General features: G+C 37.9%; 2 long non-coding RNA genes across 2 annotated transcripts; one reads left to right on the top strand and one right to left on the bottom strand.

The window, feature by feature from the left end:
- The first annotated feature begins 21,500 nt into the window (after window positions 1–21,500).
- On the top strand, window positions 21,501–56,851 carry LOC119714502 (uncharacterized). The gene is made up of 3 exons (XR_005261769.2): window positions 21,501–21,692; window positions 51,335–51,479; window positions 55,578–56,851. It is a non-coding gene; the product is annotated as an uncharacterized lncRNA (long non-coding RNA).
- LOC113845129 (uncharacterized) lies at window positions 26,104–54,805 on the bottom strand. The gene is made up of 3 exons (XR_003500428.3): window positions 54,692–54,805; window positions 53,813–53,963; window positions 26,104–26,218 (listed from the first exon to the last, which is right to left on the bottom strand). It is a non-coding gene; the product is annotated as an uncharacterized lncRNA (long non-coding RNA).
- Window positions 56,852–72,089: the final 15,238 nt, after the last annotated feature.

Here is a 72,089-nt window from a genome sequence, read left to right as displayed (position 1 = left end):
TTTTTTTTTTTTTCAGCAATTTTTTGTTATCAGATATCTCCTCAGTCTCCTCCTTTTTAGACCAAACAATTTAATATTTTTTCAGTCTTTCTGATTTAGTAGAGCTTTATAGTCCTCTCATCATTCTTGACATTTTCCTTGGGACTCTCTTCATTTGAAATGTTTTGCTCAAAACTGGGTTCAGCATTGCATCTGCCTCAGCATGAAAAGATGTTTTCACATTATGTGGGCTGCCACCTTTTCTGCATGTCCTGTGGATATGCTATTTATTTTTTCACAAGTAGAGCACTGTTGACTCATGTCCAGCTCCTGTCTACTACAACCTCAGACCCTTCTGTGAAGATGATTTTCCTAACCAGTTGTTCTCTATCCTGTATTTAAACAGATTATTTCTGTGCAAGTGTAGAACTTGGCTCTTATCCTCCTTTGAATTTCATCTATTATTTCTACACTGTCTGACCAATTTGTCAAAATCACTTTCAATACTTATCTTGTCCTCCAGTATGCTTGCAGTCACTCACACTTTCACATCTATTGCAAAGTTAATAAACATAGACTCTATTTCAAATGTAATGTAATTAAGAAAAATATGAAACAAACCCAGAACCAGGTGAAACTTCATGCTAGGCATCCATCTGATTACTGGTAAATATTTCCAAGTCATGGTTAAAAAAACAGCCTGTGGTACTTTAATCGACATCATATGTGAATAATTCAATTGCAACAATATCATTTGAGCTACTTGGAGTCAATATTTGTAAACAACAGCCAGCTCATATCAAGAGTTGAGTATCTGATATCTATATTCTTGCTTATAGAAAAAAAAAAAAAGTGATTTAAGCTGTTCTTGACAAATACATAAAACTTGTTTTCCATCTCTTTTTCTATGTGTTTGTAGGTATCTAAACAGGTATCTAAACTAATTATTCATTACATAATTTATTTGGAATTTAGGTTACAGCGATCAGTGATCCATTCATGTTTTTTTTTTTTTTTCCCCTTAAACATCAGCACTTTCACCTCTATGATTACTAAGAGATAAACACCAATAGCTCTGAGATTGCTTCTATCATTTATTTAGGTATACTAGAATTACTTTATCACACCCAATGAATTTAGATTTTATACAAAAAATTAGCAGAAGCTAGATGATACTGGGGGCACTGAATCTTTGAAGATGATAACAGGAGGAGTGTGAAGCCCTGTGCAGTTCCCTTCACTCATAATGGGGCAAGTGCATGGATGAGTTACTGGTATGATCAGGGGAATGGAGACCCTAACAAGAGTTTATGAATGTAGCTTCTAGCAAAATAAAAGCAGAAAGAGTACAAAGTTGCTGACAACAGTACAGATAGCTGTAATAATTAAGACAGCTGTAAGACAGTGCATACACAGGTTTTGCATGCTTGGCTCACTGTGGCTGTCATTAATACTTCTGTTAGGAGAGCTGCTTTTGATTAACTAGAGGTGAAAATTTATGGATTTTGCCATCACGATTGTTTGAACCAGAGTTGGGAATAACCTTAACTGCCAACTGTGATTGACACAACAAGTTGTAGAAAGTCTAACCCCACTCTGCAAAATATAAAGGGAAAAGAAAGACAGAATGAGGAAGACTGAGAGAAGTATCCTTTGAAGTATGCTCTCCATACTAGCAGCTAGAGTAATTAATGTAAGTGATGTGCTGAACATTTATCTACATTATAAGACATGGGTGGCCAGGGAGAAGAGATCATGTATTGCTCTGTATTACATAAACTGCCAAGCAGATTAATGATTCCTGGAAAAATAATGATCAGAAAAATGACAAAGATTTTTTTTTTCTCCTCTAAAGACAGATACAGACAGCTCAACCTGCTACAACAGTACTGCCAAACAGACAGGAACATCTGTTTGTACTGTTGTGACAGTCAATGATTTTAAAGACACCAGGTGCCAGGATTATGTACCACTAAAAGATTCACTTTTTAAGCCCTCAAGTTCCGTGCTGGCAAACATCCAGAGGGATCAAACTGAAAGATAAATTCCCTGTGACATAAGTGTCATGCATTTGTTTAAACTGAAGGTGTGAAATGTTCCAGTGCTGCTATGACAGCAAAGAATTCGATTTCCCCTAATTATGGACCAAAGTTTTCTCTCCTGAGCAGCTCAGCACTGCTGTTAAAAGTAACCTGCCCTCACCATGATGAGAGTTGTCATGTTGTGTTAATGCAATCTCTGAATAAAGAACAGCCTGTCAAAATCTAGGAAAGATGAGTGAATAGTGAATAGTTTAATCAGTCATTTAATTTTCTTTAGTATATCTTGACAAAGTATTTTCCAAGAATAAGAGTTTATTCTTGCTAATCAGTCAAAGAAAATGTAGGTGCAGTCTTAGTTCATTTAACTCAAATGGGTTCATGAACTGAAATTCACAGCACATACTGCTATTGGGGTACTGTTGGGATATAATGTCCATATTAATGTCTGATGTTGGAAGACCACAATCCCCAGTTTGCCAGTGTTTTTACAGTTCTTCCTCTCTTTCTTTTCCTGTGATGTAGCTGTGAGCTTTTCAATCAAATTCTCTAGCAAGTAGTATGGAGAAGCATTCTTCATTCTTCATTCTTCCCTTGGGGAAGAGCCCTTACTTTCAATCTGCTTCCACTAAGAAGATATCTAGATGGCACTTTGAAGCATGGAATGTCTCTGTACCAGCAAGTTTTCTCAGATTAGCAGGTTCTCTGTGAAACTCTACCTAACTGATTAAATGGCTAGGATAAATGATTTATGAGAAAAGATTAAAATAACTTTATACTTATTGCTTGGTTAAATTACAGTTACTCTGCCTTTAATAACGATCTACAAGTATTATTTGAGGAGCATATGTTCCTGGGATGGAGATGAATTGTTCACTGTTATCCAGGGACCTATAACTAGAAATACAGCTGCAAGAACGATAGAAAACCAATCACTGAGATGATATTTGCGATCCTTTTAGTCACTTAACATTAAGATTCATGCAAAACCAATTTCCTTGACAAGCAAGTTCATCAAATATTCACATCAGAGCTTTACTATAAACAGAGAGTACCATTTACATGCCTAGATACTCTCCTTGCATTTGCAATAGCTAAAAATCAGCTTAAAATGTCTTTGAGTACAAAACCATCCACTACAGAAACAGAGGCAATAGAAAGTGGCTGGGCAGAAAACAAGTAGCCAACTATGAGCAGATGTTACTCAAAGTGGTAATCAATGAACACTTAGGGAAAGGTCATCAGCAAGGCTAATATTAGCCTAAGGAAGCTTCATGTCTATCCAAGGACAGGGAGAAGACACAAATTAGTGCAGAAGGCAGAAACTCTGGTGCTCTGAATTGTTCTGAATTGAGTACCGTCTTTTGTGTTCTGTTGGTCAGTTGTGTTCTCCCCAGGCTACAGATGGACTTTATGAACACCTTACTCCACTGTCTGAGGCAGGCTTCTCTCAAACCATTCATCATGCAATTGTACAAAGACTGAGATCTCTTTCATGCACAGCAGTCATGGACTAGCATATCCACTGGAAATATCCATCAGGATTCATGGATTCATTCAAATGTGACTGCTGCTCTAGTTTAACTCTAGTTTGTTTGTTTGTTTGTTTGTTTATGTTCAATTTTTGATCAAATGAATTAATTCTATATATTTAATAAGTGATGCTAAGATATTCAAACCATTTTGAGTAGATGGGATATTCTGGTAGAGTCTGAGGCCACTGAGTGCATTAGAGATTTTCATTTCTGACCCAGTTTTAATGCTGAATTTTAGGACCAATTAAATGACATTATCCCCTCCTCTTGCTTCTTTTCTTCTTTCAGTCATGTCTCAGCTGTGACTGAATAATGGAATAATGGTAGAGATCGGTGGTGCAACCAGCAAAATTTCCTCTGGGTAGTAAAGGACACTTGGAAACACCACTGTGCTTTGTGTCCTGGATACTTTCCAGGGTGGTTAGAGGACAACACAAGCCAGGGAAAGAACATCATGAGGACAGAAAAGAGTCACGACAGACTCAGCCCTGTGATTCTTGCAAGAGCATATACATGTATTTGTCCTTGGGTTGGACAGGTTGGATAGGGGTTGAGCAACGTGATCTAGTGGGTGGCATCTCTCCCCATGGCAGGGGCATTGTAACTAGGTGATCAGTAATGCACCTACTAACCCAAACCATCCTATGATTCTGTGATTCTATGATTCTGATTATGGACTGCTTCAGAAAATTTTAATCATATATTCCTCTTTAAGGCATGTATCTTCTTTTGTGAAGGGGGCCAGTAGAATTAAAATGAGGATGAATTACATAAGTACTTTACTACTAAAAAGCCTGCCACTGTATAGTGAAGAAAACTTTACTGCCAGACCCATGGATAATAACTTGAAACCCTGTTGAAATGTAATAAAATCAATATGATTGAAGATTTTTTTTGTCCTTATGTGAAAACCAAATTTTCATTGTTAACAGATTTGCTTTTTTTTTTTTTTTTTTTTTTTTTTTTTTTTTAATACACATCTACCCTGGTGTAAAATATTGGAGGAAGCAAGGCGCAGTTACTTTTATGCAGTTTCTTGAGTTGTAAGTGCTCTGAATTTTACACTGAGATAAATAGTTAATGTGAGTTTGAGCGTGTTTTATGGTGACATGAGACGTTTGTGAAGGCATGGCCATTGCCTTTTTTTAGACCTTTCTGACAGATGAAAGGAGCCTTAATAAGAATGTAGAATAAGAATTTATACCCACTTCAAAGTTCCTTTATACTGCCAAAGCGGCAATTAGTGGTGTTTGTGCAAATGGCAATCAGACCCATGTGGTTTCAAACTGTTTTTTGATGTGTGGAGAACATCTCCATAGAATTATGTTGTGGGAAATTATATCTCATAGCTACAACAACATTATGTTTCGTATGGATAAATATGGAAAATAAATGTAATGCAAATTTATCTAGTTTACCTACTGTTTGTCAAGTGAAAGACTTTGGAGAAGAAGAGAAATTATTTCACTTGGTGAAAAAAAAAAAAAAAGTTTGGGGGTAAAATACTGAATGGTACATTATTTTGTTTCCGATCTGATCAGCCTCTGTGCAGCTTTGTCAACTTCATAAAACGTGTTGTTGTTAAGGGAGCTGCTCCTAACTTTTGCTTGTTTACTTTACCCTGCTGCGACTGGTGTTTGCTTTCTGACACTTGACTTGAATCTTGTCTGGGGCAGGGGGTGATCTCGTGTTATTCTTTGAATGCAGCGAGAACACAGAACTTCAAGGAGATTTTGAAGTAATGTAATAAGTAAATACTGATGACTACAGTATTATGATTACAGAAACAATAACCATTTTTTGGTGATGTTCCAGGTATAACAAATGCAACACAAAAGATCAAGTTAATAACTGAGCTAGAAAGAAAAGTCAAGGTTTGGTTCAAAAGGAGTCAACTTGAAGACTTGTTAGACTACCTGAGACTGAGGAGTCATTTGTTATTCTAGAGTAAATGAGATATGAAGTTGCAATTACTGATGATTTATCTATTGCATTTCAACCTCCTATAACTTCATCTGGCTAGAACTGGCTTCTATTCCTAATGCATTAACTACACAGATTAGGTCATATATTCCGGCCAAGATGAAGTCAGTGAGATACAGGGAGCAAAGTGCATGTTCACTTGGAGTAGGACTGGCAGTTTAAGTAATTTTTAAGTGACATTTCTGTTCATGTTATGGCTCAGAGGACCTCCCACTATCAGCTAGAAGCCTTAGAAACTCCTCCACAATGCTGCTGCCTGGAAGATAGTGTTATTATATTAGTGCCATTACCTAAGCACCTACTGATGGCTTCAGATCCCAACTGCTTTGCAGCCTCAGGAGAGGGCTCCTGAGAGCTCCATCTTGTAATATTGTGATGCAAGATCAAAGTGAAAGAGTGCAAAAAAGCAGTGAAATTTTGCTTTGATAGACTAAGGAGGTACCTAGCCAGGATCAAATGTTTTCAGGCATGACTTTGAAACTTTGAAGAATAGGGAAATGGCTTGTGAGAATAAGGAAATAGCTTTGATAATCATAGGAAACTCCTTCCTTAAAAGAATGTCAGTCATGGAGAAGGCACAAAAGTACTTTTCCAAAAATGTAGTGAGAAACAGTCTTGGAGCATCTGGAAAATGAAGACAGTTTGTCTGATGCAATTGAGAGGCAGGTGGTTATGAATACCACCCATATGGAGGAATTTGAACCCATATGGAGGAATTTGAATGCAAGATTTACACAAAAGAAGGTACCTTGCCGTCTTGAGAAACAGAGATCTTTACAGGCGTTGGACAAAGAATGTTGCATGTGAGAAGCAATGGTGCTGGATTCATGGCTAGCTCTACCTCCTCCTCAAGTCAGAGTGAACAGGTAAGCGCCCTGTGCCTGACCCTCAGTGCCTGCTGGTGGTGAGGGTGCTGTGATGTGGGTGTCAAACAGCTATGAGCTCTGAACATCTCCCTGCACGTCAGCTTGTGTGCGTGGGCACCTGCATTCTTTTGAGAGTCAGTCCTACCAAGATATAGCGAAAACATAAGACTCACTTTCTTCTAAATTTTTTCATCTCTGAGCTGCTCTTGTCTCACTACTGTATCCTCTCTCTATCTCCCTCCTTGCCCCCACCACAAATGGGGTTTACATGTTTTTACAGAGAAGTTTTCAATTCTTTATGAGGGGAATTTCCAAGGGACTGAGCTGCAAAGCCCAGAAAGAAGGAAATCTTCTTCCTCCTGGGTTTGCACGTTTTGCCCACTAGTACTGGGTCCGTGGAGATGAGGCCACGCAGGAGCAGGGGGTCTGGGGGGAGCTGCCGCCCACCCGTGGGGGATCCATGCTGGAGCAGTTTGCTCCTTGGGGATGGACCCTGTGTGATGAAGAAGTGTGGGAGCAGTTCTTGAAGAGCTGCAGCCTGTGGGCAGCCCCCGAAGGCTCAGTTTGGGAAGGACGGCATCCCGTGGGAGGGACCCCATGGGGAGCAGGGGCAGAGAGGGACCATGAAGGAGCAGCAGAGATGAAGAAGCATCAAGGGCTGATTGCAGCCCCCATTCCCTGTTCCTCTGCGCCACTCGGGGAGGAGGTAGGAGAGGGTGGGTGCGGGGAAGGTGGTTTTAGTTTGCTTTTAGTTCTCATTGCTCTAGTCTGTTAGAAGTAAACAACAAATTATGTTAATCTTGCTATGTTGACTCTGTTTTGCCTGTGATGGTAATTGTTGAGTGATCTCCCCATCCTTATCTCAACCCTTGAGCCCTTTCCATTGCATTTTCTTCCCCTCTTCCTCTGAGGAGGGGGAGTGAGAGAGTGGTGTGGTGGAGTTCAGCTGCCCAGCAAGGTAAAACCACCACACCACTGTGAACTCCTGGCCTAGGCCTGAGACTCCTGCAGGGACATCCACTGCAATGCAAACAGTACAAGACTAATTACTTTAGTCATTACCAACAGGGACTTGGATTGCTAGGTGGTATTAGGTTTGTACAGGATTCGGACTGAAAGTTATGTTAACTATTCTTCCTTCCATCATGCTGCACTTGCAATCTTGTCAGAAACCATATGTCAAACCAGCCTGGTGGGAATTTTTGTATTTGAGGTCTCATCCCTTCAAGACTATGATTTATAATAACTATTATTATAAACTATAATAATTAACTATTGCAATCCTACTGAGCACTGCTGTAAATGGAAATTAATAGGTAGAAACAGATTATAGATAGATTAGATAGATAGATAGGTAGATAGATAGATAGATAGATAGATAGATAGATAGATAGATAGATAGATAGATAGATAGATAGATAGATGAATATTTTTTCCCAGGACAGACTCTTGCATGTTATTGTATTGATTTACATTGAACTGACTGGGACTTTGGCAATATGTAGTTATTGAATGATTTGCTATCCCTTGCAGAGTGAGGACTTCAAATATACTGATGCATATGAAGAACAGTACTTTAAATCGTTTAATATCAATAACAAAATTTTATTAAAAACAGGAGAAAAAAATGAAATAATTAATATAAAACTTTTTAAATAGAAAACTTTATTAGCTGTGAACCTATATTATGAAGCTAATTTTCTTCAGCATGCAAATTGATTTGTTTTACTCTTGCAAATAAAAAATAAAGTTGGATTTTGGACTTTAAGGGAAATTACCTTGACTGAATAATTATTTAAAAATGGGAGAAAGGGGGGGAAAAAGTTTCGACTGGAGATTTGAGTCCTCTAAATGACAAAATGATCACTACAGGGGGTAGTCTATTTACTGATGATCTCTTAATTTTTTTTATTAATAGGCTCATAATTTCAGCACAAAAGTAATTTCAGATTTCTCTGGATATAAATAACATTTTTCCTTGAGGTTAAAGAATAAAACCATGGTAATAAAACCATGGTTGTATTTCAAATATGTGCTGAACAAATTATACAGTCATTTAATTGTGTTGAGCTTTTACAAATCACCTAAATAAATTAATCCCAGAACTCCTTTTTGTTTTCATCCTATCTGCTACTTTTGAAGATGGACTATACTACACATTACTGCATAGGCTAGAAATGCTTAATCATCAGACTAAACTGGTCCAGGTAGCTGAAACAAGTCCAGCCAAGGCAGCAAAAGCTATATCCAGATGGATTAATGCAAGTGAAAAGCATTACACAGAGGACAGTGATGCACTGACTTGTTTGCTTATAGCTCTTCATTCAGTGTTGGCATTGATATCTGTGCAGCCTCTCTGTCCTGCAATGGCTTGGCTTCATTTACCATGCTCTCCCTGAGCATTTGAAATATTTTAACAGTACATTTGGAATGTTGATTTCTGCTGCTTTACTCATCTGAAGAAACAGCTTGATTGTTAAAAATGTTAGTCCAATTTTGAATGTAGCAAATTTATAAAAAAATAAGAGAACTGGAAAAAGATGTACATTAACATAGTCATCAACATCACCAAAGTATTGGAAATGACAAGCACTGAGCCAAGTTTTGGATACAATTAAGTGACCACGTCTGTGATCCATATCGAAGTCATTTAAGTTTAACAGGCAAACCATATCTTTTTCTTTTGAACTCATTAATTTCCTCATTCATTTCTACCCTTTCATATACAGCTGCATATATGTGTATATACACAAAAAATACAAATTAGTGTGTTTACTATGCACCTTTTTTTTTTTTTTTTTTTTTTTTTTAATGCAAGAGAAAATTCAAAACATTCTTTGAGTAAAAGGAGAAGTGGGGGGAAGAAGATGTCAAAACTAATTTTATTCTTTACTGAGATCCTTGGAAATATAATGGAAATTATCTTTCTGTGATAGTTTACAATTACTGAGCAACCTTGGGAGATCAAGCAGAAAATCAATTTCCAGCTCTTGTGGATGGATGCATAAAATTTCTACTGGCCACACCAAATAGCTCTACATAATCCAATATATCTTATATTTAAAGGCTATAACTTACAATCTTAAAAAAAAAAAAATACAGTTATCCCATGATTTAAGCATTGACCTTTTAGTTTGGAAGTAGACTGTGGACTGAGAACCTGCTAGAGAACAATATAAAAGGTAAATGCAGTGTAACATGTTACCAGATTGCATATATATATTTGTACAGTCTTGAATTAAGGTAATCAAGCAGCCAGAAAATGGCCAAGGTTCTTAAGAAATGAACAGAAGTCCTTTTTTTTTTTTTTTTTTTTTTTTTTTTTAATTTCATTCTGGTTCATTAAAGGCCTTTATTTAATCAAGGGCTGAAGATCTGTTGTGGGGACCAGCCTGACCTTTTGAGGTTTTATCTTCTGGTGCATCAGTTCTTGAGTTCTTGAGAGAATATGAAAGCAGAAGCTATAATTCCCTTTCCAAATGGCGTGTAGAAAACAGTCCTTTTTATGTTACTGTGCTGACAGCAGTGAGCCACGTGCAGTCCCATTCACTCACAGCTTTGCTTTCGTGACTTTCACTTGAACAAGGGAAACTACTTCCTACAGTAACTTTTAAAAAGACTTCTTTTTACTAGGTATTCTTGGGAGGGAATACTTTGATTTGAAACTATTTAAAACTATTCTATCACAAACTGCAGATTTTGTTAATCCATTTGCAGAAAAAATCACTTGAGGCATGGAAGTGCCAGACAATAAGAAGTCAAAGTCAGTTAAAAATGTTATAAAAGTAAACACCATAAGCCATGTAAGAGAGGACCTTTAGCCTCATGTTTGCCTCCTCAAAGTCTATATTTAGAATATATTTAGTAATATTTAACTATATTTAGAAATACGTTACTTTAGCTATATAGGGTCTATACAGCTATAAAATCGTCAGCAATACCCTCTGTAGCTAATGTGTTGATGGAAGCACCAAGTGCCACATGTACTTTTTCTGTCCTTTCACTTCTGTCTCGGTTCTCCATGAAGGTATAAAATCCACCTCAGGGAATTTCTCTGTAGCCTTTTAATATCTCGTGAGAATTTTTTTTTCTTTTTTTTCTTTTTTTTTTCTCTTTAATTCCTCCTAGGCAAAAAAAAAAAAAAAAATACTAATTCTAAGAAAGTTAATGATGATTAAAATGCTTACCTTTTTAATTATTATTATTATTTTTTACTTTTTTCATATTTTCACATTTACTTTAATCAGAAAATATAACATTATTTTGTAATGTTTTTCCTTAATTCCTTGCCTAAATTTCTTTGCCTTGCTAAAGGTCAGTGACTCACTGATATACTGTGTTAAATATATTGTACTTATTTGAATACCAACAGGTGTCATTCAGCCACCTGGCATCTGACAGACATATGTCTATGCTGCATACTACAGAGTTGCAATTATTGTCTATATAAAAGCCCACTGTGCAATCATCAAAGCCAGTAATTGCACTGATTTCATGGGGAATATAATGAAATCTAGCATGAAATCTTAGATATGTGGAAATGTTCATTTTTTCTCAACTGGCAGTAGTTCAAGATACATCTGGATGATGTGGTAAATTCTCTAACTTACTTCATAGTACTAGTGCTGATATTTTCAGTTAGAATTCATACTATGTATGAACATTGTGTGTGTTAAGAAGGATTTACTTAATGCCTGGACAGTTAAAAGATTAAAACATCCATCAGTTTGTGCAAGAAATCTGTTCTTACATGTCATATCCCATTTCTTACTGCTTTGACTTTATCAGAGTTGCATGGGCTCATCAGGAGATGGGAACATCATTCCCCCCCCCCCCAAATTAACATGTAATTTATGTAATTTTACTCACTGTTCAAGAAATGTGATTCAAATTAAAATGGAATTGTAAAACTTCCAAGGTGATGCAAATTGAAAAGTTTTAGTACCTATGGGTCTCTTACCTCCTGTGAATGACAGTTGAGGTGATTGCCATGCCAAAATGAAGTGGCATTGGAAAGTGGGATGCAGGAATGAGCACATGGCAAAAAGCAAGACAGAACACTAAAGGGAAAAAAAAATCAAGACTGACAAACTATTTCCACATTTTCATATGAAAAGTAAATAGAAAGTTATATTGATATTGCACACAGATGCCTGAAAATTCTCTGGCTAATGCAGCAGAATTAGACATGCATGAATACTTAAATCAACAGAGTTTTAATTCATGGCTAAAACAAACTCATAATGACCGTAGTATATCAGCTATGTTGCAGCTGTCTCTGGCTATCAAAGCTTCCTTTTCCTGACCTTAGGGGACAGTAGCTCACTTTTAAAATGTACAATTCAAGAAAAAATAGAATTATTTAAAATACTGTGAATAAAATAATTGTATTTTGGTCACAAAGTAGAATATAATGTCAGGTAATACACACATGAACAGTTCATAGAAGACCATCTAATTCCTTCATCTTCCATTGTGTGGAAGGGAACAGAAGGGCCTAACTCTTCTAAAGTACCTCAAGCCTAGCAGTTACTTCTTAAGAACAGTTTTGATTGAAGTCACTAAGGAAGACACCAAATGGGAGAGTGGTGGTGGCAAAATGATGAACAGTATAACCATTTCAGGATACTGCAGTTTATAATGTCAACACACTTCAAATGTTATTGCTTAGGGACTGTATCAGACTGTGAAAGGGGTTTGGGTACCAAGAACTGTGGCTTTGCACAGGCAAGTAATACTTTCATATCTGAGAACGGAAGAGAGATGGTGGACATGAGTGGGATCTTCATCTTCTTATTCTAATTCTTGTAGATTTACAAGTCATGCTCAGTCATCATTACAAGTCATCCCATTCCACACAGCTGCTAAACTAGGTGTGGGTTTACAGTGAAATTTTGAGAGGGTTCTGTTTTCTTCTCTTCCAGTTTACAAAGATGCCTTCCAATTATTCTATTATTTGCATCCTGCTACAGTAGTGGCCAGGACTGGCAGTTAAGTCTCATTTCTGCCAGTCCGGGTTGCCCTGCATCCAGACTTAGAGCCTGTCGACTTCAGAGAGGTGATACCTCAGGTATGTAGGGCTTGCAGTACATCTGTGTGTTATTTGCCTTTTCCAATGATTTCTGCATTAAAAGTGGTGCACTGTCAGTGTTTTAATGGTTCTTTCTTCCAATATGTGACGTTCATTATGTTAAGCTGCCAGGCTTAGATGTCAATGAGATTTTCTCAGAACAATTGTCTGCTTCATGAATAATCACATTTAGTCTGTTTGACCTGATAACACCATTTAGTTACATCCTATTTGTCTCACTAAGCTTGTGGAGGCATAAAGGAAAATGGAAGCAAGATGACTCTAAATATTTTTTTCCATCATGATGAACACTTCTTATTTTCCCTGTCTTAAACCAGTGTAAATGATGCAGAACACTAGCAGGAATCAGGTAGCATCAGCATCCAGTATCTATAACCCAAAGCATGAGTCTTTTGGTACAACCAAAATATGCCACTCAGGAGCAAAGTTAGGTGTAGAAAACTCACAGTAAAATGCTCAAAAGGTATTGAAATTGATTTGAATGTAGGAGTTGCTTTTGAATGTGAAAGAGTATAAGCTAGTAAATTTATAGAAGTTTTTCTGCTTGGTAATGCTTTTCACTATAGACATTGACTTCCTACGTATATACCAGAGTTTTATTACAGTTTTGACACAGACTAAAGCTATGTGCATACAATATTGTTCTGTCTTCTTCAGATTCTTGTTCCTTGATAATTAAGAGTTCTCTTACTTTGTGCTGATATTTTGCTATAGCATCTAGAATTGCTTACTGGACCCCTTATATTAAAGATGTTTGGTTGAGAGAGATCCTCTGACTTTAGCAACTTTTATATTGTTGAACTGCACTAATGGGGAAGAGTGTAGTTATATCCGAAGATAGAAGATCTTGTCTTGTGACATGTTGACAATAGTGATGATGGTAGTAATAGTTCATGGAGACTGATGGTTACAAAATACTGGATTTCTAACTGTGAGTAAGTCAGTAAGAAAATTAAAATATAGGATCTTCTCAGGTAAGCAAGATAAAACACAATATTTTGAACATCATATTTTTACAGAGAATAACGTTATTTTCTCACAATTAAACAGAACTTTCAAGAGTATTGACTACCTTTATCATCAGCCTTTCATGGAAGTGACCATAACTACCACTCCCCTTTCTCAACCTTTCTGTTATTTTTTGAGCAAGTATTAGCCTCCCTTTCCTACCCGACTGATTGATACCTGCTTTGATTCAGAGCAAATGTTCTTAGCCATGTGGCAGCTGTGGAGTTTCATACTGCTTTTTATAAATTTGGTGAACATTGTTGGTGCCCAAAATCAAATCTCTCCCTTTTTTATGATGATGTAAGTTAGTCTAATCAAAGACATTACCTTTCTAGACCTCGCTTGGCTAAGAGAAGAAATAACATGCTAGGTTCTTTCTCTGACTCTTTTCTCAGATATTTCCAAATATTTTATTGTGCTAATACTCTTGTTTTTCATTATGCCTATACACAATTCCAGGTTGACTTGGAAAATGGGACAGAACTTGTGACAGCTCCCTTTTCATTATAAGGAAGTTTTCTTAGCAAACTACACTAAGTGTTTACATGGTCCTCAGGTAGTGCCTTGCATATGTCACACTCTATGATGTTTTCCTCTGAGGCAGTGATTATCATCCCTTTTATCAAGAGAACATCATGACAGGAAATGGTCATGTGCCAAAATCAAAGCCCAAGACAGGACAGGGACTCTGCCTTCCTTGACCATTACAATGGTTCCCGAGCTATTCTTCTTTGCTAATATAGTATGGTCAAGTTTTGCTGGAAGTACTAAATTCCAAGGGGTTCCAGTTGAACAGTCTCATTGCAGTAGTTATAACGATTTCAGATTGGTCACTTATCATAGCACTGCACTGGAAATGTTTGAAATGAGGTGAAGGACAACTGATGCAGAGAAAGGTGTTATATTAGAAATGCCATATTGAATAGAACTGAAAGCACTGACCAAAATATAGATGAAGCTGGAAACAGCTTTTGCTTGTCTGTGAAATCCGTGATGGAAGGGCTGAGCTTCACTGATTTCAAGGCCACTAGGAAACACAATGGCCATCCAGCCTTAACCACTCATAAAGACACAGTGAAGAGTTTGGATGGTTAAAGAACATTAATCCATAAAAGGATAGTGGTCCAAACTACAATAATCAAAAATATTTTAAATCTATTAGAGAATATTTGTTGCATTCTATTCTTAGTAGACCTGGAACAGATGACAAATTCAGTCACAATTTTTGGAAATTCTTGTTACCCTTTTATTATTGAGAATATTAACTAATTGCCCTGTAAATGTGCAAAACATTCCCTATTTTGTATTTTCCTTTCAACTCTTACATCCTTAAATATTTTGTAACTGCTGGCAGTGTAGGTCTTGTTGCCTCCTCTGTGGTAAAAGTATACATAATAGATGAGCTCATTCAGTGTACCTCCTTTCCTGCCACCTGGTGTCTGTTATTTTCCCCCTTTCCTATGAAGGTCCAGTCTCTCCCTTGGATGTTTGTGTTCTGTGCATTGTAATGTTCAGCATACCTTGTGAATTTGGATCCACAGATACTCATTAAATCTGTAAAAGTACAGTAGAGTCTATATGGGCTTCTATAAAATCCAAAACATTGCATAACCTTCTTCCAACAATAAAATAGTCAGACTCATGCTTGGTCTTTTAAAGTGTAGGAACCTCTGGGAAAAATCAAATCTACTCCCTTGAAAATCCTTAGTTATTACTTGTATCATTACTACTCTGGAAATCAATAGTTTCAATGTGACCAGCTAATATTCCTTCTTTGTTGTCTGAGAAAATGATGATGATCCAGAGATGCCTTTCTGCATGTCTTTTCAATCTTCTCAGTGCATTTTCAGCCTTTTCAGTGTGATTTCAGTTGCAAAACTGAAAATTATATGGATTCCATCATTCTATCTTTAATTAGCTCCTTTTTTAGTGCAGTCAAGGAGATAAAAGAAGTATGATATTATTCTCTTTATTCCCTTAATTATGATAAATAACCTTAGAGTATTTTCTTATGTTGGTATGACTCTCTTACATGTTTTTTAGTGCCCCAAAAGCTTATATTAAAAGGACTTTATTGAAGGACTTCTGTACTATCATCTATAGTGGCTGAAGCATTCATAAAGGGTTGCTGTATAGTTCAGCCTTGACTGTATGGTATTAGAGTGTTTCTGTGGTGACTATGAATAGCTGAGCTTTTAGCCCATAGATTTTATGAAAAAGGGACAAGTCATTTGCTCTCGATTTATATAATATTAGCCAACTTCCTTTTTTTTTTTTTTTTTTTTTTTTTTTTTTTTTTTTTCCCTCACGACTTCTCTGGACATCTTATTTCACTGTATTCATTTGTCACTTTAACATACCTAACTCAAAATATATCAAGACTGGGGATTAGAAAGTAGTTCATCTTGGTTATTTAGGCTGTGCCATTTAATTTTATAGACCAAAAGGAAATGATATAAGGTTGTATTTGTTCTTTGATTGGATAAGCGTGCAAGCACTTATCAAATAAACAGTTATAGAAGCAAGTTCAGATGCATGAAATTGAAATTTGTTTTGCCATGAACATAAACTGTGAACAGAAATTAAGTCCAGGTGGGTGAAGAAAAACATAGCTGGAAGAGATTCAGCTACAAACATAAGTCTGCATCCTACTGGCATTTTATCCAATATCTTCTTAGCTTGACTGTCTCTTCTTTTGGTTTCATTTCTGCCCACATCTGAAGTCTCCCTGCTGCATCTTAAGCTCGTTAATTCATATGCTTCACTCATTAACTAAAGAGTAGAACGGTACAAAAAAGCCCACTTTTTCCGGTTTAGCAGCAATACAAAAATCTATGCAGAACAGAAACAAATGGGAGGTGGAGAGGAAGCAGTTTAGACAACCAAATACTGCCTTCCTAACTAGTTGCAAAGAAGAAAACTGAAAAATTGGATTTTTCTTGAATCATTCAGAATGAAATGGAGCAATTTGGTCAATGTGGTTCACTTGAGACATCTGCAGAAAACAAACAAACAAAACCCCTGGAAACAGAAAGTAGAATTTTCACAAAACAGAGATAGGGGTGAGTCTCCCTGTGTGCATTATAGCTGTTAAAGTGCATTACTCATATAACAGTGAGTAATACAGTGAGAACAAGCACCATAATCATCTTTCTGAATGTACGTAATCTTAGATTACATAAGAGTTATTACTTCTGTGATACCCATTGTATTATTATTATTATTATTATTATTATTATTATTATTTATTTATTTATTTGCATCATAACTATGTGACGTGTATATTAAGAAATGCTGAAATAGAGGAGCTCTGGCGTAAGAGCTCAGTTTTTGTTGACTTCAGCCGTGGCCTTCTGACTCCTTGTTGATCTGACAGCTGGGCAGGAAAAGCTCAGTGTTGCAAACAGCGGGGAGAGAAGGGGTGCTTGAATGATAATTCAAAACCACACAGCTTGTTCAAACAGCTGACACATTGAAGGCAGCTACAGGAGGAGGGCAAGTAGTTTTTAATTTTAATTTTTTTATTTATGCAAAATTCAGTGTATTTCTCACATGTTCTTATTTTGCCACCTTTTTAATATTGTTCCTGTATCTTAAACATGAAGTCTGAATCTACTCTATTAAGCATAACACAATAGAGAATTATTTAAGAGCAAGATTTTTTAAATTTATCAGTCAAGTGACCTGCTGATATTCCTTACACCCACTGACCACAATTTACATTGCATATGTGTGTATTCTGTTGTGCCAAACAAAATTGTCTTCATTGGAAATTCACTAAAATGCACAGAAATAACAAACCTGAAAAGTCTTTATAAATGACAGAAAAGATTAGGAAATGGTAGATTGAGGTAATGGGAAACATTTAAGAATGGAGTGCAGTGCACTTTGGAGGAGAACAGTCCCTGCCTTTAACATCCTGGGTCCTGATGAAGGACGTTAGTGTCACTGTGACTTAGTAGATAGCCTTCTGCCTCCGGGACTGAAAGTTTTTGGCTCAGATCCATTTAGTGCATTACTGTGGAGGCTGTGCACATCCAGAGGTCATGTTTTGCGTGAGATGTGCAGTGGAGGTGGCCACAAAACTTTTCGACATCTTCCAAGCTCTTATTCCTGTTTTGCTTCCAGATAGAGCTCAATATTGTCCTCTGTTGTTCCTTGCACTTCCAAAGTGCACTCAGCAGCTGAGGTTAATTCTGAAAATAAATAGGATAGCCCTCTTTTCCTTTGGATGCTACATGCCTTTGCATAAGCATAGTCAAAAAAAAAAAAAAAAAAAAAAAAAAAAAGTTCTCTGTCCTATTTATTTTTGTTCTTCTTAATACTGTGGTGGGATGGGAAATTCTCTGGAGTAACCCAACCCTAATATTCCCCCCCTTTTTTTCCATAAATTTTTGTACATCACACAGTCTGTGCAGATTAGGGGTCATGGGTAAATCTAGGAATATAAACCTGCTTAAGGTCCTTTAGTATCAAACTGTCAATGTTTTACCATGTTCTATAATGTTAATTCTGAGGAAATTCTCATCTGCCTGCATTGCCTCAGTAATGAGATCAGTTGTGACAATGAGTGACATCAAAATTTGGAGAGAGGGGTTGAAGTTCCATTTTGGGTGCTTCTGGAGGTTTCCAATGAACGGTTTTCCAGTGCTTGGGTGAATTTCTCTTTTTCACTCAAGCAGTCAGGTTTCTTTTCAGGTAGAGAGGGAGCAGAGTGTGTCTGAGGGTGCCTTATCAAGGTTTGCTGGGGGATGATCTTGAGCAGTGGGAGTCTGCCCGGTGCTCAGCAGGAGGAGTTCAGGTTGCCAAAGGGCAGGGGAAAAGGGCTTGGTGTTTTTTTCTGTGGCTGGAAGTCCAGCTCTTGCTGCAGCACCCTGTAAAAACAAGATCCTTACAGAAAGGCAATTTTGGTTTTGTGAAGCCCTTCCATGTAATTATCCAATATAGAAAACGTGAAAATCTGTGTCAGCAGTGAGCCTGCTGGGACTCACAGCAGGGAAGAGTGTGATTAACAGACAAACACAGCAGCAGGCAGCCAGGAAGGGCTCAGCACAGAGGGAGAACTGGCTGGCTTCTCAAGGAATATGTCCCAGCCTGGAAACAAGAAGTGGGTGTATGTGTAAAGCCAGCGCCAGGAAAGAAAGTTAGAAAAATGAAAAGAATGGGCTTAAATCTCTGTTCCTGTTTCACTGTATATATGTGAGTGGACAGGAAAAGGGTAAGGGTAGGAAACTGGTAGAAAAGAGGTAGGAACAAGCTGTGTGGCTCAGAGCCTGGGCCTCAGATTAGACTCAGGAAAGCCTTTTTTTTTTTTTTGACTGATGACATAATACTTGACTTTTGGATCCATCATGTATCTTGATGCCTCTGTTTCTCCTCCTCTCTTGCCTGCCTTGTTCTGATGAGATGGTACTGAAGCCAGTGGCAGTCTCTGAGGGCTGTACACAGCCAAAGACAACACAAATCCTTTCATAACTATGTCTTGCAGGTAATCCAGCACTATGCATATAGCTAAAGACAATCACAAAACCCAGAAACACATTCAAAAGCATTTCCACTACATTTTTATGGGCATTTCCAGAAATTGGCACCGTGGCACAGGCTCAGGTCTGTGTGAGACATGAAGACTCTGTGTGCATAAACTGATAAGCTGCATAAACTGAAGCCATGTGCATTTTCACTTTTTCTCCTGTCCATATAGGAGGGATTCATCTCACCTGACTTTAGGGTCTAGATGCAGTTGCATGATCAAAGGTGTCTGTGGTTGTTTGAAGCCATTGTACACTGTCATGAACATCTCCATACTGCTGCTATCTCAGTTCTGCACCTCTCTGAAATGGCTGTAGAAGCTGCAGGGAAAATACCACAGCACCTAAAATGACTCTAGACATCTAAACTTAGGCCAATGTGTTTGTGTATTGGGGATCTACATGTGTATCTTAAACATAACATTCCTGCTCTCCTTTAATAGTAAAGTTCTAGTTAAGGAAAGTTTATTGACTACCTCAGCAGACAGGAATTGCATCTAAACTCCACTGACTGCATTAACCAGATGTTTACTGACTATAAAAGAACTGTGATGGCTAGTTCAGATGTGGAGACATGCACTGCAGACATCCAGAGTGAATCAGGTAAATCTCAGCCGATACCAGAGCACTTGCTGAAGGACAGAAGCCTGTAGCTGCTCAGGTGAGGAATAAACATATGTAGCAACAACAAAGTCATGCCAAACAAGTAGAAAATAATGGGGTATAAAAACCAATGTAAATAATAGGGATTTATGCACTTTTCTCGTTTCATTTGATTTGCTTATTTGCTCTAACAGCCTATGTTGTAATCTCAAACTATTTGACAGCTGGCTCTTTAAGGATTTCAGCTCAAAGTGTATAGGATGAAACAGAAGAAAAAAAAAAAAAGAGAGAGAGAGAGACAAAAAAAGGTTTTTTATGAAATCACTTTTAGTTTTTGTGTAAGTAAAAAAGCACAGAGAATTATTCCAGAATTCTTGTATCAAGGTGTGTTAGAAGTCACATGGAAACAAATAAAACATCTAATCTTACCATGTGGGAGGAAGTAAGCCAAACTTTTAATTTTCAAAAGATACCTTCAGACTTTTCCCTCCCTTTGAAATATGCATGTAACTATGAATCTCACCTCTGAAACTTTAGAGGGAGAAAGTTCCCTTGAAAGTCCATAGCCTTTATCTCAAATGTGGAGCTTGTCAAGCTGTTTGATCAATGTCTGTGGATTAAAGCATTAGAATTTGAAAGGAAATTATACTTAAAATTGTTTGGGCCTGATTCTGTAATCACCTTCTGTAATCTATCATCAAGGTGAAAGATGGTAGTCACCCATGATGTAGAGTTATTACAAGTTCACGGTTGTTGACCTGAGTCCCCCACACAGCCTGCCAGTACTAGGAAAGAAATATACAAGAATACAGTCATGGATTTTTTTTTTTTTCCTTAGCAAACCAAGAGAAAATCATCACTCCTACTTCATCTCTTATTTGCTAAATAGTGTTCTTCAGGCCATTTGCATTTCTCTTTCGCAATCAAGCCTGTTAAGCACAAGTTAAGGCTGCAAGAGCTTTCTACTACAATTCTGTCTTCTGTCCTCATTCATGTGTATCTGAAGTGATAAATTAAGTCTGAAGTTACAATATGCAAAGCTGTAAAATGCACCTCAGCCCACTGAGTGCTCTTGTCACCAATACAGAAATGGAAGACAGCTTCTAGGCTATTCAGGAGCATCATGCTACCAGTACAATTCCTAGTCTTTACAACAGAGACTCACCAAATGCAGACAGAATTAAAGTATATAATTCAGAGTAGGTAGTGGGATGTTTATGCTTGTGGCCTGTGGAAAAATGTCCACTGGTATTTAATTCTATGCCTTTTGCCTGGTTAAGCAGTCACTTGGCTTGTTGGAGAATTCTTTAGGCACTCATTAAGCAGAGAGAGCTTCTATTGAAAAGAGACAGGGTCATAGTTAGGTTAAAATGAGTTCAATGTGTGTTTTCACATATACTGCTGGTACTGACAGAGTCACTCCAGGTTTGTGCTGATACCACTTACTTTTACATACCCATCAGAGCAACACAAGGCCCCTCACCGTAACAGGGTGCAAGACAAGTGAAAGATCATTTGGCCAAAACGCCACTGGGGATCAGCCTTTAAATCCAGATGATCTTCAACAGAAAAGTGCCCAGGAAGAGTTTTGGGGGGGTGGAGGTGGGGTACATATTTTTAATTTTTTATTTTTTAACCCCAAATAATTTGTGCATCTTCCCCCACTCTTCTCTAGCTAGACTGGTAGGATTTTTTCCTTTCATCCTTCCTGAGCCACACAGAGAGCTTTCCATCTAGCCTGTGTGTCCTCAGGAGGTCAGTGCTTGGTGGGTACAAAGATGTTTTGGCCTTGCTGATCCACTCATCCATCAGGGCCACTTCTCCAGTGCTGCATTAATGGAGATGGCATGCTGGGGGACAGGGCAAGGACACCAGGCTTTCTGTGTGGTGGGGAGGACTGGGAGGAGAGCAATACTGGGATGTGTTTGAAAAGGTGACCTTGGTGTATCTACACAGAGACACAGAAGACGTTGCAGCAGAGGGAGATCTGACTCCAACATCTGTGACGGAAAGCAAAGACCAACAAGTCCTATCTGGAAACTGGTTTGTTGATGAGTCAGGTTGGTTGATGTATCAAGTTTGTTTTTAAAAACATTTTTCAACCTGTGATTGTTTGCAGCAAGTTTCAAACCAGATTGTACTGGCAGAGCAGAGTATGTGTTCAAACTCCGCTGAAAGCCTGCAGCCAACAAGAGAGATAAAGGCATTCTGTTCCTTGCACTGCACAATAATAGAGAAGGCATTAACAATGCTGAACTGAAAAACAAGCACTCTGTTTAGATAGCTTTGTGCAACAATAACAGGAGCCTGTTCATGAGCTCAGTGTACTCTTTATTTACTAGGTACACTATGTACAAATTACACAAACTTACTCAAGCCCCTGGAATTACAAAATTCACAAGGTAATTAATCAGAGCTTGACAGCACAGCAGCGGCCACTTCACCTCAAATCCAGTGTCAAAGAGGGAAGATAATTTTGTGATGCAGGCACAAGCCTGTGCTAGAGGACAGCTGTTTTTTACTCCTAGCTTTGTGCAGTCAATTCTGCTTGAGTTCTCATGGGAATAATATTTCTGATTGAACAATCTGTCTGTGTTAATAATATACATGTGAAATTTGGGAGTGAGGGGGCAGGGTTATCTTTGGACATAGACGAATACTCAGCCCAATCTGTGATTAATCTTGGAAGTATCTATATGTTTCTCTAAAAAAAATAATTGCATGTGATATATATATATATATAGTATGGATGACCTACCTAGTGCAGAGGCAGCAGCATCTGTAAGGTAAAGTGAGGGTCATCTTGCCTTCAGAGTTTCTTTTAGGATGTTTAGATTTTTTTTTTAAATTTTATTCTTGAAGTTCAAATCATTCATAAGGCCTGGGAAAACAGACTCTTGGTGTATGATTTTGTGAACATCTTCGTTGTCCAAGGAGCTGAGTAACTTGCTATTTATATGCCAAATGGGACAACAGAAGTATGAGTATTTGCAGTAAGAGGTCCTTAGCCAGGAACTATACTAAAAACCAAGTAGTTGGTTAGTATTTTTTGTGGTAATCATAAATTGCCAGGCTGCAAAGCAAATCTCTGAATAAAACTAAAACAAAGCAATCAATCAAACAAACTCCATAAAGCACATTTATGAAGTTGTGGAAATTCTGAAAGGAACTGAAATCCTTTTGGTGAGCAATGGTGTAGGGTATCCTGTCTTTCATAAAATTTTGCCACGTTGGCCTCTCCAGAGACTCCAGGCTCACATGAAAAAGATTTTGTCATTATGTTCAGCTTTAGTTTTAGGCTGTTTTGTTCAGTCACTGTGTTCCAACACTAACCACAGCAATGTGAAGTATGAACTAGTCCAGCACTGCTGCAGATTGTGAACACTCTAACAATGCTAGTCAATGTTTGCCTGTATCACAGATTTTAACTTTCTGATTGTTTCCTCTATAATGAAATATCTGAAAAACTTCCTGATGCTATAATTATCTCATGTAAGTCAGTAATAAAGTTAAATGTGTATGTTACTTGCAAAACCCAAGCTTTTGATAGATGTTTACAATTTTTAAAGCATGTTGGTTAGATTATATTTTTTTTTTGGTCTCCCTCTCTCAGAGGTGTACCTACACAGACCCATGGTAGCAGGTACATCTGTTTGGATATGAAAAAGGATATGAAAAATCTTCATAAATTTTATAAGAACTGACATATTTCAAAATTATTTTCTGTAAAATATATGGCCTATACAGAATAAGTGATGGGGAGGAAAAAAAAAAAAAAAAGAAATTTTCACTGGCAGAACCTTTATATGACTCTCCAGTGTCATTTGTTTCTATATATTTTTAATGAAAAATGGGAAATATGAACTGGATTTTATTGCCTTTTTGAAATAGCAGCATATGGAATTCTGCTCAGACTAGCAGTCTCTGAAATGCATGATCAAACTCTCTCTTAGATTTCCTTTCTAAAGATTTTTCAAAAAGGCTCAGTGGTGAAAAGCATCTTTCAAAAAATGTTTCTATAAAGGGTTAGATTCTAAAGAGGTTGGAATCTTTGTGCATGTTAACATATCCTGCTGTTACTATCATAGCATCTTCATGTAAAATAACGATAAGAAAAATGGTCTTCCTCTCTCAGCATTTTTTGCTCTTTTCTGTAAGAACAGATTGCTGTTCTACTATCTGTACTGAGTTTGCACCAGCTGTATCAGAAATTCAGCACAGGAAAGGAAAAAGGTCATTCACCTTGCAGATCCAACAGCAGAAATACTCCTCATGTCTTTGGCTTGAGACAATCAATATAACAAAGGGTTTGTTTCAGGTTATGTAACATTAGATGATGGGGTCACACATTAGGAGCTACTCCAAAAATAAAAAGGTTTAAAAAGAGAGAAGAAATGAATGAGATGTTCTATCTTAGCCCTAAGTTTTGCAGTGTAAAGGTACTTCTTGACTTCTGTGTCCAGCCTGGGGATTTTCTAAAATATCACAGTTTGAAGGTTTAGTTTGAAGCTTGATGCTTCATAAATCTAATTTTCTAGTGGATGTCCTTTATGACAATGAATGTTTTGCACATTACTCTGAAAGAACGTAGAGAATTGAGTTTAACTTATAGAGCTATCTGTGTGGACATATAGCTTCTTTGATGCCTAAAATAAATTTTTCTTAGCTGCAAGTAGTGGCAGCTGCCAAAGAAAATGGAAAATACCAGCTTAAAAATAAGCAGAAAGCAAATGGGAGCTTCAAGATATATTGCATAAAAGAAGAGAATGTCTTTAGATATCCCTATCTGCATTCCCCCACAGCCTCACCAGCTTAGAGACTGCCACGTTGTGAGGTCTGTGAGGGAGTGTCTTCCCTCATGGTGCTCCACAGAAACTATGGCAAAAATTTTAAGACTGTGGAAGAAAAGAGGTCTGTGAATGATTTCACTGCAATGGCCTTGAGTAGCTGTAAGAAACTTCACAAGTTATAATGCATTGTTTGTTTGTTTTTTAGCCAATATAATAATTTTGGATTTTTGGCTTAAAGAACACTTCTACAGGGAAAGTTGTATTTTTTCTGTCCTTAGTCATGTCTCAGGTTCTCATTTTGGTTATGTGGATGCATCTGTGCCTTTCCTGAGGTTTAGATGTCCTGTTTCATTATTACTTTAGTTTTCTCATAGCTGTTCACATAGATCCTACCCACTTCACCTAGCAGCCCACCTCACTCCCATCTGCGCTGGGTATTTGTCCTTACACCAGTATGCTGGAAAAAAAAGAAAAAGCACAGTGTGGCAATGATTTACAAAGTCTGACAAAATGCCGAAACAATATTTCACACACCCCTCGGATCACAAAAGAGAACTTAATTTCTAGAGGGAACAGTAGCCATCTAACTAATTGATTTAAGCAGAAAACTCACTGTCAAGGTCAGACTAAAAACACAGTGAGGCAGGATATATTTTATTACATGGAACCTCTCAGTGTTTTAATTTGATTATGTTATTAGTTCCATGTAAGTGTATTAACCAAAAAGGCACGATTAGCTGAATACATTTCAGAAGTGACAAGGAGGCTGGTGTCAACATTAGCAATTCCACTATTAGCATCCAGACACTGTTTTTTTATCTAGGAAGGCAAGTAATCAAATTTTAAGGCAGAACTTCTCAGAAAAGACACCTGAAAAGTCCATCATGGAAAAGGAACATTTTGGGGATTTCTGCTTGTCCAGACAGAGTAAAAGCCTCTGGTCAAATGGTCAAAAAAGGACAGCTAACAGTCTTTTGAAGGTCAATTTAACCTTGAAAAATAAAACTGGAGAACATGATTCTAAACAAAATTTCCAACAGCAGAGAGCAGCACTGCCATGAGGTCCTATCTGAAAAATCTTTGCACACTGACAACTCATGATCACTTTTTTTTTTTTTTTTTAAAAAAAAAGCACAATATGTAATTTGATATTTTAAATATAAAGGAAATTGACTATGCATCAAGTATATATGAGGACATCAAGGGTAAGACTGAATTTCATTAGACCACTACGATATTCTTCTGACCATTACAAAGGCAAACAATTTATCAAAAACTAAATCTGCTCTGAACCCTGATATTCTTTTTTTTTTTTTTTTTTTTTTTTCCCTTTGCCTGTCCTTGAACCTTGGGGCATTCAGCTGCTCCTTATGCTTCTCTTAGCATTTGGGCTAATCTTCTGATTTTAAATATCCTCACTGAAGAAATAAAAAGCTGAGAACATTAGGAATCAGACTACATCTTTCTGGACACCAAAAGGCAAGGACAGACTGGGCACTATGTTGAAAAATTACAAATAAATAAATAAATAAAACCAGAGATGTAAGAAGGAAATAAACCTGAAATTATGCAGGAATTATATATATATATATAAATATTATTATAATATTATGTATGTAATCAGATCTGTGTTCTCCTAGGGTAAAATCTTGACTCCCTCAAAGTGAACAGCAAATGCCTCCTGAAAATAAAGTGACCTTGATCTTACCTTTGATCAATCTGCAAGGTGTCAGGAGTGCTCAACCTTGGTGTTGTTGGCAGAGGCCATGTACACCTCCAACCCAGACCTACAGAGCCTGCAAAAAGGAAAGCAAGGCAAAATGTAGTGATGTGGTAAAAAAATACCTTCCCTGACCACAGGAGACCTCTCCAAAGGGAGGAAGCAATCAGATGGGATGAGAAGCCTGGAGGAGAAACTAGTGTCCTTCAGCCAGCATAGGTTGCTCTATCCCTCCAGCCCAGCAGCCTGTTTCTAGCTAGGGCATCACCAAACCTGGTCCTGAATACCCCCTTTTAACATTTTGCTGCAAAAAAACCTGTTTTTCCACTTCCTTGAGAGGTGAGAGGAGATGTCAGAAGAAATTCTTTGCCTCTTTGAGTTTAATGTAAGGTGAGTAAATCAGATGCTTTGGAATCACTTCATGGCTGCTCAAAACACAAACATTTGTCTTTCTGTTCTTCTCCTCCTACATATTTTGAATGAATTGGCTTTGTCATCTCAATGCAGAAAGGACAAAATCCAGGCTACCTCTTTTTAGTACCCTGATTTTGTCCTACCCGGACTTGGATATTTCATACCACTTTTCATTTGCAGGAAAAAATACAAGTGGTACTGTCTTTAGATTAACTCACTTATCTTAGAGTTGTATTGTTTAAGAAAGAATTTCTTGGACCTCTGTTATGTAATATGTGGGACATATGTATTGCGTATGTGTTATGCAATATGTGGGACAAACACCTTTAAAGGTTGAAGTTGTTTTACTTCCTTTAGAGTAGGTACTTGGACTTGGCTGCCTTTGTCCAGGAACAAATGTCTTGGGAAATAGTGATCTAGAGTAGGTTTTGTATCCATCAGATGCTGACATAAAGTTACCTATTGGAAAGCTATGAAGATCTGGGACACAGAGGGCTAGGTGAATGAAAAGCAAGGCAAAAACTGTAGAAACAGAAAAATATGTGCCAATCATACGTCTGTGTTGCTGTCCAAAAGAAGAATGTGTGCATATCAAACTATTTATTTAGAAAAGGTTGTAAAAATAGTGTACATCATTAAGCTTTTATCCCTGGGGAGGTAAAGAAAATATATTTGGATCTCTCTGTCAGACTGTCTATGAATTATTGAGAGGGAAATCGTCAGTGGCAGCCAAACTGAAGTCATGGGTTTACCCTTAAAACCTCGTCATACAAGCCATCATTGTTTCAGGAAATCCTGCTGGAATCACTGCGATTGCTACCGTGAGTCCTTATTTTACAGAACTAGACTCTTTGGTACAGCACAGGAAACTCTTCATGGTTTTGTGCTTATTGAAACAGCTATAATGTATATAAATTGAACTGAAGTCACACCAGTCACTGATATGAATAGAACAGATCAAACTATTCATTATGAACCATACTTATTATGAGCTCTGCTTTTATACTGAGTAATAAATTACCAAAATCCCAAGAATGAAACAATTTAATGTGTCTTCCTCACTCAATGATCCTTTCTGTAGATTGTATTAATATTAGTTATCAAACTCCAAGGTATTTTTGGACTGTGAGCAGGCTGCAAGGAGTTGTAGCTGTAAGCGAAGGCTCTCTGAGCTGGCCTCTAACTGTTTTTTCAAGCTTACTAAGACATACACCAGCTGGCACATTGTGAAATGTCCTCTTCTAGCTCAGCTGGAAGTGAGAATGAGACTTTGACAGTTTTAAAACAGCCCATCATTGCCGAAGGGAAGGAAGGTAACATGCTGCTCCAGGGCACTATTCCAGGGTTGAGTCTTCCACCTGTGTTGTTTTACAAAAGGTTTTTCCCAAGAGGCAGAGATACGACCCAACAATGGGAGGAACAGAATGATGTTTCCCACTAAGTTGTATACAAGCAACAGGATAAAGTTATTTCTGGGAAATACAGTCCTGAAGATAACAGCTTTGGAGTGCTTTACTTGCCTAGAATAAAGAGAAAAAGTTAAAACTGTTGTAACATAACTTGCAACGTATTGGAATCATTTTTAAAGCTAAGGGCTGAAAAGAAACTGTATTATGTGATAGAAACTTAACACTAATAGTTGAAGAATTACTAAAACAGATACAAATTCTTAAGCTATTGGACATCAATAAATGCATTAATTACTATAACTACAAAATCCATGAGTCTCATAGGAAAGTATAGTCTTATATAAAACATTCAAATGCCCACAACTGATTAGCTAGTTAAGTCAAGGGCTTTTGAAGGCTGTAATGTAGTAAGATTTACTTCAAGAAATGGCACAGTTAATTTCTTATCACTGACAGCTTTCTGTTGCAAGAAAATCTATTTTTCTGCCTCAGGACTGTAGCTGATATGCCAAAGACTTTTTATTTTCTAACATACTTCTTTGGGCAGTGACATTAATGCTCTGACGCATTCTTGTAAAATTCAAGAACTGATCATAAAGTTTAAGAGAGATAGTTTTCCTTTGGAAATGTAAGTTCTTCCAGAAGAAAAAGAGGCCATGGTAAAATGTCACCTTTCATAGATTTTTTTTTTTTTTTTTTTTTTTTTTTTTTGGGAAAAGCAAACCCAATTGATTGGTCTTAGAAAGTAAAAGTATATTAAAGATTACAATGACTTTTTTTTTCTTTTTTTTCTTTTTTTTTTTTTCAATCTGCAACAAATAAAAATATAAAAAGTATCTTACAGAGTATTAAAAATGTATATACTACTTTTGGTAAGACAGCGTGTTGCAGAAAGGCTTTAATGTCATCAAGTGATGTACAAAATTCAGATATCCCTTTTTAGCTGTAAATCTCCAGGCTTTGTGGGCCATATTTCCAATTTATGGTAATCCCCAATGAGAGTCTGAGGTTGGTACCCTAACTCACTTCCTGTGCACACTTAACCCCAATATCCCAGACCTGTCTGCCTGCCCACCTGCCTGGAATTCACAAGCTTCAGGGGTAGCTGCTTTGTGCCAATGGGCACCACGGCTGTGCTTTGGAAAGATACTTCAAAGCAAGGCTCCTCCAAATACCTTCTCACCTCATTACAGGCTTCAATTTCTTCTCTTTGCTGGTTACTATTGCAGGGTCTTTCTGCTGGACTAATACACTACTCTCACCTCAAACATTATAAAATGATTGTTCCAGGCATTAAAAGAACAAAAAAATCTCCTTAAAATTTGGCATTATTTATTGCTAGCAAGTATCTCAAAAATAGCAAGCTCATGGATATGAAGAACAAAAAATTACTTGAACTTTATGGATCACTGAAGAGATGAGCAGCCTTAAACTGGATGTTTTATAATAGTTATGAGAAAGGCAGTGTGGTGCAGTGTGGCCGTACCCTGAATCCCCTGCTTTGCATTGCCTCTCCTCTACATTTTGGTAACAAAGTATTTGGTACCTTTTACTAATCCATTCATAGCTGGCTCTGCATTAATTGATTTTTTGAACACAGTCATCTATTAGTTAAAGCATGCAGCACAGCACATGTGGCAAATATGAAGTCGCCTTGGTGGTTCTCACTAATGGCATCATCAGGTAGCTGTCATGTTTCCTGACTATCTCTAGTGAGCTTAATGCAGAGGATCCAGTCTCACAAACAGATTTTGCATGGAAAACAGGAAACTCAGTGCCACTAAAACACTAAATATAGGTGTCCAAATGTAGCTGTCTACATTTGAGTGAGGTGTCTAAGCGCTTGTTACAGTCAAAGTCTGGGTGTGATTTTACCTGCCTACTCAGATCACTTGGGATGCTGACCGTTGTACCCACCTGGCTCTTGATACCAGTCAAGGAGATGTCCATGGGTCTTTTCATAACCTTAATGATTCTATGATTCAAGGTGGGAGTCTTAAGTATCCTGAGGCATCTCAAATATCACCAGACTTATCTGAGGGAAACTGATGAATCCTAGACCTCCACTGTTTGTAATGGGAGTTTAGTCCACACATAAACATCTGTATGCAAATACTCAAATGGGATGCATTTCAAAGGAATATCATGCATACAAAAAACATTAATATAAAATATAGGTTTATGTCCTCAGCTTGAGGTTTTATATCCCCTTCTAGTGCTTTTATTTATTAAAAGAAAACCAACGAAAACAAACAAACAACTTTGGAATTTTGGTTATCCTGTTCATAGATCAAAAGAAAAGCAATAACATTTGCAGACACTTGCTAATCTCTTGATTACCATAACTTTGTGTACCTTTCCCTACTAAGACAACATGACGAATTTTATCTGAGCTAATGAGGTGGGTAGCTCTTAGCTGTAGCCCAGTCCTACCAAGACAGAGAGTGCTGAAATTGTGCATTAGGGTAGTTTCAGACATGCTGTGGCATGAAACAGGATCATGAGAATATACCAGGGATGCAGTCTATGTCCTTACACCAACTCAGAAAATTAAAGCCATTTCATGTAGGGTTACCCAATTGAGGAGAAAAAGGTCGCTTTGTAGGGTTGATGCTAAATACCCTAAGGTGCACAGGATGAAGATATGCAAGGTTTCTGGATCAATTTAGCAGCCACTTGAACACAGTCATTTTAATTCCTTGGCAAAATTAGCAGCATGCTGTGTTAATGGTACAGAGAAACTGATGAAACAGCCTCTCACTTAGATTAATTCCTCTGTGCCTGCTTGTTCAGAGCACCTTGTCACTGATCCGCCTCGTGATGGTCGTCAGGACAGTACAGATAGATCTGACCCCAATGGCATTCTGTCTTCTGCTGACACATGGTAATGTGGCTTGTGCACTTACATAGGCCATAATAAGAAATATGACTGTTACATGACATTTCTATGACATGCAAATACCATGTATTTTTCCCCAGCTGAACAGATAACTTCAGTTTGTTAAAATGTTTACTTCTGGAACACAAAGAAACAGTCAGGAAACTGTTTTGCTATGATAGTGTTGTTTGTGTTTTGATGTTTGTATGAGAATTTCATTAGGAGGCTTATATTTTCATCTTAATTTGGAATCGATATAATTTTTATTGTATTTGTACTGGTGTCCTAAAGAAGAATTTGGCCCAATGTTTTTAACATCATGGTTAATTCTCATACTTTGGGTTCAACTGGGAAATAAGAAAATCTTGATTACTCCAGGGCTTCTCAAAATTGACCAATCTATGAAGACATTAGGACTTCATCCTTTACTTGCACTGAATAACACTTACTTTGGGGGTTGGCTTGTATTGCTGAAACATATGACCCAAATGCTTAGGCATTTGCTTCCTGTTGACTGCAGGGCTGTAAGGGAGCTATGAACTTTTAATCCATCTGGGCTAAGTGAAGGGACATTCCACAGTATTTCTGAGGGATGTAGGACTAAAGCCATACTGGAAACAAAAAAAAATATTAGCGTCATTAACAATGGTGTAAAGTGCTGATTGGGAATAACAGCTTTTATATATTAGAAATTGTGAAATACTGAGAAGAGGGGAAAATGTTTGAAAAACATTAAAAAATATTTAGAAGAAATATAATTGCTGTTTACACTAGGGAGCTCACTTTGTCTTGTTACCTTTGATGTGGTAATTGTGATGAGATTGCAAAAACTCCTAGAGGTTCCATTTTGCTACCTCATATGTAGGTTCTTGAAAAGAGAGGTCCTTGAGTAATAATCTTGTTAATGAAACACTCTGAAGGAGAACAGCTGCCAAGAACCATGTCTGTATTCCTAACATTATAGAGCAGGGGAGGAAGCTCAGTTCTTGGCTGGGATTGACTGAAAAAGCAATGTTACGTCTTAATATTACAAATACTAATGCAAATCATAAGGATTCATCACCAAATGGGAATGGTTCCAGTACTATTCTGCACAGATCTGTATAGCCAATATACACAGTGATTCAGAAAACAGTGGAACTAAATAAACAATAATGGCAGATTGATTAGACGACCCCTGAGTTTCACACCACTTGGTGAGTTGGGCCTATCTGAAGTGTGTTTTAATACAGTCAAATGCCATGTCATACATGTAGAAACAGCTAATGCAGTTAAGAACTTGGATTCCTAAGAGGGATTCATCTCACCTGATATCAGATGCCTTAAATATAGAAGTTAACATCTTATCTGGTCACACACCCCCATTTATAGTGTGTAGATAAAACCTTAAGTGTCCAATTAATCCAAGCCTAAAAAAAATATATCAAAGACCTATGAATTACTCCTAAAAGTATTTATTGTCTTTCACAGATTATAAAGGGAGTCTAGATACCTATAATTAACCTGTCCTGGGTAGATATTCCCCACATATGCTTCAGAAAACCAATTTTCTCTTTGCTATTGATCACAGTAATCCAGCATACAAGAGCACAGGCAAAGGTGGGCTCACTACAGCTTGAATTATTGTCAGTTTATAAATGCTATGAGATCTTACACCACTTTGGTAATTATTTATTATTAGTAGTAGTATTAATATTGGTATTGTTTGTTTTAAGCTTAGTAGGGAAGGTTCTAAAATAGGAACATTGTTTTGTCTGTCTCTTTGTATGCTCACTTGGTTAGGCTTTTGAGCCACACAGAGCTGAGGACTCAGCTGGGGCTGTATAAACATGGGAACAATACCGAATCTCTGGTTGCAGGAAGCAGCAGGCCAGAAGATGCGATGAGGTGGATTTTACTAGGATCTTGGCTGCATGTTCAGCCTGATCTTATTCTGCAGCAGAGTTAGGATTTTGGGAAGCAACTGTCATTGTCTGCTTGTAAAGTAATATCACATGTCCCTTTCTCTCAGGTCTTGGAGAAACAAGACTCCGGCACCTAAGGTCTTGATATGAGGTTTGTGAGTCAGCAGTCATAGTCACTCCTGCACTACAGAGTATGCTAATTAATTCAAAAGTGCTGTACTGCATATACATCTGTTAAATATAAGTTCAACCACAGAAAGAATATAAATAACATGCCAGTAAACCATGAAACAGCAATCATTTTGACTGCCTACAAATCCTCACAATTTCAAGACTGTTTCTTCTCAGTCCTGATATTGTTCCCAGAAAGGTTTCTTTTAGTGGGTAACACAGCAGGAGCATCTCAGAAAATATCCCATGCAGCAGTGGGTGTACTGAGAAAGCAAATGGCATGATCAAGTGGCTTCCCTATTGTTTTCTTGCTCCTAGCTTTTCTGCCTCAGCTAACAATGCAAATGTTATTGATATTGTTTGTGCTCTGTGAATTCCTGCACAGACCATTTGATCTAATTTTTCAGGATTTTGTAGCAGCCAATCTAACTTCAGCAGAATTTTAATTAAGATATATGTATGTGGTATCTGAATAATGATTAAAGGATTGGGGATGCACATGACAAATCAGATGAGGTGCTACCTGTGGCAATGATGCTTGCTGTTCTTTTATCTCCACCACACAGTATTAGATGTAGCCTTTAGAAAAGTGGCTTGCCCATGTCAAACAGGAGATAATCTGGAACCTCTTTTTTTAACCATCTGTGCTTTGCTGAAGCCTTGTGAAGTGCCCCAGTGTCCTTGTTCTGTCTCTAATTACAATGCTGTGAATTCCTCTGGCATCTTTAGGCTTCAAAGACAGGCATGTGGGGCTACACGGTGTACATTTGTCTGCCAGATAAAGCCCTATTTCCTACATTCCTCTGATGTGTTGGTTTAGTTAGTTAGTTAGTTTGTTTCTGTAATGCAATATGGAGTACAGGCTTATGAACTGCAGGAATATTTAGCCCATGTGTATACTTACTATACCTCAGATTTGCATAACTTATTTATTTATATATTTATTCATTTATTTATTTATTTTCTGGGAATAATTAGATCCTCCTCACACTGGAGAAGTGGTTTGCAGATCCTGATAATCAGAACTACATCAATTCAATTAAAGCCCAAAGAAAATTCCTGTTATTTCTCCTGTTATTATCAATGGGAAGGCCAAAAATAAGTTCCTACTGCTGCAATACCTTGCTGCACTAATATGGGTGACAGGAAATGTTTTTTCACATTGCCTAATTGAATGCCAGCACTGCTAAGAACTGATAGCAGCTGCTGGCAGATGATGCCATTTGTAGAATACAATAGCAAGTTTTATTGAGCCTACAAAACCAGAAGCTATGTGACATACTAGACACTCACAAAAAGCTCACCAAAAAATGATACAAAAAAAAACTACCTACACTATGGCAGGTAGGATGTCTGTCCGATGGATGGTGATTGTAGGAAACAGTATAGCACCATTCCAACTGAAAACTGCAAGGTTTATGACTTAGTCCTTGGGCTATGAAGCAACATCCAAGCTTGGCATCCCTGGAACAGCTTGAGTAATAGTAATATGGAAAATCTGACTCATGGCTACCCGAGGTTCCAAAGCAAGGTTTGGAATGAGACCTGTATTTATTTAAAGATATATTTCTTGGCAGCATTAGAGGGACATTACCACAAATTCTTTGTTTTCTAGCTAATTTATATGGTAACAACAGAAAGTTTTAGATCAGAAACTTTTTCTTTTTTTTTTTTTTTTTTCCTTTAAGGAAATATAAATTAAATTCCATTTTAAAAATGAATTCCTTTGAAATATTTACAGAGTTATACCTTCCAGGAGAAGACATAAAAGCTAAAAGCCCTTGCTAGGAAACTTGCATTAGTTTAGAAAACTTATAACAGTTTAGTGCATGATCACACATTTGTAAGCAGCATAGACTGAACTTGCAGTGTTGGGAATTGTGCTGTGGAAAGCAGCAGCCTGGAACAGAGTTAAGTTGATCAATGAGCAATCAGTGTGATGTTATGTCTGAGGGAGCTAACATGCATGGGGAAGGTACTACTGAGCAGGCATACAGGTCTGGTATTGCTACTCTGTAGGGAAGCAGTGAGGCAGGGGGTGTTTGGGGTCTGTTTGGTGGCCAAGAATCCATTGGAAGGTCAAGGGCTTCATGACTGATCTGGAGTGTAAATTCAGTATGGCATTTTTTTGGTGACACTTGTAGTATAGTCACCCTTTTTAACTTATCCAAGAGAAATTTTAAGGATAACTTGATAGCAGAAACTTAAGTGAATTGAATATTGGAGTGAATGCAGATCAGTTCAGGCTTGAAATATCCAATCAATCTTTAGCAATGAGGATAAGAGGTTATTGGAAGTCAAAGTGGTAACACAAGAATATCTTTGGAAAATCATGTACTATCACAGGACTGTGTCAAATGTCTTGGCCTTAAAATAAGTGAAAACATACTTTCCTCACACACCCAGTTTCAACGAATAGATTTGCTATTGCTCCTTTCTTAAAGAAAATTAGAATTTATTTATTTTTATTTTTATTTTTATTTTTTTTCTAGTCCAGCAGTGCTGAATTAAAACTGAGTCATCACCAAATTTAGACACCAGTATTTTTTACCCTTTAGATACTGGAGCTTTCATCTCGTCCTCATGAATGGTCTAGCTGCACAAAACTACTCAGGAGTAAAATCTCTGCCTAATGTATTGCATGCTGAATGAGCCTGTTTGCACATAAGGTGGGTAACTTGTGAGTAGTTGCCCTCCATAGTTCTATCTGCAGACATGTGGAGAACTTTTGACTTCATTTTAATATTGAGAAGCTGTCCATAAATGTAGACTATAGGCATATATTCACATTCTGTGAAGGGTCCTTCTACCAATGTCAAATAACCTTAATTTAACAGTGTAGTCTAGTGCACCTCTCCTTTATCCTCCTGGCATCATCGGTCTATGCCTGAGGCAATTCCACAGTGCCAGTGAAAATGTTAGGGTAAAACTGGAATATGCTTGGATATCAGTCCCATGGGTCTGGTTCTGACTTCAGCACCCTGAGACAGTGCCCACTTGTTCTTTTTAAAACTGCTGAGAAGTGGTCTGAGCACTGAGCTACAGAAGAGCTTTCCTTTCTAGAAATCAAAAGACAAGCTGAAAGGCAAGGAGCTAATTAAAATCATTTCCTCATAGCCAGCTGACATTGGAGTGCTGTTCACAAGCAATTGGGCCTAAAACATGTTGAGATTGTTATAGAAATCACAATTTTTAAAGGCAATATATTTTTTTCCTTGTTATTTGCTAGTTATATTTTAATCCTTTCAAACTATGTTTGTACAACCATGAAGGTTAGAATTTGTTTTTTATAAATTAGAGCATAAAGGAACAGTGAATTTTAGAAAAAAATCAAACATATTATTACAATAGAAACTCCAAATGTCATCAATATTGAAATAAGGAGAAGTCAAGGCTCTCCTGAATATTTTCCAGAGAACCAGTGTGTCTCTTTACCTTATAAAGGACTATGCCATCCATCTACTTCAGCATTTTATTATAACCTGTGTAATCACTTAAAGATAGAAGATATTTTGGCTCCAATGGCATTATACAAAGAAATGAGCAGAAGCTTGTGATATTCACAAAAAGAGGATTTCACAGCAACGTTTTTACATGAAAAGCTATTATAGCCCCTTTCATCCTAGAGCTAAAAGGCAGACTGCTGTCCTCATTAATCAGCCTTCTCAGCTTAATAATATTTAGCAGTCACATAATACTTTGCATCCCCCAAGCACTGTACCAAAATTAAAGATCCTATTTAGCAGTTAGGCATGTAACTACCTGCTAAGGGAATGCTGATAGCAATCATAAGTATAAGAGGTTTTGAGTTAAAAAAAAAAAAAAAAAAAAAGAGAGAAAAGAGAGAGAGAAAGAGAGATTGAGAGAGAGAGAAACTGGATGCCTAAAATAATGCACACAATCTTAGAGGACTGTTATTTTTCCACTCTTACAGTGATTAGATATCATGTTGATAAATGCCTTGGTACCTCTGAAGAAAAATAGACCATCAGGGTGTTGTAATTTTCTGAGTTCCTGGGAATAAAGCATCTGAAAAAGCATCCGGACAGTAGTTTTTACATAGTCAGTTCACTTATGTCTGTCTGGAAAGCCTAGTGACTTCATCTCTGGCTACATTATTGAGTAATGTGAACAAATAAGATCTAAAGAAATAACAGTTAATGTTTAGGGCCTGACATTCACAATACGCACACTTCAGAGGTTTTATATTAGGACTAAGCTGATCCCATGACCTGAGAGCCCTTTTACAGCTGCTGTGCATTAAGTGTGCTCCCGGGAGTACATCTTCTAGTTCAGCTTCATCCTGAAGGAATCCAGGTCACACACCCTGAGATTTGTGGTGCAAATCAAAGCATGGTAAATAGAGATAATAGTAAAATTGCTTCAAAATCTCAAACTTCATCTAAACTGAAACACTACTGTAGGCACCCTTGTTGGACTGGGGTGGAATGTGCTGTCTCTAACCCAAGAGTATAATCTGTACTGGTACACACTAAGGAGCACATATATCATTCTGAAGCACTGACTGGCCTGTTTTCAGGGGAAAAGGATATTCATCTTTCATTATGGTTTGTAATTGGCAGCTGGAAATAGAGGTGGGCGAGCTGGAATGATAGACATTGATATAACAAATAGTATAAGCATACACGTTTCCCAGAACTCACATTGTTTCTTTGCTGAATCTGAACCCCTGAAATTTCATGCTTGGGAAGACTGAGTTATCTACAATAACATTTTCCTCTGATGGTCCTCAGACATCAATTTGTACTGTGAATTTGGCCATATGTTGCCATATGGGCATGAATATGGTGCCTGAGGGGCCAGTGTGCTGCCTGGGGTCGGGTTAAGTTTTCTCCAGAGTAAGGTAGAGGAACCCACAGCAGTAGGCATCTGTGTAGCAGTCTGCCCCCAGAATGAGATCTCCAGTCCTAAGTAAGAGAGACATCAGGCTTTGAACTAAAACACAATTAACACCTGCTCCAGAGTGCTATCGGCAGCAGTTCAAACTGGATACCAGCCAGAATCGCGTGGTGTGTTTAAGACCTGTCCCTATGGCAGGAGTCATCAGGGGTCTTTAGACTCTTCAGACACATCTAGAAAAGAGTTGCCTGTCAGTGACCAGCTCATCACTAGAATTGTCCAAATGTACCCAGAAATGTGCATATGAGGGGACAACCTGCACAAAGTTCATATGATTGTTGGCAATAAATATAGGCAACCACCAAAAAGAAGAGTCATTTAATGGGATTATATGGTAAAGTTGCCTTGAGTAATAGGAGGATGGAAATCTCACAAGCTGTTCCCAAGGAAGAAGCTTATTTCTTGTTACATTTTAAATCTGGCAAATATCCTGAGGCAGGGGGCTTCCATCCTTTCCAAATTTTTAAATTTGTTCACAGTTTATAAGCCTGTAACTTTGCATGGTCTCATCCATGCAAATGTTCAATCCCTTTTTGAGTCATGCTGAGCTCCTGGCTGTGTTGTTGCCTCATGAGAAGATGTTCTATAGGCCAAGCAGGAAAAACACATTTCCTTTTACTGGTTTTACATCTGCTGCCTTTCTGTTTCCCCAGATGTCCCTCTGTTATGACAAAGTAATGGAGAAAGTATACACGAGTGTTCCATTTACCACCTGACTGATCCTCATTAGTTTGTGTTTCTCTATTTTGCACTTTCTTATTTATCTCCTCTTTATCCTTCGGTGAAAAAAAGCAGTCCCTGCCCCCCTTTCTTTGGGGGGGGGAGAATTTTTTTTTCTGTCATGTATTTTATCAGAAAGTATGAACAGCCATAGATCTTAGCCCTATCTCCCCAGTATCACACATATCTCCTGTTACCTTCATCAGTTGCTATCTGTACAGTATCCCATTGCTTTTAGTCCCAGTTTGCAATATTTCTTCCTCTCTTTCTGCCCATCTTCTTTCCCTCTAACTCCTAATTTCCTACCCAGATACAAACCACTGCTTGCCTTTACACTGCAGTATCCTTCTGTTGTTTTCCTTTTTCCCCATCTTGCTTTTTCCATTCTCTATTAAAAACAAACAAACAAACAAACCAACAAACAAACCTGCTTCTCTCTCCCCTCCCCCTCCTCCCCCCAACCTGGGTGCCTGAAAAACAGTCACAGCAAGGACAAGCTTCCTCTCAGGCTCAGTGGTTGACCCTTCCTGGTGCTCCTGTTCCTGAATATAATCAGTTTCGGTATAGTTGTGGCACTGGCAGCCCTCCTGCCCCATGGCTGTTGAGAGGAATGAACTTTGCTGTGTGGGGAGAGGATATAGCATTAGGAGCTGAAATAGGTTCAAGAATATTTCTTTTGGTTTGTAAGAAAAACAATTTTTCAAAAGCTCTTTTTGGTCAAGTTTTCATTGGAATTTAAGCTCCTGCTCCACAGAATAGCTTTACTGCTGCTCAAAGAAAATGTCACCATGATTTTTTAACATGGATCAAACCATGTATTATCTCCCCCTGATGCAGCCTTGATGCAGGCTGAACTGTTTCTGAAAGAGAGAACAGGTCAAGGTCCGTTATTAATAATAAAAGGATGGATTTGCAGTGAAAGATGCCTGCCAACCTGGATAGAGAGAAATGTAAAGCACAGTCACAGTATGAAAACTGTAATCCACAAGCTGAAGTGGAAGAAAATCTACAAACCCAAGTAAAATGCTTTTACATTCTCAGAGAAACATTTATTGAATGCAATTACTCAAATTCAAAAATTATTCAGTTACTCTCCATGAAGCACTTTAAAATCACTTGAATTAAACTGTGAGATTTAAAGACTGCCTTTTGATACTTGTTTGTTAAAATCAATATGTTCCTGAGGCAAATTTAGGTTCTGATGGAACTGACTCTTCCAGTGGAGAAAAATTCCATTAAAATCAGAACAAAATGCTAACCACCTCATTTATTTATTTATTTATTTTATTTTTATTATTATTTTTTTTTATCATGATAGAAGCTGATAATGACACCAATTCCTTGTTCCAAATATTGCCATACTGTCCAAGTTGGTCGTAATCCTTTGTGCAAGGACAAAGTGCTTAAAAGTCTTCAGTTTTTAAATAATGAACAAAGTAGCTATTTCCCATGTGGTTGTATCATTATTATGTTTGAGGAAATTGCAAACTTGAATATGCAGAGTGTGTTATGAGAACCAACAGGCTGTGCTCAGAGCAGTCCTGTTCCTCAGAGAGAGCATACTTCTGCTACAACATAAAAGGCTGATGTTTGCCAGTTGAAAAAATGAATAATAAAATTTCTGTGTAGTAAGGAGCAGCTTGTGTTTTTAGGATTGTTTGTCTCTTTCCATAAAGAATGGTTTGGTAATATTTAATAACCAGGCATCACATTTCTATGCATAGAATGGTTCGATAAATGGACGTTTTTGAGAAAGGTTGGAAAGGAGTTTTTATGTTGTCAGAGTAATTTCACCGTATTTTAGATACCTATAGTTTTTATAATGAGCAGTAGCTTCAATATGCATTTGTACTATTTTATTAGTTTGTCTTAGAAGAAGTATCTGTCTATTTCCGTCTCTGGTAGTCTCAATGTTCACTGACTGCATCCTCAGATAAAGACATTTGTACATAGTCAGGCGAAGGTTCCGTTGGTGCTCTTCCTCTTTAGAGGCTCTAGTGTCCTATAATTTCATACATAGACTTAGAATTTGTATTGGAAGGGTCTGGCCTCCAAGACCAGATGTGCCATTTGTCATTTTTGAAAATCTGCCAAGTTACAAGTCTTTTGGGAAAAAATGAAAATTATATATGCCAAGCCTTGCCATCACTTCACAATTAAATCTTCTGAAAAGTCCTGTCCTTTGTACTTTCCTATACAGAGCACTGTTCAGGCAGGACTTTTCTTTTTTCCTCAGCTTTTGTTGTTATAGACCTAGTTTTGCCTGGGTCCCTGTGCCAAGGGACCCAACATCTCTTAAGGCTCTTTAGGCTGGGAGAAAAGGCTTTCTTTGGAGCCATTATACCAGGAGAGAACTAGGGTTGACAAAGCAGGTACAGGATAAGGAACATGGGAACGGGAGAAGGGTGGGAAAGGGGCTGCAGGTCTGGTTCCTCCAGAAGCAAGGACGGAGTGCAGAGATAGACCCGTCACAAAACAACGAAGGACCAGTCTGCGGGCTGCTCCCTTCCCGACGGGGCAAGAAACAGCCCCCAGGGTCAGCACGGAGCCCCCAGCCCCAAATGTCACCAGGCAAAGGGTGTCTCCCGCCGCCCTCCAGTGGCTGGCCGCCGCAACGACGCTCAATTGGGCTCTTTCGCGTTTCAATGTGTTTCGGCGGGTAAAGGCTTTGCCTTCCCCCTTCCCTTAGAGAGATAAAAATCAACTGCATAGTCAGAAGGCGATGCAGTTAACTTGTGTCAATAAACCAATGGCCTTTAAACTTATGATCACAGTATATCTTTCCTCTCTCATTAGTTCTCTCTATGCATTTATACCATGACTATTGGCTATCTGGATTGTCACACCCTAGTGCACTATTGCTGTAAAATGCAGAGTTAATATCTGTTATGTCTGGTATTTATTTACTGACAAAAATTAAATTAATTACCATATACAACTGAGCAAAGATGGTGATATTTGTCACACACTAATGCATGGAGTTAGGTTTTGCCCTTCAGTCTTCTCAAAGATCCTTGGACAGGATCTTTATTAAGAACTCAGATAGGTGGAGATCTGCAATTACGGAAGGGACCAGAAAAGGTGGTATTACTGTAAATACATCAGCCAGGCTCTGACCTTGCCCCAGGGTCCTTGTGAATGGAGCTGCTGACTCTGCCAAAACACTTAGTTCCTAAATCCAGGCCTGCTCTCTCCATCACATCTCCAGATAAAGATGTTCTCCATGGAGAATCTGAATCTCTGGGGACCTCTGAAGGCACAGCAGGCTATGCTTCTCTGCTTCCTGCTAAGATATGAGAGGTTTTATGGAATTGTCCATGTGGGCATTTGACACGTGCTCCAAGTGCCATATTGTTTAGGCTTTGTTCTTTTCTTTTTCCTGTAAACTCTTTGTTCATGTGGAGAAAAGAAAAATGCAAAAACAACTGGAACAATGAACAAGCCCCTGCAGAGACCTGGGCTCAACAAAAGCAGCAGCCTGATAAAAGCCTCATGGATGCTGCTTTGCATTCTGCTCTCATCCAAGGTATCCTAAGGAGACTTGCTGTGAAGAATCCTGGGAAGATGCACCCTGTTTGTGAATGAATAGCAGCTCTTTCCATTTACAGACACTTTGGTTCATTTCCCTACATAAGCACAGAAATAACCACTTTGGATCTTTATTGAAGGGAGGGGGAGGAAAAAAAAAGATCCCAGAATTAACTCAGGGAAAGAAAGCCAGGTGCCATCTTTGCATTATATCCAAATGAGATGCAGCTGTTTAAATGTAAATATTAAACAAGGGAGAAGAATGCCTTAATTAGCCCTCAAAAGGAGACAGGAAAGCTGTAAGAATGCACCTGACACTAAGCAGTATGAGATAAACTCATTCCAGCTGTCATTGAACTGACTGTTTGAAGGCAAAGCAATGCTATTTTGTGCAAACAATGTAAAATGCTTAGGGAACTGCAATTAGCATCAACATGCATAGTGTAAGTGAATGCAGCCTGCTGGTGTTTACTTGGCTTTGAATTGCTAGGGTTTGGAGTAAAAAAAATAAAATAAAATTAGCTATGCATTACACACTAGAGATTTTATTCCAGGGTTTTATGCATTACCGAGAAAAAGGCACAGGAGAATGAAAAGAAGAAGAAGCTATCAATGACTTTAAAAGAAGATATTCTACTCAGAGGTCATTCTCAGATTTTCCCTTCCTACCTGAGCAGTATCATACAGATTGGATCTGTGAGATAAATTTTCATACAAGCTGTCCATCACATAAACAAACCTGAAATGTCCCACACACTGTGTCAATATAGCATGTCTTACTGGGTGGAAGAAAACATGGATTTCACTTAAAAAAAAATAATACACAAAGGGCAAAATTAAGGTTATTTAATATCCTTAAAATCTTTAATTTAATTTATATATTTATATCTAAGTTTATATGAATTAATTATTATGTAAGTTACAGACTGTATACCAATGTGTACAATAAACCGAGGTGTATAGAAATGTTGATCTACCCAATATATTCTTGTTGTAGGACATGGTACCCTCTCAATAACCTTGACTGTAAGCCAAATTTTGTATGCTTTCTATACTTGTCGGAGTTCACCTCAATACTCAAGGTTTTCTTATCTAATCTCTCACTAGACTTGTTTTATTAGAGCTGATGTTTCATGCAATGGAATGATACTATACATAAAGACCTTCATTAATTACTATTATTATTATTGCCAAGTATTCTATAAATACATATAATTTGTTGGAAAATTAAAGCCCTAAAATAATTCAGTCTGCGAGTTAGAGATTTACCTCATGATGAAAAAAAAAAAATAAATCTAAAGACATTTTACAGGGAGAAAGAAACAAACATGTAAATGGTACTTTTCCTGCTTAAATCACCCATTTTGATCCAAAGCAGGTATATACCTGATATTTTGATCCATTAGATGACACTGAAGCCTAATCTTTCCATGTGATGTTTTGGATCAGAAATAATGACTAAATTATGCTGATCCCTTGATCTGGCATTCTAGATATCTGGTTTATCCTATCTGCTCACAAGACTTGCTGCTATAGTTTGCAGCAAGTCTTAAAATTGTTTTTTTTTTTTTTTTTTTTTTTTGTTTTTTTTTTTTGCTTTGAAATTTGACAAGCTCTCTCATATGTACCAAGATAACAAGACTGGAATACAAAAAGTCACAGCAGCTATTGTTCATTATTGAGTAAGTGCACCTGATGGGAAAGACAAAGCCAGGAACTTTTGTTGTGGCACCCACAATTCAGTGCCACATCTACAGGAAATACCCATTTGTAAACACAGCAGCAGACACTATGGCCCTGAACACAATATTGTTGTGGCATTAATGCTCTAGTTGCTGCTTGATTTGCAGACTTCACAGACACATAACTACTGCAAAACATCTACTGTGGAACCCGGTGGCTCCCTTGAGGAGAATGAGCAGTTACATTTATGAGACCCAATTATTCACATATTTGCATGCAAAATAAATCTTTAGCCAGAAAAGTCTTGATTTTCTGTGTTATGGAAAAAAAAAAAAGTTTATGTTAACTATTTATAATATTAACAGATCCCCACATGAGGGAGCAATTGATAAGAGATAGGTAGTATCAATAGGCATGTGCAACTGTATTCTGATAACAGATAAAAAAGTTATCTGTTAAAGTTATACATAACTTTATACATATACATATATATGTATATAACTTATACATAACTTTATAAATATCTGTAAAAGTTATACATAAAAAAGTATGATGCTTATAGAAAGCTATAGGATTTGAGTATATATAATGCCTCTTGATTGGTAGGGGAAAAGGGGTGATGCTGAGGGCATGTAAATTTTAACCTCATTCCAAATTGTATTATGTTCGTAGTACATAAAATACTTGCAAATACTATAGAGCAAAAACACCTCGTAACATTGTAAACTTTCCATTTAAGACTAAATGCATGTGTGTGTGGAGTATATAGGGGCTGGTATCTTGGGTCATGCAGCTGGTCACTGGCAGAAGTAGGAATGGAAATTAGGTATTCTGACTTCCTACCCATTTACCATACATTGCTGTCTCAGGCAGCACAGACTTCAGCACAGACAGGTATTCTAGTGGAGAAAAAAAATATGTTTGAATTGGAGAAAAAGGCACAATTAATGAGGAACACCTGGATGAAGAACCAAAAGAGTAACACCCAGGGTGACTGGGTGAAATGGCCAATGAGAGACCTTTGCAAAAAAGCCACAGTGTATGATCTCATATTGCCTATTCAAGCTGATCCATCTCAAAACAACAACAAAATAAAATAAGAACTTTTCCTGATGATGCAGCAGAAAGCAAGAGACTTCCTCCTTTCCAAATTAAACCTAAGAAACTTTGCTTTTGTGTGAGAATAGCAGCAATTAGGATAGATTGTCTGAAAAGTAAGTTATTCTTTTTTTTTATTGTCACAGATGAGTCACATAGCAATAACTGCATTGTCTTTCTCATTGTCATTCCATCTTCATAAACTAAGAGAGCTATCCTTACCTATTTTTAGTCATTAACTTGTGACGCTGTAGTCCTTCATTAGTTCTTCAAAATACTGTCTTCCAAAAGAAAGCATTCACGTTTTGTAGGAAAAATCCCAAGTTTGCCAACTGCTCATGCTGGTGAGCCACAGGAGCACCCTCCAAACTTCTGTTCAGATGCTCAGCTGTCATGTTCACCCTAGTGTGCTTGGTCTGGCTGTCTGACAAGGAGCTCCCAGACAGATGCTTGGGGGGTTTTCAGTTCACCTAGCCATGACCTGATGCCAAATTGTATTTTGTGCCTCTTCAGAAACTGCAGCTTTTGTACCATTCAAATAAGGTTATTAGTGACTCCCAGAAGCCAGGAAAGATGCCAGCTGTGCCACAAAAGACCTGACCTCTCTGGAATGATGACATTTTTGTTGTAGCCTGCACGTCCCTGCCTAGTAAAATGATGCCCTGATTTGTACCTTGATGAGTCTACAATCATACTGTTAAGGAGTTCTTGAATGCCTCACAAGACCAGATGATGCTATTGGTACACCCACCTTCTGGAAATCCTCTGCATGGAGGCTACAGTTGAGCCAGTAACTATATATGACCCCTTCTTAGCAGGAGGCCAAGCCATACACTGTTAGGACACTGCTTACTGTGAAAAGTAGGACAGGCAGAAGCACAGATGGCCTGGGCCAGCCAACATGTTTCTGTTTGAGGAGATGGAAGCAGTTCATTTGTCCTGAAGCTGATGGTCAGTGTGTGACTACCCACAAGACCTCTCCTAGCCCAGACTCAGCTGCCAGACATGATTATGATGCCAAAGAGGAGTTGCTAACAGTGGCAGCAGGAAGGAATATACGGAGGTAGCCTGCTGGCCAAAGAACCCAAATTGTAACCTAGCACAAAGGTAAAGTGACTGCAGCTTCAGAATATTGGACACAAAAGGAGATGCAAGACATAAGAGGACCCAGAGGAAAGAAGGGGAGATAAAACCAGTGTGAGAAGTATGCAAGGGCTGAGGAGGAGCATCAATTGGTAACATGTCATGTGAGGGTGTAGCATGGCTAATTTCCAAGTGACAGTATCCACCCTCTGCTGGACTTTGGGTCACAATCCTGTTCTGTCCAGAAAGGTTTTCCTCTGATCACAGACCAGGGATGGTGTGGCATTTCTGCTAAACCTCCAGGATCCAAAAAGAACACAGGCCAGTGTGGGTGTTGTCAGGCCATGTTAGATGGAGTGCCAAAAGATGCCCCTTCCTATAAGTCTGGTGCAAATGAAGGGACAGTTATCAGAGAGTCTGTGACAGATACAGGCGCTGTGCAGCAAGAGGGTAGTAGGCAAAAGCTTGTAGAAGAGCTGACATCCCCAAGGACATTTCATTTGGAGTACATGTGTGAAGAAGAAATGAAGAACATCATCAAGGGTTGTGGGGCAGCTCTTGAGGATTCCCTGGAGAGGTGTGGAGATGTAGCTACCGATAACAGCAGGCTCTCTTCAGTGAGGTCATTTCCAAAATTACTAGAGCTTTCTATAACATGATGCAGTCAACACTAGATTGCAGCCTGACAGCTGGGTTTATAAATCAGTTTTCCTCGGCTGCTGTATAATACACTTAGTGGTGATTACTCCTGGCTCTATGGAGTAGTTCGTGCTATTATTAAGTAACACTGGACAGATTAATTGTTATTATTTACTTCCTTCTTTGATGAACTCAAGCCCTGTACATACTGATGAATGATGCAGGAGACTACTATAAATGCAACATAAAATGAAAAGCATTATATTAACAAGTTCTAAGCATAAATAATAATAATAATAATAATAAAAAAAAAACACTGCTTGGTATTTAATAATAAGATGAACCAAAGATTCTCCACAACCCCTCAAAACAGGCAGATGTCTTAATAACTTGCCTCTATTCCTCTCTTCAGAGACATAAAAGTCATTGTGCTTCCAGCATTTTGTATGCCACAGGGAAAGAGAGGAGGGGGACAAAATTGGTCTTGCATATTTCATAAACAATGGAAGATTTCCTATCCCAAATGGCAATTGCAGTGCAGACACCATTGGCCTCTCTTTATAAAGGTCTCCCAGCAAAAAAAAAAAATTGACTTAATAAAAAAAAGAACAGTCAAAAATGCTCTTGAGATTAATGTTGCTGATGCTTATAGAAAGTGTTTGTAATTGTTACCTATGGTCACAAATAGTAAGGTAAAGCTGTGAGTATATGTCCATGCCATAGGGATGAAATGGGAATGTACACTATTCTTTTCTTGAGGAGTAAATTTTTCATTCATGTTACTGCAAGAGAATAGGTTTTGGGAGTAATGAGAATGTTTTCATTGAGAAGAAGGCTTTGTACTGGTGTTGAGTAAGTTGATGTGTCTGCATGTTGCAGTCCATGTGGGAATGCTATGTAGACTCTGAAGGTCGTATAACTGTGGTTTTGACAAGCTCTTGGACAAATGTAATGAAAAGAACTTTTTATTTAATGTAAGCTGAAGAACTCATTTTGGGATTTTATCGTAACTTTCTTTACCCTCTGCACAGAGTATGAAGTCTACAGTGTGTGTTTTTGTTTTTGTTTTTTCCCCCTGCTGCTGTTGAAATGGCTTGTTTAAAGAGCATGAGAGCTCTGACTTTTTCTGCTAATTGGTCATAAAAGGTATGTCCTTTCATTGACTTCCTCGACCTTGAATTAAGCTCATAATTCTCACTGAGATACATTTAGTACTTTTCACAGATTATAGACAGTATAATGAATTGTTACTACTCACTGAAGCTGAATTTTGTATTGTTATTTAAATTAAAAACATGAAAAATTTGATTTTTTTTGGCCACCTTTCTATCCCTTCTGTCATCACCACCTACACACAAAATTCTGCTAGTTCCATTTCCAATGCTTTCTCATGCAGGCAGCAGACTGAAAGAAAATGAATATATCATCCACTATTATACATGCTGACATGCCATTTCAAGCAGTCTCTTTGTCAAAGAAATTCATTTGTTTAGATTTTGGAGAGATAAATGTTTATCTCATAAGGTCTCAATCATAACCTAAACCCAAAATGTCTGTTTGAGTTGAATTTGTGCACACAGACAATGAAGAGTTTGGTCTTGAGGTGATAGGAAATTGTGATAGATGAGAAAGAGAAAATGACAAGATTTCAGGATGTAAGTGAAGTTTTCATTAGAACATTGACTACTGAGGAATCTTTGAATGAGTGAGACTTGGCTTTGGTAAACCAAATACTTTAGTATGAACACTGGCTACATTTCAAGAAATAAGTACACGAGAGAGAACAAGATTTCTCTCCTATCTCTCTCTCTCTCTGTCTCAGCAAAACTGAAGTATGAACTCTCCTTTCTGTACTTCAATTTGATATTTTTTAAATTGATGACAAAAAATCTCATCTCCTATAACATGCTCTTTATGTGAAAATACAATTGCAATCCGTTGAAAAAGCTGCTGTATAAGCCTACATCTTATAAACCATTTTTCATTTATTCTCAAAACTTTCTACAAGTGAAGTCAATATTATTATACTCTTTCTACAGACTGAGGGAAATTGAGGCAAAAAGCAGAGAAGTATATTACTCAGGATTACCCAAATTAGCCATTAGTTAAACTAGGATTGGAAATGGGACGACACTGAGTTCAAGAAAGACTAGAGTCAATCTAACCATTAAGTGAAATAAATTGTGTGGGGCATTTTAATGAAATGTTCAGAGATATCTTTGAAGATGCTGTGCATAGCTTAGCCTTCACTGAAGAATATATAGTATTCATTATATGGTATTCATTATATGGTCACACATACACACATAAGTATGTTTCTATACAATACACAATAACAGAATGTATATAATACACATGTGTATTATATAGTATATTTTGATGTGGTTTACTTGGATTGAATGGTTGTTCATGCGGTACAGAATTTACATGTAGGTTCATCTGAGGAAAGGTTTACATTGTCCAGTTTACGTCTTAATGAGCCAGATAATCACCTAGTATAAATAAGCATAAATCTAGCAACATAAAAATCTCAGACCCCTTTCTCAGGTCTGACTGGAAGGGTAGCCAAAGCCTAAAGCTCAAAAATGGCTAACCTCACAGTATTTGTCTTTATCCAACATATCTTTATTCTACTGCTCTTTTGGTCATTGTGCAGATCATGAACTTGCCTGTCACTTGGAATCATAGCGAAGGTGCTGTCATAGACTGACTTATCTGCAGATCTGTACACATGCTCAGTTATTTGCTCAAGTTTCTTTCTGGATAATGTCTCATCTACAAAGGTAAAATTCATGTAGACTAACAACATTTTGTCATAGAACAGTTTGGGTTAGAAGGGACCTTAAAGTTCATCTAATTCCACCCCCCGGCCATGGGCAGAAACACCTCCCACTAGACCAGGTTGCTCAATATGGCCTTAAACACCACCAGAAATTGGGCATCCACAACTTCTTCGGGCATCCTGTTCCAGTACCTCACCACCCTCACAGTGAAGAATTTCTTTTTATACCTAATCTAAACCTACCCACATTTAGTTTTAGTCTAAAGCTCCCTTGTCCTATCACTGCACCTGCTGACAGAGTCCCTCTCCAGCTTTCCTGTAGGCCCCCTTTAGGTATTGGAAGGCCACTATAAGGTCTCCCTGGAGCCTTCTCTTCTCCAGACTGAACAACCCCAACTCCCTCAGCCTGTCTTCATTTTAGCCATTTTATGACAGTTCTTGCAGCATCCTTTTCTCTTGCTTGAATAAATGAAGTTTGTCCCCTTCCTATCCATGCAGAATGCTTTTGCAATGATAGTCTAATATTCAACTAGACCGATATTTGTCTATATAGCCCTTTCATTATCTTACAACTACTGCATTACACTTAAGTAATTTATTGTGGATTAACCCTGTTAAGCAGCTAAGTACCACACAGCCATTCACTCACTCACTTCCACTTTCCCCATCTGGATGGAGGGGATAGAACTGGAAAGGTACAAGTGTGAGCAGTTGTGGGTTGAGACACAGACAGTTTACTAGGTAAAGCAGAAGCTTCAAGTGCAAGCAAAGCAAAGCAAGGAATTTATTCCCTACTTCCCATCATCAGGCAGGTGTTCAGCTACTTCCAGGAAAGCAGGGCTCATCATCCATAATGGTTTCTTAGGAAGACACATTACCTAATTCTAAACATCTTTGCCCTCCTTCTGCTTTCCTCAGCTGTTATTGCTGAGCATGATGCCATGTGGTATAAGGACATCCCTTTGGCTAGTCTGGGTCAGCTCCTGGCTGTGTCCCCTCCCAGCTTCCTGTGCACCCTCAGGTACCTCTCTGGCAGGGCAGCACAAGGAGCAAAACAGACTTTGGTCTGTGTGAGCGCTGCTCTGCAACAACTGAAACATCCCTGTGTCATCAACAGCTTTCACTAAAAATCCAAACCACAGCACCATACCAGCTACTATGAAGAAATTTAACTCTATCCCACCTAAAGCCAGGACCCCTGATATTTGGCTATATAGCCCTTTCACTGGCTTACCACTACTGCATTAGACAAAAGTAACTTATCTTCACATTCACAACATTTCGCACACTATCCCTAATCCTACAAGTCCTGGGAGGTCAAATTTTCATTGCCAGCTGGTTTATGCTACCAGCCTCCCTTACCCACTTGTTACATTTCCAAACAAACTAACTTTCCTCCATTTTGTCTTTTATGCTTGCAAGCAGCTCCCTTTAAAAAAGCTGCCTCATTTCAGCCTCCTCTTTTCTGTTCCTCTTCCAGCCTCATTAGAGATGCTTACAAAAAAATCTTTGACTGGATTTCAACCATGTTAGGTTGACACCAGGCCACGCATGCCCACACTGTTCCACCAATACTCTCTACTCCTTTTTTTTTTTTTTTTTTTTTCCTTTGTGCCTTACTGTTGCCTTCTGTCTAGATGTTTAACTGCTTTTCTGCAGAATCATGCTCTACTTTTGCACTACAGTGAGATCTGATTTTATGAGCAGAACCAGAGCTGGCTGGCTTTAGCTTTGTCAGCTCCAGGAAGTAAGCAAGATCTGAACACAGGTATTATACAGCTGCCATGTCGCCCTTCCCACCTTCAAACCTTATTAATGGAGGGAAACAAACAAACAAACAAAACCAACCAAACAACAACAAAAAAGCACAAACAAACATTGGTGGACAAGTTTTAATTTCACCATGGCAATGTGCTGTATGTGAATGATTCTCAGGACTCATCTATGTCTGCATTACTTACAGGTGCTGAAGCAATGACAACAAAACATATCCCGTGCGGACCTTGTGTAGATGTTTTGTGGATGCAAGGAATGCAAGACTGGACTTTTGTCAAAATGAAGTTTATATACACGGTTCTAGAAAGAGCATCTCAAGGATTAGGCCATGGGTAATTAGTCTCATTAAAGTTACTTCCCAGAAGTGTATTAAGGTTATTTTTCTAATTGAACTGCGTGCTTTATTCTTGCATATGCTTAGTTGCATGACAACTGTGTTGCCAGAATAAGCAGCTCATAACAAAGGCTTACCTTCGTCTATACATTTTGTAAATATCCTCCAGCAGATGTGACTTCTGTTATCTGCTCTAGGCTATTGTACATACTTTTCCAAACAAGCAAGTATACTACTCCCATTAATTTACAGATAACTGTCAGGGCTGGGAACTCCTACAACAGACCTTATTATAGATGTGTTTTATCAGTGCAGTTTAAATTAAAACAGCCACAAAAGCACTAGGATTATTCTACCTCTCTCTTCCACAAAAATACAAGCATGTTCTGAATCAAGATCAATAAAGACCCTGACTTAGAGGATTAATTTACATTAATGTACATTATGGGAAAATGATAGTCCTGCTTCTGCCTTGTTTAGGATAGCCATGAGTTAGTTCTATGCATCTTTTCAAGGAGGCAAAAAAATGCAACAGTTTTTGACAGATCATATCATAACATCACAGCACTTTTTCATCAAATTAAACTGCAAGTGTTGGTAACTTTCTAAGCAATGTGAAGTCTGCTGAAAAATTTCTAGGCTGTTGGGCCTACACTTAAATTTCAACAGCTAACAAGAAAATGTATTGTCATGCAAAATCTCTCTCATAACAATTTAATCCAAAAGATTGTTGGAATCAGGAATGCTAGTGCTTTGCTTCAAAGCAGGAACAACAACAACAACAAAAAAAATTAAAAAAATGGGGAGAGGAAAGGGAGAAAAGGAACAAAGAGATTTCTGTAACCGTTTCTTGAACAAAAATGTTTAATTCAGTCCTCTTTCCAGCAAAGAAAGATTAAAAGCTTCTGGAAGCTTCCTAAGCTCTCGGTCAAGTTCATGATACTGTTTTGTGCCCTGAAGAAAATTGTAGCCATTTGTTTAAGCAATGAAGTTTCCATCTGTTCTGTCTTGGTTTAAAGAAGCAGTATATTTTCAAAAACCTCAAGGCAATGTTTACTGAAAGTATAAAATGTCCCTGAAGTGACATCACAGAAGTGAAATAGATGGCAGGATTTTAAAACTCACAATCACAGAAAAACGCAGCTATGGTTTCAACCACACACACATATGCATATTTGCATATATAGTTAAACACGGACAGAAGGAGCACTGTATTTGCTTTAAAAATGTTGTTAAATGACTGGTTTCAGCTGACATACCTGCCTAGCAGAGAATCCCTCTAAATAAAAGCATTTTTATTTTGTGTGACAAGTGAGATCTAAATAAAACATCAACTTACATGTACTTTATGAAATATTCAAATTCTGTGTTGCACTACATCTTTACTTAGCATATATGTAATGTGTTTTCAGGCAATTTTGGAACAATGTTAAAAGTCTCAAGATATATTCTAAAGAGGGTTAATTGAGGCTAATTTTATTTATACCACGTGCCATCTACAGAAGTGACAGTAGAAAGAATCTAAATGCAACCTTGTCAGTACAAGACTTCAGATAGCAGATAACAAAACACCTGAGCAGCCTCCTGAGTTTTCAGAATGATTTGCTTGAAGTCAGTCTTCTTGAACTAACTTTGCTTCCATTATACCAAGAGTGATGTAAATTCTAATATCCTGCAGCAACAGATATACAAAAGCATCCAGCATATTACAAGGGATCCTTTAGGAGCTGCAGTTGAGGAATACACTGAGGGATCTGTCACATCCTGCTGAAGGCAGTGCATCAAGCTGCCTCATCTGCCAGTAGAAAACAATGGCCCTAGGTACTCTGGATGGAGAGACAGACTTTTTACTTGTTGACAGAAAAGTAATTTAATTAACTCATGGCATAATTCAACCCATAAGATCATTACAGAGATACCTGAATATTAAGCTCCAGATACTGTTCTTGCATAATATGCCTAGGACAGCCAGTTTTTAACCATGACTATAATGACTAAATCATAAGTAATAGTTCTAATGTTAAATATAACATCAACAAAAATCACGAAGACAGAAAATCAGAGTAAGTGGAACATTGCACAGGAGCCAGAAGAAAAGCTGAAGAGACCGAATAGGAAACTTAAATTCATACAACTTTTGAAGAGGAAGGTGTTCAGCTGCCTTGATAACAATCACAGGAGAAACATCTACTTCCCACAGCTCTTAATGGGAGTACCTATGTACTGCACTGGGGAGAAATTGGGGATAGGGAAGCTGGGTGTGTACACATATAACCCAGTGTCTAAAGTAGCCTGAAAAAAATGTGTGGTAACATCCACCACTGCATTTACCTCTCTTGTCAACCCACAATGTTTTCCTCTGTGCCTCTACTCCATCTTCTCCCTTCACTCAGTCCTTCATCCTCACATCAGTTGTGGTTCTGGTTGCTCCTCCTGCTTCCTTCATGTGGGTCTCCATCCTGTGCTTCTTTGCAGGGTGTTGCTAGAAAGGAGTTAAGCTGTTTTGTTAGATGTTTTCTCTCTCTCCTTTTTTTTTTTTTTTTTCCTTTTTTTTTTTCCTTTTTTTTTTTTTTTTTTTTTTTTAAGTTTATTTTATTCTTCTGTAAGAATAGGCTCATGGGAGCAGAAGTTGGAGCTCTTTCCACCTTTTGCAATAGCCCTCCTGGCTCTTTTGCTCCTGGGCAGGAGGTGGCAGGGAGCCAAGCAGGCAGATGGAAATTCTCCAGAGGGAGAGCTGGAAATATGCAGTGACCCACTTGCTGTTTGCAAGCTGCATTGCCCAGTTTTATGGTCTGCCACAATCTAGACCATTTTAAGCAGTGAGAAGTACAGTTAGCATATACTTTGTATGCACTAGAGGGTATATACAGCACACATATAAAGCTGGCATGCTGCTTTCAGATTAGTCACTTTGCCAACAAGACTAAAAACTTACATTCATTCCCTAAACCTGGTGTATGTTTATTGTCAATTTATGCACCTGTGCATCTAAGTGTAAGCCTAGGTTTCTAGGCTTAGTGAGTGCACCATGTTGTATCATTACCCGGTTTCTCAATAACTGTAATTACATAAACTAAAGAAAAATACTTTATTCAAAAATTTTTAACAAATGACTTTTTAAATCAAGACAGTGCAGCTTCAGTCCAAGTAACATTGAATGAGTTTGAAGAAAAATGGTAACTATGGAATTATATTACTGTTTAAACTTACCAGCAACTGTTCTGTTTCTGCAGTTCCTTTCTGTTACAAATTTTCTGCCTAAAAAAAAATAAAAAATAAAAATGTTAGTAATGTTAGCTTATTTAGGGATGTTTTGCATGTGTGAGGCATAGATATGATTTGTGGCAGTATATGAAGTGGCAGTAATGTTACAAAGACTATTGATTTTGGAATGTTTCCCATGCAACGCTTGGCAACATGTTTTCAGATGAAACACTTGATTTTACCAGTACAGAGGTCATAGTTCATACTGTGTTACAGCACCATAAATGAAAGACTTCAGTAAAGTTACATTAGATTTAACCCATACTAACCAAGATCAGAATCTGCAGAAGCTTATCTTTTTCTGTTCAGCAGTTAAAAATACAAATATTTAGTAGCTAAGGAAGTTTGTTATCCATCCACTGAGATGGTGACTGCATCTTGTAAGGTGTTTCTAGTACTAAGAGCAACAAAATATCAAAACTGAAGCCATTGTAATTTGAGATAACCCATCAATCATAATTTTCTTTGTATCCCACCCCTTAAAAATTCAACTTCCCAAACAGTAAGTCTGTCTATCACATATGCTTCCTACAGTTAAATAAAAGCTATTTATCATTAAAGCCTTCTGTGGCTTGTTGCTCTACCATATTTTATTTATTTATTTATTTTTATAGGTGTTGTTGAGCCATTGCTCTCATCCTCCTTACAACTGTGATACTACATGTCATTGTACAGCTATCTATGGCTCATTTTCCTGGGAAGTCCTGGGGTCTACAAGAAGACTCTGTCCTAGGACTAGTCCCATTCACTACTTCAATATGTTACTTATAGAGTGTGTGCACAACGTCTGTATGACTAACTTCTACTGATGTGTGTGATTATTCCTCCCCAGGTGCAAGACTCTACACTTGCTGTTTTTGAATCTCATCAGGTTCCTCTCTGCCCAGCTCTCCAGCCTGTCCAGGTCTCGCTGAATGGCAGCACAGCTTTCTGGTGTGTCAGTCACTCCTTCCAGCTTTGTATCATTGGCATATTTGTTGAGGGGGGGACTCTATTCCTTTGTCCAGGTCATTGATGAAGATATTGGACAATAAAAATAAATAGCAAAATATTATTGGAAATTAATCCATTTCATTCATCAAAGTCTACAAGATAAGTGATAAAGTCAATTCCTGGTGTAACTTTCCTGTGAGACGCACCAGCCCTGCAGCAGGACAGTATACACTGAGTACTATCCTGTAATGTAGAGAAGACAGCTTAACCATGAGAAATCTACCAGAGTTCCTGGATAGTTTTTGAACAGAACTGAGGAAACATCTGGTATTTAATTAAGATTTAGCTCATGGTTAAAGACACCAAACTGGCAATTGTTTTAACACATTAAGATACTGCTGTAGAGACAGGAGGGGGGAATCCACTCCTCAGAACAGCACTGAGAAGGAATAGAAGACTTTGCATACCATTACAGCCTGTCCTTCCATTTTATGTCCTACCCAGACTGACCAAAGAAAGAAATCTCTTTGCTCCCCACATCCCTTCATTGCTCTTCCAAGGGAAGCCATGGTGACTGAACCTCATGAATTTTCCATGATCTGAATTTTTGTGTAGACCTCTTAGTGCCAGGAGTTAGACTCGTTGATCTGTATGTGTCCCTTCCACCTCGGGATATTCTATGATTTCATGACTCTATGATACCAATTGGGCCTCCCAGAAGCATGAAGATGAGGCTCGTTTGGTGCTGTGCCAGTTTTTGCCATAAAAGTTAGAGGAAATGCTCCCTCAGTTTTACTGAAAGAAGGTGCAGATACTATTAATGCTTACACATTGAAATAAATGGTCAATATTTCACTGAAAGATTGTTTTTACGAAGAACTTATGATGTAAAAGGCCTTGTGTTAAATCATACATTAAAATAAAGCTTGCATACAGTTCCCATTTATTATGGTAAAATTGTGACAGATGGAAAAACATTATTTCATCAGAGATTACATTAATGCAATGTGTATTTTTTTCAGTGACAGTATGCTTGTACACTTACTTGATGGATGGAAGGCATTTATTTATAGCTGGCACATAACTACACAACTATTTACATATCTAACTGCCATTGACATGTCAAAATACTATTGTGTTTTTCTTTTGTGGTACAACTAGAACTTTCCCCAGACCTGGTAAAAAAAATATAAAAAAATAATTAATAAAAAATAAATAAAAAAGTAAACTGATGCCCTTCATTTTACTTATAAATCCCAATTGTTTCAAAGCCTCATGGATCTCATTGAAAGCCTGAGGAAGAAGCTCAGTCCTTATGCTATTGTAGAAGGGAAAGATCTATTTCAGTCCAGGTTGAAAGAGATTTCCATTGCCCAGGAAATAGCTCATAAGCAGTTCCCAAGCTTTAAGATAGCTATCCAACTCTGGCCAGAACTCCTCGGTGCTCTAGAATTACAGGCAAATAAAGAAACAGAAGTGTTAACAGCAAGGAATTAGCACTTTCAATGCTCCACCATCACCTCTCATAGCTGCTATCCATAGGGAGATAATTATTTAAACCAATGAACTTCATGACATTTTGGTCCTCACAGTGCTTAATCAACCTAAATTGCACCTGGAAAAAAAAAAAAAAGGGGGGGGGGGGGGGGCTTTGGCCACTGAGCACACAGGACCCATTCCCACAGTAATTGAGAGGAGTGACACAGAACTACTACATCACTCTCACCTGACCAGTCCACACTTCTGAGCAGCTCTGAAGGTAGCTGTAGGTAAAAAATGCTGTACTGGCTTAATGTAATACAGATTCATAGATTCAGTCAAAGCAAGTGTTGACTTGACCTGGTAATTGGTGCATATCATTTAAGGAAAAAAGGCTCTTGGCAGGAAACAAGGAAGTGTTCTTCTAATCAATTACACTGTGTGTTCATCAAAAACACCAGGGGACTCAGCTTGTGGAAGGATTTCAAGTACCAAATTTTAGGTGACATTTTTAAATGGCAGATACAACAACTCACAAATTCTGTACTCTCTTATTTACATAAGTAATTGCTGTTTAATTAATAACCTATTGAAAACCTTGGTCTTGCCAACATACTGCCACATATATGCAACCAATATTTTCAAACAGTTGGAAAACAAGCAGAAGCACTGCTCCTGGATGAGATTTGAGCTATTTCTCTCTGAGGTCAGAGTTTGCTCAGGTGTCAGCGCAAATTGTGGTAAATCTATGGATGGTAAAGCCCTTTTCACCCCCCTTTCCTGGGCCAGGCAGGGGACATGGAAGGAAAACTTAGGAGGACAGGCAGTATCTGACTGTATGGAAAGCATATCACAGGCCAGCTGGGAAGCAAGATGAGGTGTAGGTGCACATCTATGACACAGGCCTGATTTACATTCAAAGGGAGCACCTCTGTCCATGCTCATCAGCTATTGTATCCACCCTCATCAGCTGTTATGGACAATATCATGGGTCACTCCAGCTGACAACTCCAATTTTTGATATTCAGATCACAAATCCCTGTTTTTCCTTCCTCTTAACCAAAAGAATGATGGAACCCAAGGCAGGAGTCCTTTTGAAAATGTAGTGATGTCTTTCCATTTATTCTGCAAGTACAAGATATTTCTAAGCCATTCCTTAAAAAAATACCCCAATACATATGGGAATAAAGGCACAGAAGATCACTAATGAGAGAAGTTGAAATACCCACACCCATAGCATCCCTTCAGTGTTGTGGGAACGTTCTCTAATGCACGATTTCCATGTTTTCTGCCATTTCACCTACTCTCCTTACATCCATCTTCTTTCTTTCTTTTTCTTTCTTTCTTTCTCCCTTTCTTTCTTTCTTTCTTTCTTTCTTTCTTTCTTTCTTTCTTTCTTTCTTTCTTTCTTTCTTTCTTTCTTTCTTTCTTTCTTTCTTTCTTTCTTTCTCTCTCTCTCTCTCTCTCTCTCTCTCTCTCTTTCTCTCTTCCTTCCTTCCTTCCTTCCTTCCTTCCTTCCTTCCTTCCTTCCTTCCTTCCTTCCTTCCTTCCTTCCTTCCTTCCTTCCTTCCTTCCTTCCTTCCTTCTTCTCTTTCTCTCTCTCTCTCTTTCTTTTCTTTTCTTTTCTTTTCTTTTCTTTTCTTTTCTTTTCTTTTCTTTTCTTTTCTTTTCTTTTCTTTTCTTTTCTTTTCTTTTCTTTTCTTTTCTTTTCTTTTCTCTTCTCTTCTCTTCTCTTCTCTTCTCTTCTCTTCTCTTCTCTTCTCTTCTCTTCTCTTCTCTTCTCTTCTCTTCTCTTCTCTTCTCTTCTCTTCTTTTCTTTTCTTTTCTTTTCTTTTCTTTTCTTTTCTTTCCTTTTCTTTCCTTTTTTTATTTTTTTATTTTTTATTTTTTTTTTTGTGCTCCATAAAGGAATAAAGACTATAACATAACTCCTGAGAGGGGATTCTACTAATATTATTCTACTAATATTATTTTCAATATTATTTTCTGTCATTAGACCTCTACTGTCATTCTTCATATCAAGTATTTCCCCTGTTGATAAAGTTTCAAGATGATTCTCATCTACTTCATTCTGTGAATCATCTCACAACTAAGTTACAAATACTCACTGATTTTAGTCTTCGGTTTTAATTTTCTCATTATTCAGTGAGAGTAAGTGTTCAGATAAATGAGTTAGAAGGCACTTTACAAAACTTATGTTGCATTTTGTTCTGGCTTTTGTTCTCTTTCTTTTTAATATTGAGGGGAGGGTATTACTTGCTGCAAACTGGATTGTTTTTTAAAGGGTTCACCCCCACCTAGTTAGAAAGGTGTTTTGCACTTACTGTGGATGTTCTGCTCAGCTCTGTTAGAAAGTGAAACAAATGCATCAAATCTTTGAGTGATGTTGTCTTGGAGAAAGTAGGTGTCTACAAACAGGCTTGTTTTGGAACATAAAACAGGGTTTGAATGAAGATTTTCTTTATTCGTGAGAGCTCACAAAATTAAGACAACTGAATTTGCTCAACAATGAGCAAAGTCAGAAGATGTACCGGTCAGAAGTTCAGAAGATGATCAGAGAAAGGTTACAGCTGCAGACGTGACAGATACAGCTGAAAATTGAAAAAACAAACAGAAAATGCACTAGGTTGCCCTGACAGGAATTTAAGAAGGAAAACTCCTTCCTCCTATGTCTGGAAGAAGAGGCTTAGTGCTGTGAGAAGAGAGGCTGTTACCCCTATCTGTCAGTGTATCCAAAGAAACAGTCAGGTTGTGCAGACAAATAAACCAAACCACATAAAATAAATATGTGTATAAATAAATAAATTTTATCATCGTCTTCTTCTAATAGGGAAAAAATGCCTCAAACACTGAATACTAACGACACAGAAAAAGCAATTAATATATTTTATGAGGAACATAGGAAGCAAAAATAAACAGACATGACAAGTTATTCCCAGGGTGGTAGGACTTTCCTGTGGCTTTTGTCCACCAGCTGCCCTCCTTTTAGTTGCCTTTCACTGCTCTGCTAGCTTTGACCTGATTCAACACACACATGTGCTAGATGGCTTTCAGTACAGACACATTGACTAAGTGCTGCTAGGGAGGTTTAATCACATTAAATTGCATAGAAGCATGCTAGAGGAGGCACTGATTTGTGTGTCTCTCTTCTGCCCTCCTGCTGGTTTTCACAAAATGTGCAAGAGTTTATTTATAAATTGCTATGAGGTACAGGCAAGGATGATGCATCTACAATAGTGCATTTTGTGGAAAGGGGTATTTGTGCTCTCCCTAAACAGCCTCTCCCACTTCCACTGACTAAGGCAGAATTCCAGTGGCTAGATGTGCAATTGTGTGAGCTGGGAGTATATTTGTTGTGTTCGTAAATGTGAGACATCTGTACCTGTCAAATGTGGTTGATGTTGGCTGACAGCTTCAGAAGTTATGGGGACTGTGGGAGAATTAATAGGAAGAGAGACTGTATCAGCTTCATTTCCTTAGAAACCAGGCAAAAATATTCCAACCCATTATCTCTTTATGAATTATTTCTGTAAAGATTGCCTTTACATGCTTTAAATATCTAAGCTACACAAGTAGAAAATTCACAGTGTGTAGACCAGTCCTAAATGTTTTGAGATGATGTTTTTATTTGCTTGAGAAACACAAGAAAGCACAGATAAATATAACATATTTTTGTACCTGCCTAAACCTAGCCAGTGTATTTCTCTATGTAGCTCACCAGACCTGAGGTAAAGGAGGAATGTGATTCACAGCAGTGCTGCACTCACTCCAGATGCTGTGTCCTTGCAGGAAGAGGGGGCTTGAAAGGGGTCACCCCTGAGGCTGCATCCTCCAGCAGACCGTCCGTGAATGCCATCACATTTCATGAGATTGTCAGATTCCTTGCAGTGCAACAAGTTTGCAGTGAGTGCACTCTTCCCATGCCACAATTCCAGAGCATTTATGGCTTTAAACCTGAAGGAAATATCACTATTGCAAAGGGACCGTAAGATGTAACTGGCTTTTAGCCAGTCAGTATATGCAGCTTTTGGTGTCTCTGTAGAGGTATGCTGTGCTTCTAATTAAACCTCTGGATTCCTTTTCTCTGCTATGACATGAACAAGCTTTGTGGCTTGAAGCAGGGGTTGATATTTTTGTAATGAGTTCTTCCAGACACTTGTGAGCCTTAGTTCAGCTCAATCAGGGAATATGTCAAATACAGGTTATCACTGATAAATGCAGACTGTTATTAATTTTGTACAATTAGCTTTACTAGAAATTTCTTTCTTTCTTTCTTTCTTTCTTTCTTTCTTTCTTTCTTTCTTTCTTTCTTTCTTTCTTTCTTTCTTTCTTTCTTTCTTTCTTTCTTTCTTTCTTTCTTTCTTTCTTTCTTTCTTCCTTTCTTCCTTTCTTCCTTTCTTCCTTTCTTCCTTTCTTTCTTTCTTCCTTTCTTCCTTTCTTCCTTCCTTCCTTCCTTCCTTCCTTCCTTCCTTCCTTCCTTCCTTCCTTCCTTCCTTCCTTCCTTCCTTCCTTCCTTCCTTCCTTCCTTCCTTCCTTTCTTTCTCTCTCTCTCTCTTCCTTCCTCCTCTCCTCTCCTCTCCTCTCCTCTCCTCTCCTCTCCTCTCCTCTCCTCTCCTCTCCTCTCCTCTCCTCTCCTCTCCTCTCCTCTCCTCTCCTCTCCTCTCCTCTCCTCTCCTCTCCTCTCCTCTCCTCTCCTCTCCTCTCCTCTCCTCTCCTCTCCTCTCCTCTTTTTCTTTCTTTCCTTTTTCCTACTACTTTATTTTACCATTTAATTTAATATACAGTAGCGCAAATATAACCAAACCTGAAATTCATTGGCCTAGTTATAAATCTTCTTTTACAAATTCCTTTATATATGCAATATTATAATAATGTTTGGAACTTGGGTGATTCCTTATATTAAAAGCTGGCAGATAGGTAATACCAATTTTAAAACAGAAAATAGATGTATAAAGATTCAATGGTGAAAATGAGACATTGGGAAAAGATGGCTAATGAACACTCACAAGTATGTTTAGTGATTAGTCTCTGCCGAACAATTATAGCAATTATTCTTTAATTATTATTATTATTATTATTATTTTTCCTGCGCAGAATTAACACTGTCTCTTTGAAATAGATATTTCAGAAGCATCCAGAGCCAGTGTGATACCCATCCCTTGGAGCAGGGGGAGCACAGTGAAGAGCTCAGCATAATGCCAGCTACAGCCCTTTATGGGCTGAGCAGCTCAGCTCTTTTTGGGGCTGTCCTTTGACTTTTCACTATGTGCAAATACTGTTTCATTAACAGCACATATTTATCCTGTCTTACTGGGGCCAGTGAAGCTTATGTTATCCCTTTCAGGAGTATTCACATAAACAGAGTCTGTTTTTTTTTTTGTTTTTTTTTTTTTGGTACAAATAGCCCCAGTGGTAGAAATAAACATATTTCAATGGTGAGGTTTATTGGCCATAGGGACAGTCCTCTGCTCTTCAGTGTCTACAGGTTATGATTAGATCTCTTTCAATGGCATGTTGTCTCTCAAAATAAATTCAAAGACCTGAAGGAAAATATTAGTGGTGGTTCCTAAGCAAACACTATTTACCACGGCAGAGTAATAATCCCCAATAATCTTTAAATTTCGGAACTGCTACAAATTCTTTTTGAATTTAAACAAGGGACTATTCTTAAATGTCCATATTCTGCTCCAGGCAGTTTGACAAAGGTAATGATGTTTCAAGTAATTTTCTGAATTTTTGCTCTTAGTCTTTGTGTTTGAATGTATGGCATACCACTGCATAATTAACATGAAATTTTGATATTTTAAATTCAAGTATCCCACACTAATCCTCCTCTTAAACTAGCTTAACAATCCTAAAAGGAATTTTTGGCATTAAGAATTAAACATGTAACATAAATATTAAATCTTTACGATTTCTGTCAAAATTTTAAACTGGTCTTAAACCAGATAGAAACTATTTATTAGTTTATTTATTTATTTTAAATAATCTTTTAAAATAGTTTAAGAATCACAGGAGGAACACTAATATTTAATATTTAAATAAAAAATCTTAATATTTAAATGTTGAAATATATTTCCTATTGTTAAGGATAAAAAATAGAGCTGTACTAAAATAAAATAAAAAAGTAACATATAAAGAAATGAGTAGCCCCTATTCTAAATAGCCCACTGTAGCTGAATTTTTATTTTAATAATAATAATAATAAGCATTAAAATGATATTGCACATAAGTGTATTAACTTGCAGTTAAATTTTAAATCCTTATTAATTGTTTTTGGAATCTTCTTACTTTGTAACTTTGAGCTTTTTATTAGCTGTGTTTACAGCCTCTCCTTAAATTGAAAACTACCCAAAATATCTCACTAGGAAAGCAAATTATTCGGCAGCAGCAGTAGCACAGAGAAATGCTGTCTTAGATTTTAATTTTATTGTGATTATTTATTAAGTTTCTGATATTTGGATTTAGCTACGTAATACAGAAAAAGTAATTTGAATTGATCCTTATTTCTCCTTCATTTATTTATTTATTTATTGGTTGGTTGGTTGGTTATTTTCTTTGCTTGTTTGTTTGGTTGTTTTCTCACCCTATCTGCTATGCTAATCAAAATATGTTTGGATTTGCAGAACTTTTGCTAGACAATGCCATCAGAAGGAGATTTATCATGAGAGAACCAGCCTGTCATTATTTCTTTCTTTCCCTCATTGATGGACATTTTCTGAAGTATACGACCCTCTTTTTTTTTCATGTCTTCTAGCTCATGAGCAGATCAGCCAAAATGCACAGGTACAAAAAATCCAACAAAGATATTCTAAAATAATATGCTTGCAAGCATATGAATGAAGCTCTTGTATTTTGTCAGTTTTTGTTGATTTCAAAAAATTCATCAGAAGGCCTCACTGTGGCTGTGTGTGTGAAAACAAAGATCTATAATATACCTTTATTACATAGTTTGCCATTTGTGTTGTTAAATTCCTCAGAATTCTTTGGTGTAAGTACATTTCAGTGCACTACACAATACATCACGGGTAGTGTCGTAGTGTATTCAGATGTTCTCCTGTTCTGCAGCACCAAATGTTGAAGATGCTCCCATTGAAATTAATGGAAACTCCCCATGTATGAAGCCCTGACAGGAGGTGGCTTTAAAGGAGCCAAGTGTCACTTTCAGCATCACTGTGCTTCTCTGGTGGAACCCTGCAAGCTACCCTTGGTTCTGGCAGTCTCTGATGTTGGTGAAGATAGATGGTGCAGGTTCAGAGCAAAGTTCCAGCAGAGACCCCCTTTCTGCAGGGGACATTGACCCTGTGACAGCTCCAGCCTGGACATTGGTTGGTGGGTCCCAGATTTCCTCCAGTGGACCTTCGATGCCTAAGCTATCCCGCTAGTAAAAAGCTGCTCAGAGATATAGGGCGTGGAGTCTCTTTCTCACCACCTTCAGACCAATAGATAATGATCATACTGAAAAGAAGCCTTCTTGGTTGTTTGTGCGAATGGTGTTCTCTGGATTATTCTGCAAATGCCTTTCTTTAATGTGGAAGATAGAATAATTTCTCAATATTTTCTGACCAGGAGAAAAATGCAGTGTACTCACCTAAGAGTGATCCTAGCTCTTATTGTTTACAACTGATTGCCCGGAAAGAAAATGACTGAAATTAAACAAGTTATTTCACATGCAGAGAAGAAAAGATGACAATATATAATAATGGAAAAATAATAATAATAAAAGAAGCAACTGCACATACATAGTTAATACGCCCAATAAAGTTAGCATAGTAAGGGAAAAGAATGCAACCCTTTGATCTTTTAATAGATAGACTTTGTGTTCAGAGAAATTTGAATAGTTAAAAGATAATATTTCCTAATTAGCTCTTTCTTTAGCACTTGTTAAGAAGATCTAAGATTTCCATTTTAGGGAATATAACCCAGTGAGATTCACATGGCTGATAACCCTCACTGTGTTACTTGATTGCCTTCTGCCCTTGAGTGATGCTGCAGTGAAGTCTGTGCGTTCTGCTCCCACTTGGAAGCCAAACCTCACAGATGCCAGAGAAAATTCTCAGTGATGTTTCTTTTTTCTTAGAAGAACTTTTTTAATGGAATATTTTGCCTCAGCAAGTAAACAATGAAGATTTAAAGCAAAGGCTGGCAAATGGGAATCATGCTGTTGGTAACAACAGAATAGTCATGCATGTGCTAAGCAGGGAACATGCCACATTCCTCCTGAATTGTTCCCACTTGGCTTGAATTGTCCTATGAGGAAATGGTCTGTACAGTCAGAAAAAGACCCTGGGTTAGAGTTTTGAAAACATTTTTTCTCCTATTATTTTTCTCATATTATTTCTTCCTCTAGACAAGCAAGTCACTGTTCCATGATAGTTTTGAAAACAAATGAAAAATGGTTGCACATATTATTTAGCAGACATATTTCTGCCACCTTTATAGTAAATCTCATTTTTGTGCTCACTTATATATACGGAAAGGAAATCAGTAGTCTTACCTAAAAAATGTTTTAGAAAGCAGTAGTGCATGGCATCCTCTACTGCAGGTATTGAGCCTAAGCTAGGCGTTCAGGGTAATTCTGTGCATCAGAGTGGATCTTTGCAGAAACTCCTCTCCATTCCACCCTCATCCAGAGGGCCTGTCACTCTCTGCTGAATATAAAGGGAACTCAACCTGCCAGCTTAGACCAGATGCCTAACTTCTAGGTAGCTAAAGTTAAGTGAGATAGTCCCACGGATAGTAGGTGGAATAAATATGTCTGAGATATAGATGCTGAAGTTCTACAGCGAGATAGAAGCAAGTAGAGTGGGCTTGTGTAGGCAAGTATATCATTTATTCCAGATGGTGTTTTGCTTCACTAAAAGCTGCAGACTCTCTTAAAGACTCTTCTGTGTCCCTCAACATAGAATCTGAACAATTTGTAACTGATGTATTTGTAAAATTTGTGAGACATCACTAGCAGAAGAATGTATGGTCAATGTCATGAAGTACTTGTCTTGGCAGGGAAGAAGATGAAGGAGGAGAAATTGGTGTGGCTGCATTAATAGTGAGAGAACTCAGAAACAGCAAGCTGCAGCACAGGAACGCAGCTGGGGAGCCCCTGAAGGAAGCAGTTAACTGTACTAACTGGCCACAAATGCAGCTGCGTCTGGGGCCAGCTGATACTCAAGAACAACCTCTAGTGAACACACGGGATGTTCTGGAGAAAAATCCAAGTGTTTTGAACACAGACTTTCTGTAGAAATCATTTCATCAACGCCTACAATAATTTGACTCAAAAGTGTGCATTTGTAGAAGGTGCCTGGGGAGCTTTTTAATTTGTTTTTCTCTTTAGACAAAATTCTTTACCCAAAACCTTAAACAAGGAGTTTAAGAAGGCAGAAACAGAACTAGAATATGCATGCACATGGATACACACACACACACAAACATTTGTCCAGACGATGTGATGTGCCTAAGTCTAGGTGTGCCCAAACATGATTCCAAAACACAGTGTGCAGAAAAATCATCTGGTTTGGAAATAATCTCAAATGCAAATTGACTGAATTCCCCTAGACAGCCTTAGCTATAAAAAGAACTTATCAGGCTGTGACATGAATATTTCTGCTGAAATCAGAGGTGCTTGCTGACCTGTATGTTATAAGTCGCTTCACTTCTTTCACTTCTTTTGCTTCAGTTTCTTTGCCCATTCTTTTTTTTTTTTTTTTTCTTAGACCCTTAGACTCCAGATTAACCCTTGGATTAGACTTTATCTTGGACATTTATACTAGTATTAGCATAATAGAAAATATAAGTAATAAGACAATTTAATTTATGTGTGAAATTATGTAATTGCAAACCTACACAATCCAACTACTTTAGATTTTGTTTATTATTAAAATGTGAATAGAACTTTAATTATCACATCTTTTTTTTGGAAAGAATCAACAGTAGAGATTCCTACTCTTATTTCTGGCAAATAAGGAATGAATATAACTTCACTTCCTTACCCTCTCTGCAGTGTGATGTTCCTAATAAGTTGCATGTGTCTTCTGGCTGCCTTTATCAATGTGACTGTTGAAAACACTGGGTTATGTCCTTTTCCTGGCTCATACAAAAGGAAGCAAAACAGAACAGTAAAGGTCCATGGTGCTGTAGTGTGGTTTTATTTTTCATAGGAATTGTATATCATGTACCACTGTGAAGAGATATTGCTCTGTTCCTTTAAAAAAAAAAAAAAAAAAAAAAAAAAAAAAAAAAAGCAGGGATGACTCCATTGTATGACTAATAGCAGAGTTCTGAGGAGATACTTCAAACTCAATTTATAAAAGCTTTGCTCAAAAGGTGGCATAAAAGTTGAAAAAGATAAAAGAACCAGTATTTTAAATGGAAATAAAAAAAGAGGTGCCTTTGATACGTATAAAAGAATAACAGCAATTTCTGAAACACAATAATTCTAACCAAGCAAATGTAGTTTAATGGCTATCGATAATAACAGATAGCATGCAGCTATGGAGCTAGTCATATTAAATTGATCAAAATAACTCCCTAACAGTCACTTCAATAAGGTTAAAGAAAAAGAGGAGACAAAATAACATTAATGATGAAGTAAAAAAAAAAAAAAAAAAAAAAAACAACAAACAACTAAATATGATAAGAAGGGTTGTTTTGTCCCTGTTTTACATATTGGCCTTTTGAGTGAGTAAAATTTAAAAAAAAATAAAAAAATAATGCAGTAATAACATTTGGTAGCCTTACCTTATAGGTAAGTTGTGGAGATTCATTAAGCAATTTTCCTATGGTAGATGAAGATTGAAAATACTGTGCAAGCACAAATTTTATACCACTGATAAAGCAGCTCAAATAAAACTACTATATCCAAGAAGAAATAAAAGCCACATGACATTACAGAAAAGGGCAAGGTGAGATTTAAGAAAAAAAAATGGGAAAAGAGGAAAAGCAGATTACAAGGTTTAAATAAAGAAAAAAAAAAAAAAGAGCTTTAAGCAGAATATAAATAAAAAAAAATAGTCACATACACAAAAAATATAAGGAAGGAAAAAAGGAAGAGGTACTAATGTCACAGTCTGAGATTTATTCACTGAACTGAAGTGTCCCAGTCAGGATCCTAAGCTGGAATCCAGTCAGCCAAGCTTGCAGCCTTAAATTATCAGTCACCCACTGAAGCAGTCCTTCTGAAATAAATGAGCGAGCTGTCTAACTGTGAAAAGACAGGAGTAAATGCCTCTTCTAGAGGAAGAGCCAATCTGCCAAGGTCCATTTAAAATTTCAGCTGAAGTTTCATGCTTGAGGTGGGGGGCTGCTTTCTCTCATAGTTTCCTAATTTAGCATGTCAATGAAGTGTCTGTAGCCTAAAGGCTTCAAGTCTGCAGCCCAAAATTAAATAATGTAGTTACTTTCCTCTTAAATAATTAAATTAACAAACTGTGCAGGTGCAGTGTGCAAACAAAATATTACAGTTTTCCACAGTGTTAGTGCCCTGCTTCCAGGAAAATGAAATCATGCCATGTGAGTATGTGAGTGGTTTTGTTGCCAGTGTATGAAGTCCAGCATGAGATAAAGTAGTACTAGGATGTTATTAAAGATTTTTGGTCCTAGTCATTGTGGTCCACATCTTAAACAACACTGACTAAATAATACAAGAGCTAAAGAGGTATGGTGCTTGCATTTCTACATTCTCGCAAAACAGAAGGCAAAGTGACATGACAAAGTGACGCACTGGGTGGATGAGGGAAAGGCTGTGGATGTGGTCTACTTTGACTTCAGCAAGGCTTTTGACACCGTCTCCCACAGCATTCTCCTCAAGAAACTGGCTGCTTGTGGCTTGGACTGGCGCACGCTTCGTTGGGTTAGAAACTGGCTGGATAGCCGGGCCCAAAGAGTTGTGGTGAATGGAGTCAAGTCCAGTTGGAGGCCAGTCACTAGTGGCGTCCCCCAGGGCTCGGTGCTGGGGCCGGTCCTCTTTAATATCTTCATCAATGATCTGGACGAGGGCATTGAGTGCACCCTCAGTAAGTTTGCAGATGACACCAAGTTAAGTGCGTGTGTCGATCTGCTCGAGGGTAGGAAAGCTCTGCAGGAGGATCTGGATAGGCTGCACCGATGGGCTGAGGTCAACTGCATGAAGTTCAACAAGGCCAAGTGCCGGGTCCTGCACCTGGGGCGCAATAACCCCAAGCAGAGCTACAGGCTGGGAGATGAGTGGTTGGAGAGCTGCCAGGCAGAGAAGGACCTGGGAGTGATGGTGGACAGTCGGCTGAATATGAGTCAGCAGTGTGCTCAGGTGGCCAAGAAGGCCAACGGCATCCTGGCTTGTATCAGAAACACTGTGACCAGCAGGGCTAGGGAGGTGATCGTCCCCATGTACTCGGCTCTGGTGAGGCTGCACCTCGAGTACTGTGTTCAGTTTTGGGCCCCTCGCTATAAGAAGGACATCGAGGTGCTTGAGTGGGTCCAGAGAAGGGCGACGAAGCTGGTGAGGGGCCTGGAGAACAAGTCCTACGAGGAGCGGCTGAAGGAGCTGGGCTTGTTCAGCCTGGAGAAGAGGAGGCTCAGGGGTGACCTTATCGCTCTCTACAGATACCTTAAAGGAGGCTGTAGCGAGGTGGGGGTTGGCCTGTTCTCCCACGTGCCTGGTGACAGGACGAGGGGGAATGGGCTTAAGTTGCGCCAGGGGAGTTTTAGGTTAGATGTTAGGAAGAACTTTACTGAAAGGGTTGTTAGGCACTGGAACAGGCTGCCCAGGGAGGTGGAGTCACCATCCCTGGAAGTCTTCAAAAGACGTTTATATGTAGAGCTTAGGGATATGGTTTAGTGGGGACTGTTAGTGTTAGGTTAGAGGTTGGACTCGATGATCTTGAGGTCTCTTCCAACCTAGAAATTCTGTGATTCTGTGATTCTGTAATTCTGTGAAAGGGAGAATTTTGCTAGCTGTCTATTAATAATCTGAACTGCCGTGCATCACCAAAGGAGGGACTTCTGCCTGTATAAAGTAAAAATCTGCTTGAACTCAGATCCAGCAGTGAGGGGACGTGGAAGAAAACTGTGTGAACCAGCACAACATCCTCTGCAACTCTGCAGACCAAAACATAGAGGTTGTGTAATGAATGTACTTGTACTCCAAGTAAAACAGAGCACAAAAGATTAAGCCTTCATGGGTTTCCTCATTTCCAAATAATTACTTATTTTCTTAAATTGATTTATCTTAGTATGGACTCATGTTGGCAAGTCCTTATTAAATCCCTGTGTATGTTAGCTAAATCTCCACAGACAACAGAACTCTTCTGTTTGACTGTTTCTGCAGCATGTTCCCATAAAAAGAATGCATGAGATTGTTAATGTGACAGTCCTTCGAGGCAAAGTCTATTTCATCAGTTGAGAAGAAATCTTTGTGGAATACTACTAGAAGAGATGAATGCATTTCAATTTTACGAGACTTTCATTATGAAAGGAATTTGAATAATTTAATTTGAAAGTATGTTCTCAAGTGATTTTTTTAAATAGTTTTTAATTTTTTTTTTGCTTTTTAGTGTTGATTGTGCCCTGTGAGAAGTCTGAAAATAATTTTTCCCTATAGACTTTTTTCCCATATGACAAATTTTATTTATTTTCCTCCTGTTGTTTCAATGCAGTTGAAGTGATTATGATGACTTTTATTTAATCACAGTATCTCAAACTTATGTGTATAGCACCTTATGTTGCCAAAATTCATTTTCTCTGACAACAGCCAAACTAAAAGCATCATTTTAGTGATAGCTGGTTGCCATGACTCCTACAGCAGAATCATGAAAAAAATTATGTCTCCAATGTTTACACAAATAGTGCCTACTATTAGTATTGCTTTATGCTAAAGGAGGTAAGAGAGGAGTTTGTCCCCCTTGTAACCATCTGGAAACACCATATTTAATGGCTTTGGCTTAACATGACAGCAGTAGATTTCTGGCTGTACTATAGCACTAACACATTCAGTGAGGAACAGATAATGTGATATTATTGTGCTTTTCTTGTCAATTAAGCCCAAGGTTTACTCAGGATCATCCAGCAGCCAATGCTCTGCAATGATGAATGTTGAAAAAGAGATTATTCGCCCCAGTTCAGTCTCTGAGGAATCTGTGCAACAGTTGCTGAGATTGATTTTATATTGTAACATATTCAACAACAATATTTGCTGTTGCTCTTTTTCCCTTCCCTTCCCTTTTCTCCGTCCACCTCCCCTTTCCCATTTCCATTTCCCTTAATTTTCTTGGTAAGGGATTTATATTTCATGTTGGATATGTGTTTTCATCTGCTCCAGAGTGATGAGATGAGCTAAACCTCTTCTGTTGAGTCCCAGTGAAGGAATTGCTGATGTTTTTTGAGAGCCCAAAGAAAGAGACTATGCAACTTCTGAATGTTACAGTGCTGCTTTGTTAGTTTAGCAGTCTATAGAACAAGTAGTTTAATGTCTGAGAAAAAAAAAAAAAAAAAAAGAAAAAAAAAAGGGAGTCTTGACAGATAGACCAGTTATAAGAACTCAAACTGCATCCACAAACTGGCATCTGGGAAGCCAGTAAAATAGAAATTATTGCAGCAACAATTCCACCTAATACTTAGATGTGCTGGATTAACGATTCCTCACTCAATGAATACTTGAAATGGACATCAGACCTAATAATTTTCTCAGTCTGCACAAAGAGTATAGATTAAATTTTGGGTGCTGTGAAACTCTGAAAAGTCACACCTGTAGGTTGCTTCATACCACCACACTGCTCTCTCACTTCCTTCCTCAGAAGGCCAGTAGGAAAAAATGATGAAAAACGGCTCAAGAGTTGAGATAAGGACAAAGAGAACACTCGCCAGTAATTGTCATGGGCACACCAGACTCAGTGTAGCAAGATTAATGTAATTTATTGGTTACTTCTAACAGACTAGAGCAGTGAGAATTAAAAGTGAA

This window comes from Anas platyrhynchos, chromosome 1 (genome assembly GCF_047663525.1).
Source record: "Anas platyrhynchos isolate ZD024472 breed Pekin duck chromosome 1, IASCAAS_PekinDuck_T2T, whole genome shotgun sequence".
Lineage (NCBI taxonomy): Eukaryota > Metazoa > Chordata > Aves > Anseriformes > Anatidae > Anas > Anas platyrhynchos.
This window is presented reverse-complemented; position numbering and strand designations above follow the sequence as displayed.